The sequence below is a fragment of the Lithobates pipiens genome, unplaced genomic scaffold (assembly GCF_037356315.1).
Source record: "Lithobates pipiens isolate NorthernLeopardFrog02 unplaced genomic scaffold, aLitPip1_a1.2 Scaffold_13, whole genome shotgun sequence".
In the NCBI taxonomy this organism is placed as follows: domain Eukaryota; kingdom Metazoa; phylum Chordata; class Amphibia; order Anura; family Ranidae; genus Lithobates; species Lithobates pipiens.
This window is the reverse complement of record NW_027507718.1, coordinates 154,376,412-154,448,500: the sequence shown is the minus strand read 5'-3', so window position 1 is coordinate 154,448,500 and position 72,089 is coordinate 154,376,412. Positions and strand designations below refer to the sequence as shown.

The following is a 72,089-nucleotide window of genomic DNA, read 5'->3' as shown; positions in this document are numbered from 1 at the left end:
CTGATCTCTGCTCCATGTGATTGGAGCAGAGATCAGTGTTCACTAAATGAAAGCCCAACCCCCCCACAGTTAGTAACATACCCCTAGGAACACTTAACCCCTACACTGCCACCCACTGGTTAACCCCTTCACTGCCAGTGTCATTTACACAGGAATCACTGCATTTATATAGCAGTGATTACTGTGTAAATGACAATGGTCCCAAAAATGTGTCAAAAATGTCCGATGGGTCCCCCACAATGTCGCAGTCACAATAAAAATCACTGATCGCCGCCATTACTAGTAAAAAAAAAATAATAAAAAATTATTAATAAAAATGCTATAAAACTATCCCTATTTTGTAAACGCTATAACTTTTGCGCAAACCAATCAATAATCGCTTATTGTGATTTTTTGGATCAAAAATATGTAGAAGAATACGTATCGGCCTAAACTGAGGGAAAAAAATGTTTTTTTATATATTTTTGGGGGATATTTATTATAACAAAAAGTAAAAAATAATGCGCTTTTTTCAAAATTGTCGCTCTATTTTTGTTTATAGCGCAAAAAATAAAAACCGCAGGGGTGATCAAATACCACCAAAAGAAAGCTCTATTTGTGGGAAAAAAAGGACGTCAATTTTGTTTGGGAGCCACGTCGCACGACCGCGCAATTGTCAGTTAAAGCGACGCAGTGCCGAATCGCAAAAAGTGGTCTGGTCTTTGACCAGCAAATTGGTCCGGTCTGAAAGTGGTTAAATGGTCTAAAGATGTGCATTGAAAAATGCTAAATACACCTGCAATATGCAAACTGCAACCTGCACAAGTGTGAATCAGACATTGGACAGATTTAGAATCTGCAGTGTGCATGGGCACTTAGGCTGGATTCACGCCTGTGCATTTTGGAGATTTGTACTACAGAACGTGTTCCATATGAAAACATGTTAAGTGGACTGTAATGAAAATCTGCAGAATGCAAAAAGCACAAAAAATGCATGGGTGTGAATCAAGCCTTATAGCGTATGAAGAAAAAACTATCCAAGGAAAAACCCTTACCTTTTTTTTTATGTATAGGTTTTGCTTGCAAAAGCTTTCTTCTGTCTCCCAGGATGCCAGTTTTTCAGACAAGAGATTGGCAGCATTTTTTTAAAATTTGGAGCACTGGCCTTTGCTTGTGACCAGACAGTGAACCCTAACTTGTTACAATGTTGTATCCTCCTATCAGGACAGGTTTTGGACTTTTAAACCCAGGTGACTCTGTGCTGTTTCTTAGTTTCCATTTTGGATTTTATCTAGAGTGGATTGAATTTATCAGAGTCTGTGACCAGATCATCCAGTGCGTTGGAAGAAGTGAATATCAAGTCACATTCAGGCATGTATACCACTTTCATGTTGTGAAGTTTGTCAGTCACTAGAGAGGTGACATGTGGGCTTATTTTTGATGTGCAGTTTGCCGCTTTTGTAAACTTGCATGATGCTGTGAATGAGGGATTTATCTGGAAAGTTGGTTTGCAGGGTTTCTTCTTCCTTTTTTATTTTTCAATGTTATATACTTAGATTGCAAGGGTAGAGCATACTACTGTATACTCTATATTGTGTAGTATGTGATATTTAATGCAAACATCTTGCATTCTGTAGTTTTTCTGTATTTTAAGCACATTTAAGCTTGCCATACACTGTACAATGTGATTTTACAACCTTCTTTAGAACTACCGGAAACTATACGGTGCAAGTGACTGTCCATTTGTGTTCTTTCGCATATTTTTATTCAAGCCATACACATGGTGTTTTTTTGTTGTTTTTTTTTTACTTTAACATGCAGGTTGAAGGAGGGAAAAGCATTCACACATTTCTCTTTGCATGGGGTAATCTTTCCCACTGTGGCATTGTAGTATGACAGTGGGCTGTTTTCAAATTACTAGTGTTGTCAGCTATAGCCACACTGATCATTGGGGAAAATTGTCTGGTTACACAAGTCATCCAATAGATCAACTTCTGTATAACCAGCCAGCCTATACATGGATCAAAATTCAGCCATTCCTGCTAAACAAGCAGAATTTTTGGACCCCATGTACAGCCAGGCTAACTCTAAAGCACAACCTCTGTACAATCAGATTGTCTCTTGTATGGCCAGCTGATTTTAGTGCCTCTTGTCAATAACAGTCCAGGTGATAGAGGGGCTTATTTTGAAGTGCAGATACCCATATCTTTCAGTTTACTGTAAGTTGTCGATTATGTTCTATGTGTGAATGAAGCATGAGGGAAATTGATTTGCTGTGTTCCTTATGTTTACTGTATTAAAGCGGGAGTCCGCCGGGACATTTTTATTTTTTTTAAAAGCCAGCAACTACAAATACTGCAGCTGCTGACTTTTAAAATAGTGACACTTACCTGTCCAGCGCGCCCGCGATGTCGGCACCCGAAGCCGATCTCTAGATCGTCTCTCGGGTGCTGCCGCCGCCATCTTGGGTATGGGAATCAGGAAAATTTCGGCTTCATTTCCCGGTTCCCTACTGCGCATGCGCGAGTCGCGCTGCGCAATAAGGAAGGTCCCTGCTGCCTCTGGGATCTGTGTGTTTCCCAGCAGGCAGCGAGGCACTTGCGGAAAGGGGCGGGCACTTGCGGAAAGGGGCGTAATCTACGCCCCTTTTCGCAGAGAGCTATCCCGGAAGTGGGTGCAGATACCTGTACTGTACAGGTATCTGCACCCCCCTCCCCCCTGAAAGGTGCCAATTGTGGCGCCGGAGGGGGGGGAGGGTTCCGATGAGCGGAAGGTCCACTTTAGGGTGGACCTCCGCTTTAAGACACTACAGATTAGGGAATATGCCAGGGACTTGTATCCTATTTGAGATCTTGACTTCAACCATAACAAAAACGCATTGCATAGATCCAGTTTTTCTGTCTTGTTATGCACATTTAGGGTGGTCATACATTATACAATCTCCTTAAAGCGGGAGTCCGCCGTTTTTTTTTTTTAAAAGCCAGCAGCTACAAATACTGCAGCTGCTGACTTTTAAAATAGTGACACTTACCCGCCCAGCACGCCCGCGATGTCGTCACCCGAAGCCGATCTCTCGATCGTCTCTCGGGTGCTGCCGCCGCCATCTTAGGTATGGGAATCAGGAAGTGGAGCCTTTCGGCTTCATTTCCCGGTTCCCTACTGCGCATGCGCAAGTCGCGCTGCGCAATAAGGATGGTCCCCGCTGTCTCTGGGATCCGTGTGTTTCCCAGCAGGCAGCGGGGGACTTTCGGAAAGGGGCGTAGATTCTGCAGAAAGGGGCGTACCTTCTGCAGAATCTATGCCGGAAGTGGGTGCAGATACCTGTACTGTACAGGTACCTGCACCCCCCTCCCCCCTGAAAGGTGCCAATTGTGGCGCCGGAGGGGGGAGGATTCCAATGAGCGGAAGGTCCATTTTAGGGTGGACCTCTGCTTTAAGACCCCTTTCACACTGAGGCAGTTTTCAGACATTTTAGCACTAGAAATGGCCTCTAAAAAGTGCCTGGAAACTGCCTCCCATTCTGTGCATTGTGTGCTTTCACACTGGGGCAGTGCACTTGCGGGATGTTAGAAAAATTCCTCCAAGCAGCATTTTTGAGCGGCTTGGAAGCACTGTATTTAGAGCTTTCAAAATGCCCCTGCCCATTGAGTAGGTGGGGCTTTTTACTTTTTCTACCTTTCCATTTTTAAATGCAACTCATAAACAGAGTGATGCTCGCTGAGCTAGCAGTCTGTCAAAATGGACATGCCATGTGTGAAAGGCACCTAACATTAATAATGTACTATCAGCCTTAAAGTGGTTGTAAACTAATTTTTTTTAACTTTTACCTACAGGAAAGCCTATAATAAGGCTTACCTGTAGGTAAAAAAAAAAATCTCCTAAACCTGTACGGTTTAGGTGATATTCCCCTCAGTATGCGCCGCTGACTGCAGCGGCGCATACGCACAAGGGGATTCTCGGCCTAAAAATCCGGCAGTGGCCGACCGGCCGGAATGGCCACTCACAGCGCCGGAGCAGCAATACCCGGAAGAAACGCAGAGGGAGCATGTCAGCTCCCTCGGCGTGGATCGGGCCAGATGTCGGGGCCTCGTTCTAAGGTAAGTATTTCATAATGAGCTAGTATGCGGTGCATACTTGATCATTATGCCTTTTGCTTTGCAGGTGTTAAAAAAAATAGCGGGTTTACTACCGCTTTAAACAAAACTTCATTAAATAGGTATGATGGTTTTAAAAATGTGAGCCACCATCATCATGTGCATTGCTGCTGGAAATGACAAAGGGCCATGTAACTTTGTTAAAAAAAAAAATAGCCCACATTCACATTGAGTCGATTTGACTATTGCCAGCAATGGCACCGTCCAAATTGGTGCAACGCCGACTTTGTTGTAATGCCTGTACTACTTTTGGCGACTTCAAGGGTGATTTGAAGGGATTTATTTGTATGAACCCACATAAATGTCTGTAAAATCACCCCAAAGTCTGACTGCATGCAGTTCCGTGCGCTTTTTTATGCATTATATGCATACACAGTGTTTTCCATGTATTCCAATGGCTCTAGTTCACACCAGTGCAGTCAGTTCCAGTCAGTTTACCATGCAGAAACTGACGAACTGACTGCATTGGTGTGAACTAGAGCCATTGGAATACATGGAAAATGTATTAGATAAATATGCTTTTTTAGCGCAGAGAAAATCACACGGAACGGCATCTGGTGTGAATTGGCCCTAAGCCTAGGTTCACACTGCTGCAATGTAGGAACAAGTGCAATTCCAGCATTTGTTCCCACATCGCTCCTCTCCCACAGGCAGTTCATACTGGCTTCTGCAAACCACGGCAGATGTCATTACATTGTTATTGACACCACCAGATTGGTTCACAGATCGCAGTGTGAACTGTGAACTTGCATAGGTAAGAACACCTATGCCATCCGATTTTCAGTGTGGGAGGGGGTCCCATTACTTTTGTTTTTCCCTGTGAATTTAATGTGAGTTCAGAAAGCGCATGTGATCGACACCTGCAGTGCGGGGGCGAATCACATGCTATGTCTGAGATCGCAGCAGTGTGAAACTGGGCTAAAACTTAAAATTTCAGGTACTAAGGCAGAAAACTAAAACGACATCTATTAAAATGAGTTCTATGATTTGCATATTTGGGGAGAATTGTTTTTGCGCGTAAAGAGATTAGACTTTTATAACGTGACAATTATGAAGCAATTTGAGACTCAGATGTCTGTTTTAGTAGAACGTATACATCAACATTGAAGAGCAATACTGAACAGGTGTGATATTATTTATTTATTTATTTTTTAATGCTAATGAGGCATGATGTCCCAGACTTGTCACAGACAAAGGTGGAGACGAGAAATCAAAAAAAGATAGACTCAGACCTTAAAGTGGTTCTGCACCTAAAATAAAAATATTAAAAGCCAGTAGCTACTAATATTGCAGCTGCTGACTTTTAATAAAATCACACTTACCTGTCCCAGGGTCCAGCGATGTCGGCGCCAGATGACGAGCGATCGCTCGTGTCGCTGCTGCCCCCGCCGCCATCCTCTGTCAGGGAATCGGGAAGTGAAGCATTACAGCTTCACTGCCAGGTTCCCTACTGCGCATGCGCGAGTCGCGCTGTGTGTCTCTTATGGTCCCCCGCTGTGTCTCTGGGAACTGTGTGTTTCCCAGAACACAACGGGGGGGGGGGGGGGGGGGGGCGTCTGCGGGGGTCTGCGGCAGTCTGCCCGGAAGTGGGTGCAAATACCTGGATTATCCAGGTAACTGCACCCCCTCCCCCCTGAAAGGTGCCGATTGTGGCACCGGAGGGGGGAAGAGATCAGATTAGCGGAACTTCCCCTTTAGGGTGAAGAACCGCTTTAAGGCTCCTCATTTTCAGACATCGGTGTAAAAAGGGCTTAGCCAATCATTGGTAGTATATAAAAAAAGAAAAGGTCATATTGGTTGTCCGCAATTCCAAACCTCTATAAATTCTACAGACACAGCCATTTCAAGCAGAACTCCTGATCCTGAGATCGCTTGCGATATTGGATTGCCATTTTGCAGATTGCCTCTTTTAAAAATCTTTGATTTTTATCCTTTTAATATTCACATTTGCATAGATTTATCTTGTCTTTGTCTATCCCTTTTTATAGTTATAGATATTGTGTAGTTTATTATTACTGTTTATTATTGCCAGATACTGTGTACTGCATTAAAGTGGTTGTCCGGCCAAAATTAGACTTTTTAAATAAAAATAACCTATCATACACAAGCTTAATGCATTCTAGTAAAGTTAGTCTGTAAACAAAGGTCCGTTTTGTTAGGTTATTACAGCATTTTGTAACTTTATAAACTTTCAGCAGACCGTGGCCATCTTAGCTTTGGGCATCTGAAGCCATACTGTATTTCTTCCTGGATCTCAGCCTTGCAAATCTCGCACATGCTCAGTGCTACACAAGCAGTGAAATAGGTTTCAGGTCAGGTTTCCATAGCAACGGCAGTGTCAGAGGAAGTTACCACCCCTTAGCTATGCAAACCTCTCCTCCTCTCCTCCCCCCAGGAACCAGGAAATATACTGCATTTATAACAACAAAAAAATAGCAACAAAAGGAAGGAAGCTTATAAATATACAAATTGTAAATGAAGTGCAGATATATCTAGATAACAAGAGATATATAGCTTGTTATATATGTATCTTATGTGTGTGTATGTATATATTTATATAGATATATCTATATCGCTTGTTATATATGTATCTTGTTATAGATATATCTATATAGATATAAACATACACACACATAACAAGATACATACAGTATATAACAAGAGATATAGATATATCTATATAGATATATACATACACACACATATCTCTTGTTATATATGCATCTCGTGTGTGTGTGTGTGTGTGTGTGTGTGTATATATATATATATATATATATGTATCTCGTTATGTGTGTGTGTGTGTGTGTTTATCTACACCCGGCGGCTCCTTTTTTCTGTACAGCTTTTCATAAAAAAAAAAATAAATAATAATCTCAGCAACAAAATTCATTTACTTGTAGGTACTTGTACTTCTGGCTGTTACTGGTGGCAGTTACTGCTGGTCGGCTCTGGTACTGGCGTCCAAATCGCGGGTTCCCATGCATTAGTGTGGCAGAAAACAGAAGCATGCGGCTGCTGTAGAGAGCAGAGAGAATGCTTCCTGTCACAGGCGGTAGTACATTTGGTATCACTCCGCCTGTGAAGGAGCTGGCGCTATACAGGAAACATCGGCTCTGCTTCCTCTAGCGACAGCTCCGTTCTTTGCGCTGATGCTCGGAGATGGCGGGTCGGGAACCCGTGATCTGGGCATGCTGACCCGCCATCTCAGAGCAAGACATGGCGGGCCACATCAGAGGGCCAGCAGTTGGGCACACCTCGATTAGGTCATTGAGCTTATGTGTAAAAAAATTAAAATTATACATATATATTAACCACTTCAGCCCCAGACCATTTTGCTGGTCAAAGACCAGACGACTTTTTAGGATTCGGCACTGCGTCGCTTTAACTGACAATTGTGCGGTCGTGCGACTTGGCTCCCAAACAAAATTGACATCCTTTTTTTCCCACAAATCGAGCTTTCTTTTGGTGGTATTTGATCACCCCAGCGGTTTTTATTTTTTGCGCTATAAACAAAAATAGAGCGACAATTTTGAAAAAAGATGCATTTTTTACTTTTTGTTATAATAAATATCCCTCAAAATTAGGGGTGCACCAAATGGGTTTTTTGGTGCCAAAACCGATACCGAAAATGAACAATACACTAGGCCGAAAACCGATACCGAAACAGTACCGATACCGAAACATATTTTTTTTTTAAATATTTTTGTACAGGAGATGGTCAGAGACTGGGGACATGGTACAGGACATGGTCAGAGACAGAGGGCATGGTATAGGAGATGGTCAGAGACAGAGGGCATGGTACAGGAGATGGTCAGAGACAGAGGGCATGGTACAGGAGATGGTCAGAGACAGAGGGCGTGGTACAGGAGATGGTCAGAAACTGCACACATGATAAAAGAGATCTATGCAGCCTCACCAGTGCCCGTCAGATGCAGCCAACCAGTGTCCCCCTATTATTGCAGCCAGAGTGTCCCCTCATTATATAGCTGCTAGCCTGTGAAGGGAAGAGAGGAGAGCTACCTCTGCCGCCTGTTTGATCACAGCGCCGGGAACAATAGCTGTGTGTTCCCGGCCACACGCCGTCACATACAGCCCCTCCCCCTTGTCCGGGCACTTTGATAGACAGATTAAATCCTGCGGGTGATCTGTCTATCAAAGTGCCCGGACAAGGGGAAGGGGCTGTATGCGATGGCGTGTGGCCGGGAACATACAGCTATTGAAATGAAAGCTGTGATGTTCCCGTTGCTTTGATCAATGGGGTAGGCAATATTGATGGCAGTAAATATTGTATTGCCTTTAACCCTCTTGACAAATGCCAAGATGGTCACCTCGGCAAACAAGCAGAAAAAAAAAACAGGTCGTCGACGCCAACAACATATTAAAAAAAAGCCTACGGCACCTGGTATTCCCAAGTAGTCTCCCATCAAGGTAATAACCAGACCCGACCCTGGTTAGCATCCGAGATAAGACGAGATAAGACACATTCCGGGTGATGTGGCCGTAGGCGATTTTGCTGGCCACTCTCAACCCTCTTGACAAACACCAAGATGGTCAGCTCGGCAAACAAGCAGAAAAATAAAACAAGTCGTCAACGCCAACATGTTAAAAAAAAGCCTACGGCACCTGGTATTCCCAGGGGGTCTTCCATCCAGGCTCTAACCAGGCCCGACCCTGCTAAGCCTCCGAGATCAGATGAGATTGGTTGCTTTTAGGGAGATGTGGCCGTATTCAATCGCTTTGGGCACTCGCAACCCTCTTGAAAAATGCCAAGATGTTAACAGGGCGGCACAGTGGTGTAGTGGTTAGCACTCTCGCCTAGCAGTAAAAAAGGTCACTGGTTCAAATCCCAACCATGACACTACCTGCCTGGAGTTTGCATGTTCTCCCTGTGCCTGCGTGGGTTTCCTCCAGGTACTCCGGTTTCCTCCCACACTCCAAAGACATGCAGGTAGGTTAATTGGCTTCTGTCCAAAATTGTCCCTAGTATACAACTGGGGATCTTGGATTGTGGCTCCTTGAGGGTAGGGACCAATGTGAGTGTGCAATGTAAAGGGATAGGGACAATTGTAGACACTCACTCAGGTTGAACTGGATGGATTGATGTCTTTATTCAACCTTACTAACTATGTAACTATGTAACCTTGGTAAACAAGTTTTTGGTTCTAAAGCCTAAAAACCATGGTTTACCTTAATACATTCCCTGCACTAAGGTACACATGTTTTGGTAGCAGTTGCCCCCTCACTCTATAATTACCAGAGTTCCAACTCGACCAGCTCTGTGCCAGTCGGTAGCAGCTCCACCTTCCCTATCGCAGGATTTGCTAAAGCAAAAGCCAATGGCTTCTGCCGTCAGTCTAAACCTATGTGGAGCAAGCGTGAGGCAGGGCCAAGCCACGCTGTGTCTGTGGATGTAGGCAGTGCAGCATCAGTTTGCGATTAGGGGTGTGAAGAGAAAAAAGGAGCAGAGAGGAGCACTGACAAAAGAGGAGGGTAAGGGCCACTCTATGCAATTTCATCTCATAGAGCAGGTAAGTATACAATTTAATACACGTTAAGACTTTGCAATAATCAAGAGATTTTTTTCCCTTAGTTTCATACTTACCCAGGTGGATGCAGCATCAAACCAATGCTACAGCTGTCCCCCGCCATCTCTGCACTGATAACTGAGCCACTGGCTAGGCTCTCACAGATCTGAGAGGAGAGCTGCTGACAGTCATTCAGCATTTCTTCTCTGCTCCTCCAATAATCACTGTTTTCTCCCATTGGGACAGCTTCCCCTGCTGGGAGAAGACTATGGCCATGGAAGGAGGGATTCCTGAATCAACACTGTCTGTGCTGCTGATGGTAGAATCAAGCATCTTTCCTGCAACCCATGGTTGCAGGAAATAAATTCACTTGGTGTATGGCTGGCCTAAGTCCCAGCAAGAGAAATTGAGTTCTAGTTGTGCCCATTTATTTTCCTCCTTTGTTTTTTTTTTTTAAAGAACAATGAGAATCAAGGCTTTAAACATTTAAAAAGCCAAACCCACAAGTCTGTCTCATCCATGTTGTTGCTTGGGTCATATTATGGCTTGTGAAAAAGGTTGCTCCTGAAATAAAAACAAAAATAAGCACCTTTGCCTGATGATCAGTAATGCCGCGTACACACGATCAAACAATCGGGTGGAAAAGCCCGGCAAACTCAAGTCCGCCGGACAATCCCGCCATGTGTAGCCTTCGGCATACTTTTTTGACCAGAAAGTACGGCGGACTTAGAAAGTAGTTTTGCACTCCAATCTTCCTGCCGGACTTGAATTTCGGCGGACAATCCGGCCGTGTGTATGCCACTTTTGAAATGAACAGACTTTTCCCACCCGGAGAAAAGTCCGCTCATTTCGAGCGGGTCTCCAGGTAGGCAGGGCCCCCGAAGGAGACGTTGCTGGCCCCGTCACCTGGTATGGACTTAAAGGGGAACCCCAACGCCCAAAAAAATCGGCGTGGGGGTCCCCCCAGGTCTACATCAGACCCTTGTCCGAGCACGCTACCCGGCTGGCCAGGAAAGGGGGGGACGCGCGAGCGCCCCCCTCCGAGCCGCTCCAGGCCGCGTGCCCTAAACATGGGGGGTGCCTTGGAGAAGGGGGGGCCGCGGGGCCCCCCCACCCCAAAGCACCTTTTCCCCATGTTGATGAGGACAAGGGCCTCTTCCCGACAACCCTGGCCGTTGGTTGTTGGGGTCTGCGGGCGGGGGGGCTTATCGGAATCCGGGAGCCCCCTTTAATAAGGGGGCCCCCCGATACTGGCCCCCTACCCTATGTGAATGAGTATGGGGTACAATGTACCCCTACCCATTCACCTGTAAAATAAAGTACAAAAAAAAACACAACACACAAGATAAAATAGTTTATTGCACATCTCTGGGGGTCTTCCGTCTTCGGGGGTCTTCTCGCCGGACTCCTCCGCTATCTTCTTGTAGCTCTTTTACTAGCGGTGGAGCCCGGCTTTCTTCCTCGCCGCCGCCCTCTTCTTCCGACTTCGGGGGTCTTGTCCCCCTCTTCGGTTCTTCTGCCGGGCCACCGCGCCTTCTTCTAGCTCTTTTACAGGCGGTGGCCCGGTCTTTGGGGTGGGGGGGCCGCACGGCCCCCCCTTCCCCAAGGCACCCCCCATGTTGAGGGCACGCGGCTCGGAGGGGGGGCGCTCGCGCGTCCCCCCCTTTCCTGGCCGGCCGGGTAGCGTGCTCGGACAAGGGTCTGATGTGGACCTGGGGGGACCCCCACGACGATTTTTCTCGGTGTTGGGGTTCCCCTTAAAGTCCATACCAGGTGGTGGGGCCAGCGACGTCTCCTTCGCGGGCCCCGCTTACCTGGAGACCCGCTCGAAATGAGCTGACTTTCCTCCGCGTGTGTCGGCAAGTCCGTTCATTTCAAAAGTAGGGCGGATAGTACGGCGGACTTAGTACGCCGTATTAGTCCGCTAAAAAAGTGCCTTGTGTGGGCAAGTAGCCCGTTTGGAAAGTCCGACGGACAGTTTGGCGGGAAGTCCGCCAGACTAAGTCCGTCGGATAGACGGCTACATGTGTACACGGCATAAGCTCAAGTCACATCAATGGCTGTATAGAACTTACGCAGATATCCACTGTTAATTGTTAACTTGTTAAGGTTCCTTTTCTTGTGACACCGATACACAGCTCCCAGTGATGCAGTAAGGGGAATACAATGAGAGCTTTTTATAAATGCAGGTTAATTCACAAAGCAAAAATACAAATGAGGGAGACAGAAAGAGAGAAAGAGTAAAAATAATGAGTAGGCAGGGTAAGATGTAAAGAAAAGACTTGGTAGGACAGAAATGAGCAAGGTTGATGGAGGAGAAAAAAAAATGGAATGTTTGGAGGATAGATGAAGAGCAGTTTAGGAGCAGGGGAAAAATGACTTACCCTAGAGGTCATCCGGCTACCGGTACCATAGAGGCAGGCGTCAGCTGCCCCTTCCCCCCTGAAGGAGCGATTCGTGACCCCATAGTCGTATTTCAGCTCCGTGCCAACTGGAAGATCTTCTATGGCCACAAACAGAAGAACGGGGGTGGTGCCATCGCTCCGGTAATTCAGCCTTGGCTTCAGGTTCGGGTGCTTTTTGGAATGATTGATCTTCCTCCCAAAAGTTGTTGGTAGGGAGGGATGACAGGGGCACGGGACATTCTTGCCATCAATGCACAGCTTCCGATTGTTCCTCTTGTTCTCAAAAAAGAAGAGGTAGCCCATCTCACCTGCCAAATAAATGAAATAATAAGTGCCATGCTGCTAATAAAAAGACAAAAATAAATAAAGGTATGTCTCAATCAGCAAAATAAGTAACTAGAAATGGACACATGTATATCAAAATATCTTTATACCCATAAAACATGCTGTTGAATAAATGAAATAACTTGAATCCCCTCAAGTGGTACACTGACTGGGTTTATTTGACCCCCTGAAAGTGATTGCAATAGAGCACTTTTTTAGAAAAGACAAAAACACAACAGATTATACTTATCTGCTCTGTGTAAAGTTTTTGCACAGAGCAGACCCAATCCTCCTTTTGTGGCCGCTTGCTATGGAGGCACATCCTCCAAACCCCTGCTCTATTACTGGCTGTGATTGACAGCAGGGGGAGAAGTGTAGTGTGCAGAATCAATGGTATCAGTGGATTATTTGTGTATATTCAGGGAAAGTATGTTCAGTGGAGCCATATTTTTGGAGGAGATATAGATATGATAATGTATGAATAAGGAAAATGAGAAGACATTTTTGCCACTGGAGTGTAAGAGGAAGGGCAGGAAAGAGGGTAAAAATAAAAAAATTTAAGAAATAAAATATGACAAATATATATCATAAAGATATAGTACAACAAATGTATTCCTAACATATCCGTTAGGGGGAGAAAAAATCTCCCTCCAAGGGTACATGAGTCACAGTCAACTGCCTGCGGAAGTATACATTTCCATACATACAGTGGTGTGAAAAAGTGTTTGCCCCCTTCCTCATTTCCTGTTCCTTTGCATGTTTGTCACACTTAAGTGTTTCGGAACATCAAACCAATTTAAACAATAGTCAAGGACAACACAAGTAAACACAAAATGCAATTTGTAAATTAAGGTGTTTATTATTAAAGGTGAAAAAAAATCCAAACCATCATGGCCCTGTGTGAAAAAGTGATTGCCCCCCTTGTTAAAACATACTATAACTGTGGTTGTCCACACCTGAGTTCAATTTCTCTAGCCACACCCAGGCCTGATTATTGCCACACCTGTTCACAATCAAGGCCTCACTTAAAATGGAGCTGCTTGACACAGTAAGGTCCACCAGAAGATCCTTAAAAGCTACACATCATGCCGAGACCCAAAGAAATTCAAGAACAATTGAGAAAGAAAGTAATTGAGATCTATCAGTCTGGAAAGGGTTATAAAGCCATTTCCAAAGCTTTGGGAATCCAGCGAACCACAGTAAGAGCCATTATCCACAAATGGCGAAGACATGGAACAGTGGTGAACCTTCCCAGGAGTGGCCGGCCGCCCAAAATTACCCCAAGAGCGCAGCGACGACTCATCCAAGAGGTCACAAAAGACCCCACAACAACGTCCAAGGAACTGCAGGCCTCACTTGCCTCAGTTAAGGTCAGCGTTCATGCCTCCACCATCAGGAAAAGACTGGGCAAAAATGGCCTGCATGGCAGAGTTCCAAGGAGAAAACCACTGCTGAGCAAAAAGAACATCAAAGCTCGTCTCAATTTCTCCACAACACATCTTGATGATCCCCAAGACTTTTGGGACAACATTCTGTGGACCGATGAGACAAAAGTGGAACTCTTTGGAAGGTGTGTGTCCAAGTATATCTGGCGTAGAAGGAACACTGCATTTCATAAAAAGAACATTATACCAACAGTAAAATATGGTGGTGGTAGTGTGATGGTCTGGGGCTGTTTTGCTGCTTCAGGACCTGGAAGACTTGCCGTGATAAAAGGAACTATGAATTCTGCTGTCTACCAAGAGATCCTGAAGGAGAATGTCCGACCATCTGTTTGTGTACTCAAGCTGAAACGAACTTGGGTTCTGCAGCAGGACAATGATCCTAAACACACCAGCAAGTCCACCACCGAATGGCTGAAGAAAAACAAAATGAAGACTTTGGAGTGGCCTAGCCAAAGTCCTGACCTGAATCCTATTGAGATGTTGTGGTATGACCTTAAAAAGGCCGTTCATGCTCGAAAACCCTCTAATGTAACTGAATTAGGACAATTCTGCAAAGATGAGTGGGCCAAAATTCCTCCAGGACGCTGTAAAAGCCTCATTGCACGTTATCGCAAATGCTTGGTTGCAGTTGTTGCTGCTAAGGGTGGCCCAACCAGTTATTAGGTTTAGGGGGCAATCACTTTTTCACACAGGGCCATGATGGTTTGGATTTATTTTCACCTTTAATAATAAACACCTTCATTTACAAATTGCATTTTGTGTTTACTTGTGTTGTCCTTGACTATTGTTTAAATTGGTTTGATGTTCTGAAACACTTAAGTGTGACAAACATGCAAAGGAACAGGAAATGAGGAAGGGGGCAAACACTTTTTCACACCACTGTATTTGTTACAAGAGGTTGTTATAGGTGTATACAATTCCAGAACGTCGTGATAGTATACACAATCGGCAGTAAATCTTGAGACAGTATACATATATCACACATGGAACATTTGGATCAATAGTCAACAGCATTGATTCAAAAATTTTACAGGTGATTAATGTAGTACTTAACAGTTGCAGACTTTCCTTTACATGTAAAAGGATATATACGCCTCTAAGTTAGGAAAGCAGATATATAGAAAAGGTGAAAGAAAAAGAAGACCATAGAAAAAAAAAAGAAAAAGAGAACTGAGAAAAACCAAGACCAGGATTTAAGTGGTCTGGGAACAAATCCTCTAACAAAATATGATCTGAAGAGTATTATATTACCAATTTGGACCTCCAGTATGGACCTATAGGTATGTATCCGATATGGTACAGCATAAATAACTTCCTGCCTTATCTCTTGAAAGTAATGGACTCACCCTTTTGGGCAAACTTCAGTATTTACCAGTATAATCTCACGACTACTATGGAAGTTTTTCCAGCCAGCATTTCCACCTACCATCAATCTGTCTCTTGGAACCTGATTTTACAGCCCATAAGGCTTCCCATTTGTAGTGTGTTTGTATGATAGGATATATGTCCGAAATGTTTTTGGGAACATCACTTTTCCACTTCCTAGTAATAAGTAATCCTGCAGCTACCCTTGAGGTGGCACTCCTGGGCTCTTATTTTGAACTCCTGAATTTGGTCCACAGAGGCCCTAGGTCCAATTCTGGGGTTACTCCCTTGATGTGGACCACACTGAGGGTCTGGGATGCAGTTAGGGCCAGGATAGGAAAACCGCATAGCTGGTCCCCTGCTACTCCGTTGTGGGGGAACCAGCGGCTGCCCCACTTTCAAACCATTCCGGACCCGCTGTTATGGGCCCGGAGTGGTATCAAAACTTTGGCAGATGTCTCCTCCTCACAGGGGTTGCTACCATTTGATGAACTGAAACGTAGACACGAGATGCCTAACTCCATGTTTTTTAGATGCATCCAGCTCCGGCATGCCTATCGAGCACAGTTTACATGTGCTATCACTCTGGAGGTGACCCCTGTGGAGACCATTCTGGCCCTATCGAATGAAAAGAAAACGTTGTCGACCATATATGTTGTTTTAAACAGTATTGATACCTCTGTTGTCTGCCATCTGTTCTCCAGATGGCAGCAAGATATACCAGAATTAGAGGAGGGGGATTGGGAGAAGGGTGTCTAACAATATCTACCTCTCATGATATCCTCTAGAGACAGATACACCCAGCTTAGGTTTCTTCACCGAGCTTACTACTCCCTGGAACGTCTGGCCAGAAATGATATGTGCCCTAAATGCGGCTTGGCCTCTGGTACTTTCTTCCATATTACATGGTTCTGTGTGTACTTGCAGACCTTCTGGAGGGGGGTGGCATCGGAGATCAGTTCTATAGGCCAGTTTGAAGTCCTCTGTGATCTGGTACCCCGTTTATTGGGAATTGTAGATACGCTCCCAGCATCGCAGGCTAAAAAACAATTTGTATTCTACTCAGCCTTCTATGCTAGGAAAGCTATCCTAATTAAATGGCAGGACCCTAGTCCCTCAATGGTTTCTCAATGGAGAGCCCTGATTGATGCGGCCTTGCCGCTCTATAAATTGACGTACCTGGGAAGAAGCTGTCCCAAAAAATTTGATAAGATATAGGGCCCCTGGACCAAAGAGAGACCACTTCCTTAGTCACTAAGCTGAAGACGGGATAAGAATCTCTAAGTAGGAAGGTGGTGGTGGTAGGGAGGGCCGGGGAATCTGTTTGCCTTTTTCAGTTAGCTGGGGATGACCTGTGTTTGGTATAGACGATGGTACCCCCCCTGTGATGATGTGTACTACACTGACCTTACTTTCTGAATGCAATTCTGGCTTGACAAGGATACTACCTGATTGTATGTTGTAATCTGATATGTTATCTATGCTGCTTAGCCCAGATTGGATTTTTCTCTCTATATACTCTTCTTGGTCTACCGCTGTAAAATGTCATGACAATCACTGCTGAGATTGTACCACTGTTCTGACATGTACTGTACAAATTTAATAAAATCTTATGTTAAAAAAAAAACAAAAAACAGGCCCGACCCTGCTTAGCATCCGAGATCAAGCGCTTTCAGGGTGATGTGGCCGTAGGCAATCTTGCTGGCCACTCTCAACCCTCTTGACAAACGCCATGATGGTCACCTCTGCAAACAAGCAGAAAAACAAAACAGGTCGTCGACGCCAACAACATGTGGGGAGGCGGGACGTAGGCCCGTCTCCATTTGTGGGAGGAGCCTCGCCGGGGGAGCGGGGGGTAGTCGCAGGTTGTCAGAGGGGGTAATTTTAGAGGTATGGTTGCGTTCTGATGGGGGGAGGGGGGAGGGGGGATTGTCACAATGTGTGGTTCATTTTAATCATTTGTTGGGATGGGGGGTGGTCACAGCCAGCAGAAGTCGCTGCCTAATTTTTTCGTTTCAGGGGGAGGGGGGGTGGCACTGGTGTCATTATAGCGGTGCATTCTATAGGGGTATCACAGGCCAACATAGGTACGTTCTTGCTGGAGGTTGTGGGAGTTTCCCAGGGATCATGTTGGGGTGGAGGGTGGTCTGACAGAAGGCGCTGCCTGCTGTTTTGCTCGGGGGGTTGGTGCAGGGGGGGAGTATGTCACTGATTCGCAAACAGCGGTGTTTTCATAGGGGCATCACTGTCTGGGATAGGACATTTTTGCTGGCGATATTGTAAGAAGTAGGGCGGTGTCATGGTCATGCACGGGTAACGGCTGGGGTTTTTTGCAGTCATTTATTTCTGGTTGTCATTTCATTGTCATGTTTCATTTTATGTTCCCAGGCTCTGGCTCCTCACTGCAGGGCACTGTGGAATGTTGGGGGTTTCTCTTTTCAGTTATACTGCAATGTCATTTTATGCTATGTTTTCCTTTCCTTTTCCCTCAGGAACTACTTTGGAGCTGTGTATGGTTGTGAGTGGCCAATACAAGTTATACTTTTGTCAAACCCGTAGTAAGTGCCTGTGCGGTCGGTTCTGGGTTGGTATTGTCGCTGGGAAAGTTCGGTCGGTATGGGGTCCAGGCAGGGCACGAATGCAGGGTTTAGGGTGGTTTTTCTGGGAGGGGGGGTGCGTTTGGTCCAGATGGTCAGGGGATGTTTTGGGGGAGGGGGGAAAGGGAGCAAGGGAGCCTCTCATGTTGCTGCGATCATGGCGGTTATGGTAAGCTCATTTATCATCAGGGCCTCTCTCATTTCCTTTGGGGTATTTTCTCGGTACGTTTTACACGGGTGGGATCAGTTGTATGTTACTCTGGTCAGGTCTTGGTTTCTGTTGATTCAGCCGCGAGTCGCATGGTTATTTGGCTTGTCTCATTTCTTTTGTCCTTAGTCAGTTCTACGTACTGTCAAGTGCCGGCACGGTTGCAGGACCTCAGGGGTGTTTTCTTCTTTAGATTAGCAGTCTCGGCTATTTAGGTAGGTTCGGGTTACTTAGGGGTTTGTTACCTCATGGTAAGGTCCAGGTGGGAGGTCACCAAGTTGGGTTTCGCAACACGGCTTCACCACTGAGGTACTTATTTTATTTGTATGTTTACAGGTTGGGAGAAGGTCGGTCTAGGTTGTCCAGGATTGCTTAGTGGCAAGTCGTTTATTCATTTCCCTCATTTCATGCTGTATCATTTCACCTTTCTTATTATCCTACCTGACACATTTTAAGGTTCATGGGGCCTGAGTGTACGTTTTTAATTGCCTGCGGAATCACAGTTGGTTCGGCTCTATCCATTTCATGTCAAACGCTTTTCCAGTTTTCTCTCTTTATCTCAATTTACGCACGGGAAGGTTGGTATGTAGGCAGTGGCGGCTGGTGAAGTTTTAGGATGGGGGTGCAAGACCACTCCCTTCAGATTTGGCCCCTCCCACTTCTCACAAGCCACACCCCTTATCGAATCAACATCATATACCAGGCTGCACTTTATACACAGGGCTCTACTAAAGCAGATGAATCATGCTTATCTTGTGTATAACCACATCAGGCACCTTTTCTGCAACCTGTAAATCGCACATATTTGCATTCTGCAACCTTTAAATCACACATAACTGCATTCTGCAACCTGTAAATTGCACATATCTACAACATGCAAATCGCACATATCTACAACCTGTAAATCTTGTTTGGGGGGGCAGGTATGGGGGTTAATGCTGCCGACCACCGATAATAACCCTTTTTTTTTTAATCTTGTTTGGGGGGTATGCTGTGGTGGTTGGCAGCATACCCCCCAAACAAGATTTAAAAAAAAAGGGTTATTATCGGTGGTCGGCAGCATTAACCCCCATACCTGCCCCCACCCCCTAAACAAGATTTAAAAAAAAGGTTATTATTGGTGGTCGGCAGCATACACCCCCCCTTATTATTAATAACTCTTTTCTTTTAAAGCTTCTTGGGGGGGGGGTGTATGCTGCCGGTCACTGATAACACTATTTCTTTAAATCTTGTTTAGCAGGGGGTGGGGGGTTGGGGTATGCTGCCGAGTGCGACCACCATAAGATAGATCGATGTGGAGGGGGTACCGGCGGCTGGGCGGAATAAACGATCAAGATTGTTTAAGCTGCCATGCGGCAGCCCCTTACCTGATCCTCTCAGGCGGGCAGAATAGAGAAGCGCCGTGCCAACGTCACTTCCTTGAGTGACGTCGGAAGCACCGCCCACAGCTCACTCAAGTGCAAGTCTATGCACTTGCTTGGCCAGTCGATCGTGCCGGAAGCTGTGGCGCGATCGGCTGCGCCATAGAGCGCTGTTTTTTTGGGCAAATGAAGCGCCTTGTCTGCAATCTTGTGATTGCATAGACGTGGTGCTTCTTATATTGCACTGCGCCCGGCGCCAGTGCACATAGGGGGGGAAATTTGAAAAAAAAATTCTTAAAGGGACATGTTTAAAAAAACACACACATATATATATATATATATATATATATATATATATATTTTTTTTTTTTTTTACTTTTTTTTTTCTGCATGGGAGGGGGGCGGTGCCCAGGCGCCCCCTATGGACGGGCCTCCACTGTATGTTTGTGTCGGGAGGATTGGTAGGTTGGGGGGAGGGGGGTGGGGTCATCATTTCAGGGTATAAGCACTCACTATAGTCTCGGGTTAGGTTTGTCAGGTTGGTTTTCCTAACTCACTGTCGCTTATGTAAAATTAGATCATGTCTCAGGCGGCAGATATCGAGGATTCTGAGATCGACCCTCCTTCCCAGGCGGGGGAGTCTGAACATGGCAGCACACCCTCCATGAGGTCTTGGACGGTCCCCAGGTTGATGGCTGAACTTCGTCTGGTTATGGCAGTGCTGGAAAACGATGGGGCTTCGTACATCTTGTGTTGTGTGCCAACTTTAAATTCACCAACTTTAAATTCACCAAATATTAGCATTAAAGCTGCTCAGTGGCACATCTCTTGGATGGTTGATTCTTGCCATTCCTTTTTATTGCCCAACTGCATCATTTTCATACTGTACATTGACAGTGTTGCTTGGTCCCGCTCTCCCCTCACTGGCAGGAGCCAAATACACTGGCTGCTGCAGCCACTGGATTGTGTGCGATAACCCCTGCTGTCATGTCTATACGACATATGGACTGGACAGTGAAAGGGTTCAAATAGATTGTACACTGTATGGTCAGCCTCAGCCTGTCACTTTGCATAGTCCATACCAGACAAGCAATTTATTCTCCCGAACAATATTCAGGTAACAATGGAAGCCCAAAGATACATGCATGTTCCCTAACCAAATAGTAAAATGTATAGTGTAAACATGTTAGGTCACATGTCCCTGCAGCCATTCAATGCTGTCCATTTTTCACATTTGGGGAAAACATATAATATTTTAGTAATATAAAGCCTAGCTAGCACTTTGTTGCCTGCTCTTAAGATTCAATGTTGAAACCTGGATGCATTCAGCTTTGTCCAAAATCATACATCCGCCCTTAAACACACGTCACCCCTTGGTGTGTGACTACATGAAAACATGATCAGTTGCTGTCGGCCTGACATGTTTGTATTGGCTGAGCGGCCATTACTCTTTGCATGCATTTTACTCCAGCCTCAATGTGCTCACTCTTGCTCCTGGAATCACGTGTATGCTGCTAAACTGCTTTGTGAAGAACAAGCGAGTACTGTTGTGAAGCTTTCAGGCAGCCCAAGGAGTACTGCTTGGTTGACAATCCCCTAAAATTGGATGCAGTAATGCAGCTACAATTTTCTCATGGAGACTTATGGATTTTCACCCCTTTATAAAAAAGGGATTTTACACTCATTGTTGCGCAAGCCTGTGATCAATAGGACAAAATATTGCCCCATCCTTGTTGGGGGTCAGTGTATTTATGACAGCATATCACTGGGCATAATAAGCAGCTATACTTAGCAATGAACATAATAGCACCTAGAAAACAAAAATGGAGCTAACAGCTATTATGCCACTTTCACACTGATGCGGTGCAGTTTAACAGCATTTTGTGGGTTTATTTTTTATTTTATTTTATTTTATTTATTTTTTTAGCAAAAACTTCAAATAACCCAAGCACATATTTGAAAGGATCCTTAAAAAACGACTTCCAAGAAAATAATTTAAAATACAGGATTAGTGTCATCTTCCATAGAGCCGCTGGCAGAGGTGTGCATCAGTGTCATGCTGACTGGCCATAGAAGTGGATACACAAGCACGGACACAAATGCATGTCATTTTGGACAGGCAAACTGGAGCAGGCACACACCTGACAGCATCTCTGGATGGTGGATTATCGCAATCTACCCTCTGTATGAGCCTTGATAGGGCTGGGAACATCTGGACTGGTACAAGATAACCTTTCTATGGTATAAAGGTTCACTGTAAGATAACATTTTAACCATGTTTTTAAACCTATGCATTTTTTTAATTGATAATTTAAGAAGAATTTTACTGTAAACCTGAAAATGGGTCTAACTATTCTCCATTTTACTGGAAAAAAATAAATAAAAAAAACCCCCACAAACCACACCTGGACACCTCTCTACCCATTTTTTTTACATTTTCAGCCATTATTCGTTTTGTCAAAGAACTTCTTGTAATGGCTCTAACTACCTAGAACTCTACACATAGGGTTATTTTTGAAGTAAATGTAGCCCATTGTACATGAAACCTTAAGCATGCAAGTACTGCTTTTTTTGCCACAATTTGCATTTTTTCAATTTTTTTTTCACTGTATATAGTTGGTTGCTAAGCAACCACAGTGTAAAAAAAATAAAAATAAGCAAAATGCGGTAAAAACGTGTGTCCAAAAATGCGGCAAGCACTGCAAAAGGCACTGCAGAAACGCTCAAAAGCAGCATGCATAGATGGGAACTCAGCCTTAGATGTTCCTGCCTCAAAAAAGTTTTAGGTTAAGTTCACAGTGGTGCGATGTGGGAAACTCTGTGAATCTAGTGCACCTGAATTGCCGGCAGTTCACACTGCCCTCGGCGAACCACTACATGTGTCGATACAAAGTTGACTCCCGGATTGGATCACAGTGCAAACTGTGAATTCAGACAGGAATCAGATCGCATGGGCGTGAATACCCATGGGATCCATTTCTGGTTCAGATTAAAAAAAGAGTCTTGCATGAGTTTGCTCAGAATGCAATGCAAATTCAGCCATACCATTTGTAAGGCTATTCAGCCAAACAAACTGGTTGCATTTGCATCACATGTGATCTGCACAGCAATGTGGTGCAAATTGCATGCAATATCTGGCATTGCACCCAATGTGAACCAAGCCTTGGTGGCATTGTATATGCATTTTGAGCATCTAATTGGCTCCTGGATGCACACAATTCTATTTTCTCTCAAAGCAACTGACTGCACCTAAAATGCATTCAAAACCAGTGTGCATACCCTTTCATACTAGGGCGTGCGTCTAGTGCTGCTATTTTTAGCGGGGCTTTACCGTCGTTTTAGCGACGGTATGCGGCCACTAGTGGGGCAGTTTTAACCCCAGCTAGCGGCCAAAACAGGGGTTAAAACCACCCACAAAGCGCTGCTGCAACGGCGCTTTGCCGGCAGTATAGCCGCACTGCCCCATTGATTTCAATGGGAGGGAGCGGTGAATAAACCGCTCCATAGATGCGGCTAGCAGGACTTTTTTCACTGCCCTGCTAGCGCACCACTCCAGTGTGAAAGCCCTCCGGCTTTCACACTGGAGTGAAAGGGGCTGTTTTTTTCAGGCGCTACATAAGCACTATTTTTAGCGCTGTAGCACCTGAAAACCACCCCAGTGTGAAGGGGGCCTTAGGCTTGATTCACATCTATGCATTTTGCTTTTGAGCGTTTTTGCAGTGCTTGTTGCGTTTTTGGACATGCGTTTTTGCCGCGTTTTTCTTTTTTTTTTCTTCACTGTGGTTGCTTGCCAACCAGTTATGTACAGTGAAAAAAACCCCCAAAAAAACCAAAAAACTGCAAATCACAGTAAAAATGCAGTGCTTGCGTTTTTTGATGCAGCTACATTGACTTGTATTACATGAAAAAACGCTGCATTTTTGCATGAAAAAAATGCCCCACCCTTTCCAAAAATGCAGAGGCACAAAAATGCATTGATGCGAACATGTTCCATAGGAACCCATGTTAAAAAAAAAATGTCCCTGCATTTCTGCAAAATGCATCAAAAAACGCGTTAGTGTGAATCCAGCCTTAAAATCCATTATATTTTATTTAGAAATTTCCTCTAATTGACTATAGATGCAGCCTTGACAGTGCCAGTGTAAATGAGGCCTAATAGTCAATAGTCTGGTGTAAAATGCATAAAAAAGCACACCTATGCTTTTTTTTTTTTTTTTTTGTGCATTTTCAGTTTTGCATAAACACCATTTAACAGTCCATTTAACCATTTTACAGTCCATTTAACATGGTTTCCTATGGATGTAGTTCACATCTGTGCATTTTTTGGAAAGGGCCAGGGATTTTCGATTTTTGGTTACATTAGATGGTTTAAATGGTCTAAAGATGTGCATTGAAAAATGCTAAATACACCTGCAATATGCAAACTGCAACCTGCACAAGTGTGAATCAGACCTTGGACAGATTTAGAAGCTGCAGTGTGCATGGGCACTTAGGCTGGATTCACGCCTGTGCATTTTAGAGATTTGTACTACAGAATGTGTTCCATATGAAAACATGTTAAGTGGGCTGTAGTGAAAATCTGCAGAATGCAAAAAGCACAAAAAATGCATGGGTGTGAATCAAGCTTATGAAGAAAAAACTATCCAAGGAAAAACCCTTACCTTTTTTTATGTATAGGTTTTGCTTGCAAAAGCTTTCTTCTCCCAGGATGCCAGTTTTTCAGACAAGAGAATGACAGCATTTTTTTAAAATTAGGAGCACTGACCTTTGCTTGTGACCAGACAGTGAACCCTAAGGCCTCTTTCACACTGACGTCCCGTTCAGGCCCGCCTGTCAGTTTTTCAGGCGGACCTGAACGGGTGCTCCATAGAGCTCTATGGAGCGTCGGATGTCAGCGGTGACATGTCCGCTGACATCTGACCCGCTCCGATCCGAAAAAGTGTAACGGAGGAAAAAGCTATTTTTCCATCCGTCTGCGGATCGGATCGGGTGACGACGGGCACTGCGGTCCGTCGTCATCCGATCTCCCATAGGGGAGAGCGGCGCTGTGACAGGTCTGTCCCTGCGCAGTGTGCAGAGACGGAGCTGTCATCTCCCTGCTCAGCGGGGATCGGCGGAGTGATCCCCGCTGAGCAAACGGATTTCCACGGGGCGGATCAGAACTGATCCGCCCCGTGTGAAAGGACCCTAACTTGTTACAATGTTGTATCCTCCTATCAGGACAGGTTTTGGACTTTTAAACCCAGGTGACTCTGTGCTGTTTCTTACTTTCCATTTTGGATTTTATCTAGAGTGGATTGAATTTATCAGAGTCTGTGACCAGATCATCCAGTGCGTTGGAAGAAGTGAATATCAAGTCACATTCCAGTATGTACACTAGTGATGGGAAGTCCGGATCTTTTAACTGAATCGGTTCATTTCGTACTACTCAGTAAAATGAACCGATTCAATGAACAGATTCTTTTGTTCTTCGGTTCACTTGCTGAGTCTACTGACAAGCAAGTGAACCGAAGCTCTGACTCAACCTTCTTAAATGATTAGAATCAAAAGAATGATTCTTCTCAGAAGGTTGGCAGGTCCTGGGGAGGTTTACTTGCATTTAGTTCATTGCTACAATCACAATCCTATTATTCTGTCAGACCACAATTTGTCAGATCAGCCGCGTCATCAATTTTGGTGACACACATAAAGCTGTGAAAATGAAAAGCGGATTTTTGTGCATGTGATGGGCCAACTACACAGTTAACATTGCTAGACATCAGATTTTTCCGTTCTCTTTACAGTGCATGCACAGGAAAAATGATTGTATTTTACTTCCGCGTGCAGGCGAAGTATCCACGGTAGTAAAATCCCATCGTTGGGCTCCTTTCACACTTGTGCGACTTGAAAGTCATGCAATTTTTGCCACGATTTGTACCGTGACTTTGATGCGATTTTGATGTGACTTGAAGGAATACTTATGTAATCTTGAGGTCTCTGCCTCAAGTCGCATCAAAATCGGACCAAAGTAGTGCAGTAACTACTTTGAAGTCGCTGTGACTGGAAGACCCACAGATATGAATGGTACTCATTGGAAATCTTGGGGTACGACTTGTCATGCGACTTTGTAGTCCCAAGTTGCATGATAAGTCACACAAGTGTAAAAGGAGCCTCATTATGCACTGCAAAGACTACAGACAAATCTGATGGCTAGCAATCTTACCTGTGAAGTTGGCCCATCAGAATGCAGAAAACACACACAAAAACATGCTTTTCGTTTACACAACTGTTTGTGCATCACCGTAAGTCGCAATATTGGCTGCTCCTATAGATTGCTTGATCTGACAGAACACCTGCTACCCAGGTTACTGAGCACAATCCTATACTCATATAATCATATACCAGACCTCATATGCAATAAAGAGAACCTGTCACTTCAACAAACTATCACATAGGGGCTTGTTAAGTGAAAAAATTAATAAAATAAAAACTAAAACCATCCCCACCACCCCTTATATCTGCATGTGAATAAATGTGCGTAGCATTTGCACGTGTACATAAACGATGATTGCTTCACACGTTCGGTGTCACCACAAACGCTAGAGTGACTGCAATAATTCTAGAAATATAATTCATGGTTAACGAATGTACTGTACAGGCTTTTAAATTGTCATCCATTGAGAATTTAACACTTTCCTTCCTTTTTGATCAGTATGATCAGAGTTATAATCAATTGGATCATAGGGAAATGTGTTATAACTACTGGTGGTGACTCATGGTCTTTCAGTGTACTGTGTTCTAAAAACGGATATGATTCTTTAACTCGGTGTACTGTTCGATTCTTTAACTCGGTGTACTATTCAATTCTTTAGGTGTCCGTTTAGTATATTTTGATATTTTGTATCTCTCGAGTTCTCTGCTGTTCTCGGAGATATTTGTTCTCCCCCATGTGGCAACTTAATATATCATGTAGATCACTTCTCCCATTGAGAATAGATGTGATCTACAAACGCTCTGAGAATCCTGAACGGCTTCTGTTTCTGAAATCTCACGATAGCTCATGAGATTTCAGTATCAGAACCCCAAAGTTAAATACGAAGCATTCCACATACACTGCACATATTAATAAAATATTAAAGATATAATCTCCCTAACCAATAAAGAGACACCCCATAACTGTAAAACATTACAATGATTAATACATAAGCATAACACATGTGCACATTTATGTGAATGGTGTAATCTGAAATGATTGTACTTTATTTATCATGCAGACATGTACCATTCATATAAAAACAATAAATATATATATATTAAATAGTTCTAAATAATTTTAAAAAGCATAACAATAAAAATATTGTTAAATTATAAATTAAATTAAATATTAAATATTAAAAATTAAATATTAAATAAATTAAATAAATAAAAAATATAAATTAAAAATAAAAATACAGTCACTGCCCTATGCGAACTGCTGGGAGTGTCAGTGAAACGTTAATGACACTCCCAGATCAGTTCGCATATTGCAGTGCGATCTGCAAACTCGGACAGGAATCAGATCGCATGGTGTGAACACCCATGCGATCCGATTCTGCTGCGGACCAAAAAAAGGGTCCTGTGCGAGTTTGGGGCGGGTGCGATGCAAATTCAGCCATACTATTTAGGCCGGGTTCACACTGCTGCGGGGGGAGATCCGGATGTGATTCGCACCGCACTGCAGTGCAAATCACATCCGATCTCCGTAGCGATGCGAGTTCAGCCATACAGATAGTATGGCTGAATTCGCATCGCTCCCGCAGCAAACTCGCACGGGACCCTTTTTTTGGTCCGCAACAGAATCGGATCGCATGGGTGTTCACACCATGCGATCCGATTCCTGTGCGAGTCTGCAGATCGCACTGCGATATGCGGACGGAACTGGGGGTGTCATTAACATATCATTGACACTCCCAGCCGTCCGCATAGGGCAGTGTGAACTGCCGGCGGGAGGTGTGTGATGCGGTAAAACGCCGCGGATTCGCGGCATTCCCGCATCGCTATAGTGTGAACCTGGCCTAAGGCTGAACTCGCATCGCACAGAGATCGGATGTGATTTGCACTACAGTGCGGTGTGAATCACATCCGGTTCTCGTAACCGCAGCAGTGTGAACCCAGCCTTAGGCCGGGTTCACACCGCTGCGATGCGGGAACGCCGCGAATCCGCGGCGTTTTCCCGCATCGCATTACTCCCACTGCCCTATGCGAACGGCTGGGAGTGTCAATGATATGTTAGGCCCGGTTCACACCGCTGCGGGGGGAGATCCGGATGTGATTCGCACAGCAAATCACATCCGATCTCCGTAGCGCTGCGAGTTCAGCCATACAGATAGTATGGCTGAACTCGCAGCGGTCCCGCAGCAAACTCGCACGGGACCCTTTTTTGGGTCCGCAACGGAATCGGATCGCATGGGGGTTCACACCATGCGATCCGATTCCTGTGCGAGTCGGCAGATCGCACTGCGATATGCCGACGGATCTGGGGGTGTCATTAACATAACATTGACACCCCCAGCCGTCCGCATAGGGCAGTGTGAACTGCCGGCGGGAGGTATGCGATGCGGGAAAACGCCGCGGATTCGCGGCGTTCCCGCATCGCAGCAATGTGAACCTAGCCTTAATGACACCCCCAGTTCCATCCGCATATCGCAGTGCGATCTGCCGACTCGCACAGGAATCGGATCGCATGGTGTGAACCCCCATATGATTCGATTCTGTTGCGGACCAAAAAAAGGGTCCCGTGCGAGTTTGCTGCGGGAGCGATGCGAATTCCGCCATACTATCTGTATGGCTGCACTCGCATCGCTACGGAGATCGGATGTGATTTGCGGTGCGAATCGCATCCGGTTCTCCCCCCGCAGCAGTGTGAATCCAGCCTTATAAACAAATGTGAAGGACTCGGAGGATATATATATATATATATATATATATATATATATATATATATATATATATACACACATACAGATATATATATATATATATATATACATACACATACGGACACAACAGATATAAATATATACACACACAGATATAAAAAATTGTATATATATATATATATATATATATATATATATATATATGTGTGTGTAATTGGTAATTGTATAGTTAATGTAAATCTAACCTGCTCTTGATGGATGTTCCACTGCAGTAGAGAAATTTTTTACTTTCAGTATTGACCATGCAGGCAGATGGACAAAGGAAGAATCTATTCTCTCTCAGAGATCTCCTGATATCTCCACCTCTGGGCTGGAGAAGCCAGAAAGGAGAACTTGAAAGAGAATCACAGAGATAAAGTGGCATCTCTGTATACTAAACATGCCGTTTCTATTGCAGTCAATGCAGCCGTTCTGTGGACTGAGATGAGAAGAGAAAAATAGTTCTCCATCTTCTGATCTCAGTATATTAAACCTGCAATGCTCTGAGATGAGCAGAGATCATCCTGATCTCAGCTTATCTCAGTTTACTAAACGGACACCTTAACTCGGTGTACTGTGTACTCCTGGCTCTTGTTTTAAGTTTGTATCCAGTTCCTGAGTATCACTGTGCTTCGAGTCAGCTGATTGGTTGCAGGCAGGGGCCGAGCTCTCTCACTCTAGGATCATATTACCACTGCCAGCTCTGCTGCTCTGCTATGTACTGAGTGCAGAGTGAACTGTTTCAAACAAATCAGTTCACTGAAAAGAATCGATTCATCCAGTTCACTAAAAAGAATCGATTCAAAAGAACGATTCGTTCATGAACTGGACATCACTAATGTACACCACTTTCATGTTGTGAAGTTTGTCAGTCACTAGAGAGGTGACGTGGGCTTATTTTTGAAGTGCAGTTTGCCGCTTTTGTAAACTTGCGTGATGCTGTCTATTGGTGAATGAGGGATTTATCTGGAAAGTTGGTTTGCAGGGTTTCTTCTTCCTTTTTTATTTTTCAATGTTATATACTTAGAATGCAAGGGTAGAGCATACTGCTGTATACTCTATATTGTGCAGTATGTGATATTTAAAGCGGTAGTAAACCCGCAAATTTTTATTTTATTTTTTAAACCTGCAAAGCAAAAGGCATAATGAGCTAGTATGCACCGCATACTAGCTCATTATGAAATACTTACCTTAGAACGAGGCCCCGACATCTGGCCCGATCCACGCCGAGGGAGCTGACATGCTCCCTCTGCGTTTCTTCCGGGTATCGCGGCTCCGGCGCTGTGAGTGGCCGGAGCCGCGATATCGTCACTCCCGCGCATGTGCGCGGGAGATTTCAGTCCGGATTTTCACGGCGAGAACCCCCTTGTGCCCATGCGCCGCTGCAGTCAGCGGCGCATACCGAGGGGAATATCTCCTAAACCGTACAGGTTTAGGAGATATTTTTTTTACCTACAGGTAAGCCTTATTATAGGCTTTCCTGTATGTAAAAGTTAAAAAATTGAGCATACAACCACTTTAATGCAAACATCTTGCATTCTGTAGTTTTTCTGTATTGTAAGCACATTTAAGCTTGCCATACACTGTACAATGTGATTTTACAACCTTCTTTAGAACTACCAGAAACTATACGGTGCAAGTGACTGTCCATTTGTGTTCTTTCGCATAGTTTTATTCAAGCCATACACATGGTGTTTTTTTTTTTTTTTTTTTACTTTAACATGCAGGTTGAAGGAGGGAAAAGCGGATCCCCCCCCATTCACACATTTCTCTTTGGATGGGGTAATCTTTCCCACTGTGGCATTGCAGTATGACAGTGGGCTGTTTTCAAATTAGTAGTGTTGTCAGCTATAGCCACACTGATCATTGGGGAAAATTGTCTGGTTGTACACAAGTCATCCAATAGATCAACTTCTGTACAACCAGCCAGCCTATACATGGATCAAAATTCAGCCATTCCTGCTAAACAAGCAGAATTTTTTGACTCCATGTACAGCCAGGCTAACTCTAAAGCACAACCTCTGTACAATCAGATTGTCTTTTGTATGGCCAGCTGAAAATGCAAAAGATTTTAGTGTCTCTTGTCAATAACAGTCCAGGTGATAGAGGGGCTTATTTTGAAGTGCAGATACTCAAGTGTATCTTTCAGTTTACTGTAAGTTGGTGGTTATGTTCTATTTGTGAATGAAGCATGAGGGAAATTGATTTGCTGTGTTCCTTATGTTTACTGTATTAAGACACTACAGATTAGGGAATATGCCAGGGACTTGTATCCTATTTGAGATCTTTACTTCAACCATAACAAAAACGCATTGCATAGACCTAGTTTTTCTGTCTTGTTATGCACATTTAGGGTGGTCATACACTATACAATCTCCTTAAGACCCCTTTCACACTGAGGCAGTTTTCAGACATTTTAGCACTAAAAATGGCCTCTAAAAAGTGCCTGGAAACTGCCTCCCATTCTGTGCATTGTGTGCTTTCACACTGGGGCAGTGCACTTGCGGGATGTTAGAAAAATTCCTCCAAGCAGCATTTTTGAGCAGCTTGGAAGCACTGTATTTAGCGCTTTCAAAATGCCCCTGCCCATTGAGTAGGTGGGGCTTTTTACTTTTTCTACCTTTCCATTTTTAAATGCAACGCATAAACAGAGTGATCCTCACTGAGCTAGCAGTCTATCAAAATGGACATGCCATGTGTGAAAGGCACATAAGGCTTCATGCACACGAGACGCAGGTGCAAACGCTGCTGGACACATGTTGAAACCGGCGTTTAGAAACGCGCGTTTTGCCGCGATTTTTACCGCGATTTAGCGGCGTTTTACCACGTTTGCGTCTAGAAGCGTTTAGTTAAGCTAACATCATAGACCCTCCCCAGCTCAAAAAACAGTATTATTAACTATTTCAGCAATTTTGTGAGACCAGAGTGAGTAGCAGCAGCTGTGAGAGCTGCAGTGTACTTGTATTTAGCGTGTCACTTGCCACGGCACCTGCCACAAGTTGTGGATTGTCCACTTGCCACGTCACTTGCCACGTCATCTGCCACAAGTTGTGGATTGTCCAACTGCCACGTCACCTGCCACAAGTTGTGGATTGTCCACTTGCCACGTGACTTGCCACATCACCTGCCACGTCACTTGCCACGTCACCTGCCACAAGTTTTGGATTGTCCACTTGCCACGTCACTTGCCACATCACTTGCCACAAGTTGGGGATTGTCCACTTGCCACATCACCTGCCACGTCACCTGCCACAAGTTGTGGATTGTCCACTTGCCACGTCACTTGCCACATCACCTGCCATGTCAGTTGCCACGAGATGTGGATTGTCCACTTTCCACGTCATCTGCCATGCCACCTGCCACAAGCTGTGGATTGTCCACTTGCCACGTCACTTGCCACATCACCTGCCACGTCACTTGCCACATCACCTGCCACAAGTTGTGGATTGTCTACTTGCCACGTCACTTGCCACATCACCTGCCACGTCACTTGCCACGTCACCTGCCACAAGTTGTGGATTGTCCACTTGCCACGTCACCTGCCACGTCACCTGCCACAAGTTGTGGATTGTCCACTTGCCACGTCACTTGCCACATCACCTGCCACGTCACTTGCCACAAGATGTGGATTGTCCACTTTCCATGTCACCTGCCATGCCACCTGCCACAAGTTGTGGATTGTCCACTTGCCACGTCACCAGCCACATCACCTGCCACAAGTTGTGGATTTCCACTTGCCACGTGACTTGCCACATCACCTGCCACATCACTTGCCACGTCACTTGCCACCTGCCATGTCACTTGCCACAAGTTGTGGATTGTCCACTTGCAATTGCAATTGTTTAAAATATTTTTCTAATGGTTTTTCATCATTTGCAATCATTTTTGAGATTTTTAATGTAAAAAAAAGGTCACCTTTAAAAACGCATATAAACGCAAACGCGGCTAAACGCGGTAGCGGCGTTTTGCCGTGTTTTGCTGTGTTTTGCGTCTGAAACGTGGAAATTTTTGCTTCTGAACGCATTTTTTTGCTTCTGGAAAAACGAGATTAAACGCAACTGCATAAAAACTGAAAAAAACGAGACTGTGTGCATGGACACATAGGATAACATTGAATGAGTTCAGGGGCAGTTGAAAAAACTGTCCAACTGCATCTGAACGCGCGTTTAACTGCATCTCGTGTGCATGAGGCCTAACATTAATAATGTACTATCAGCCTTAAAAAAAACTTCATTAAATAGGTATGATGGTTTTAGGCTTCATGCACACGAGACGCAGATGCAAACGCTGCTGGACACATGTTGAAACCGGCGTTTAGAAACGCGCGTTTTGCCGCGATTTTTACCGCGATTTAGCGGCGTTTTACCGCGTTTGCGTCTAGAAGCGTTTAGTTAAGCTAACATCATGGACCCTCCCCAGCTCAAAAATTAACTATTTCAGCAATTTTGTGAGACCAGAGTGAGTAGCAGCAGCTGTGAGAGCTGCAGTGTACTTGTATTTAGCGTGTCACTTGCCACGGCACCTGCCACAAGTTGTGGATTGTCCACTTGCCACGTGACTTGCCACATAACCTGCCACGTCACTTGCCATGTCATCTGCCACAAGTTGTGGATTGTCCAACTGCCACGTCACCTGCCACAAGTTGTGGATTGTCCACTTGCCACGTGACTTGCCACATCACCTGCCACGTCACTTGCCTAGTCACCTGCCACAAGTTTTGGATTGTCCACTTGCCACGTCACTTGCCACAAGTTGGGGATTGTCCACTTGCCACATCACCTGCCACAAGTTGTGGATTGTCCACTTGCCACGTCACTTGCCACATCACCTGCCACGTCACTTGCCACGAGATGTGGATTGTCCACTTTCCACGTCATCTGCCATGCCACCTGCCACAAGCTGTGGATTGTCCACTTGCCATGTCACCAGCCACATCACCTGCCACAAGTTGTGGATTGTCCACTTGCCACGTGACTTGCCACATCACCTGCCACGTCACTTGCCACATCACCTGCCACAAGTTGTGGATTGTCTATTTGCCACGTCACTTGCCACATCACCTGCCACGTCACTTGCCACGTCACCTGCCACAAGTTGTGGATTGTCCACTTGCCACGTCACCTGCCACAAGTTGTGGATTGTCCACTTGCCACGTCACTTGCCACGTCACCTGCCACAAGTTGGGGATTGTCCACATCACCTGCCACGTCACTTGCCACATCACCTGCCACAAGTTGTGGATTGTCCACTTGCCACGTCACTTGCCACATCACCTGCCACGTCACTTGCCACAAGATGTGGATTGTCCACTTTCCATGTCACCTGCCATGCCACCTGCCACAAGTTGTGGATTGTCCACTTGGCACGTCACCAGCCACATCACCTGCCACAAGTTGTGGATTGTCCACTTGCCACGTGACTTGCCACATCACCTGCCACGTCACTTGCCACATCACCTGCCACAAGTTGTGGATTGTCTACTTGCCACGTCACTTGCCACATCACCTGCCACGTCACTTTCCACGTCACCTGCCACAAGTTGTGGATTGTCCACTTGCCACGTCACCTGCCACGTCACCTGCCACAAGTTGTGGATTGTCCACTTGCCACGTCACTTGCCACGTCACCTGCCACAAGTTGGGGATTGTCCACATCACCTGCCACGTCACTTGCCACATCACCTGCCACAAGTTGTGGATTGTCCACTTGCCACGTCACTTGCCACATCACCTGCCATGCCACCTGCCACAAGTTGTGGATTGTCCACTTGCCACGTCACCAGCCACATCACCTGCAACAAGTTGTGGATTTCCACTTGCCACGTGACTTGCCACATCACCTGCCACATCACTTGCCACGTCACCTGTCACAAGTTGTGGATTGTCCACTTTCCACATCACTTGCCACCTGCCATGTCACTTGCCACAAGCTGTGGATTGTCCACTTGCCATGTCACTTGCCACGTCACCTGTCACGTCACTTGCCACGTCACCTGCCACAAGTTTTGGATTGTCCACTTGCCACGTCACTTGCCACGTCAGCTGCCACGTAACTTGCCACAAGATGTGGATTGTCCACTTGTCACATCACCTGCCACATCACTTGCCACATCACCTGCCACGTCACCTGCCACAAGTTGTGAATTGTCCACTTGCCACGTCACTTGCCACATCACCTGCCACGTCACTTGCCACGTCACCTGCCACAAGTTTTGGATTTTCCACTTGCCACGTCACTTGCCACGTCAGCTGCCACGTTACTTGCCACAAGATGTGGATTGTCCACTTGTCACATCACCTGCCACATCACTTGCCACATCACCTGCCACGTCACCTGCCACAAGTTGTGGATTGTCCACTTGCCACGTCCCTTGCCACGTCCCCTGCCACGTCACCTGCCACAAGTGGATTGTCTACTTGCCACATCACTTGCCACATTACCTGGCACAAGTTGTGGATTGTCCACTTGCCACGTCCCTTGCCACGTCCCTTGCCACGTCACCTGCCACAAGTGGATTATCCACTTGCCACGTCACCTGCCACGTCACCTGCCACAAGTTGTGGATTGTCCACTTGCCACGTCACTTGCCACGTCACCTGCCACAAGTTAGGGATTGTCCACATCACCTGCCACGTCACTTGCCACATCACCTGCCACAAGTTGTGGATTGTCCACTTGCCACGTCACTTGCCACATCACCTGCCACGTCACTTGCCACAAGATGTGGATTGTCCACTTTCCATGTCACCTGCCATGCCACCTGCCACAAGTTGTGGATTGTCCACTTGCCACGTCACCAGCCACATCACCTGCCACAAGTTGTGGATTTCCACTTGCCACGTGACTTGCCACATCACCTGCCACATCACTTGCCACGTCACCTGTCACAAGTTGTGGATTGTCCACTTTCCACATCACTTGCCACCTGCCATGTCACTTGCCACAAGCTGTGGATTGTCCACTTGCCACGTCACCTGTCACGTCACTTGCCACGTCACCTGCCACAAGTTTTGGATTGTCCACTTGCCACGTCACTTGCCACGTCAGCTGCCACGTCACTTGCCACAAGATGTGAATTGTCCACTTGTCACATCACCTGCCACATCACTTGCCACATCACCTGCCAGGTCACCTGCCACAAGTTGTGGATTGTCCACTTGCCACGTCACTTGCCACATCACCTGCCACGTCACTTGCCACGAGATGTGGATTGTCCACTTGCCACGTCACTTGCCACGTCACCTGCCACGTCACTTGCCACGTCACCTGCCACAAGTTTTGGATTGTCCACTTGTCACATCACTTGCCACGTCAGCTGCCACGTCACTTGCCACAAGATGTGGATTGTCCACTTGTCACATCACCTGCCACATCACTTGCCACATCACCTGCCACAAGTTGTGGATTGTCCACTTGCCACGTCCCTTGCCACGTCCCCTGCCACGTCACCTGCCACAAGTGGATTGTCCACTTGCCACATCACTTGCCACATCACCTGCCACAAGTTGTGGATTGTCCACTTGCCACGTCACCTGACACAAGTTGTGGATTGTCCACTCGCCACGTCACTTGCCACATCCCCTGCCACAAGTGGATTGTCCACTTGCCACGTCACCTGCCACAAGTTATGGATTGTCCACTTGCCACGTCACATGCCAGTCACCTGCCACAAGTTGTTGATTTTCCACTTGCCACGTCACCTGCCAGGTCACTTGCCGCGTCACCTGCCAGGTCACTTGCCACGTCACCTGCCACAAGTTGTGGATTGTCCACTTTCCACGTCACTTGCCACTTCACCTGCCACGTCACTTGCCACAAGTTGTGGATTGTCCACTTGCCACATCACTTGCCACCTGCCATATCACTTGCCACAAGTTGTGGATTGTCCACTTGCCACGTCACTTGCCACCTGCCATGTCACTTGCCACAAGTTGTGGATTGTCCACTTGCAATTGCTTAAAATATTTTTCTAATGGTTTTTCATCATTTGCAATCATTTTTGAGATTTTTAATGTAAAAAAAAAGGTCACCTTTAAAAACGCATATAAACGCAAACGCGGCTAAACGCGGTAGCGGCGTTTTGCCGCGTTTTACCGCGTTTTGCCGCGTTTTGCGTCTAAAACGTGGAAATTTTGGTTTCTGAACGCATTTTTTTGCTTCTGGAAAAACGAGACTAAACGCAACTGCATAAAAACGGAAAAAAACGAGACTGTGTGCATGGACACATAGGATAACATTGAATGAGTTCAGGGGCAGTTGAAAAAACTGTCCAACTGCATCTGAACGCGCGTTTAACTGCGTCTCGTGTGCATGAGGCCTAAAAAAAGTGAGCCACCATCACCATGTGCATTGCTGCTGGAAATGACAAAGGGCCATGTAACTTTGTTTAAAAAAAAAAAATAGCCCACATTCACATTGAGTCGATTTGACTATTGCCGGCAATGGCGCCATCCAAATTGGTGCAACGCCGACTTTGTGGCAATGCACTGATTACCAAAAGTAATGCCTGTACTACTTTTGGTGACTTCAAGGGTGATTTGAAGGGATTTATTTGTATGTGTTACTGGCCTCAAAATGTGAATTAAGAGAGCCGATGATTGTAGACGCGATGAGATAAGGTGATCAGCTTGGCGTGGACTGCAAAGAATCACACAAACAGCATGAGATATGACCACTGACTTTATGGCTGGAAGTAGTTTAATTTTTACATAACAATACATCTTTTACATTTTTATAGTCACATGTTTATAAACATTAACAATTTATATAATACCGATTTTAACTAAAGTATTTTAAAACGTAGTTATAACAATGAACATTACTATATTTTAATAACATATATATCCCTGTTATTCAGTGTTATAGATAATTATCTTTATCTCTCTGGTACACTTTAAAAGTGCAATAATCATACTGACAATGCATTGCTTTAATACAAATATTTTCATAGTAGTACTCTTTTTTAACCACTAGATGGTGCACATTGCATGTCTGTATGATGCAATACATAAGCTTTACATACAATAGGTTTTTTTCTATATTAAATAACAGAAAACATGTGCTTCTATAAATCTATGCCATTTTCAATAAATCAGGTTTAAATATACCTATTTAGAATGGTTTAGGCCTTATAATAGACATTTGTTCTGACTAATGCAGTATTTTCATGTTCTTATGCACTTTTCCCTTGTTTCTCACACATGCTGTTCTAAACTTCTAATTACAGCAAAACTATAGCATAAAATCTGCTGAGACTTTTTCTGCATCTGCTCAAGATGTTTAGGAATCCTTCTATCACAGGTTAATACAGATTAGGAACAATTTAGAGTACATACCTGCAAATAATCACACAAACAGCATGAGATATGACCACTGACTTTATGGCTGGAAGTAGTTTAATTTCCAGTCACATGGTGTGTGGCCTTATATAGACTCTGTTTGTGTACCTTCTCTGCCATCTACTGGTTATTAATAGAATAGAAGGGAGATGTTTAGAAATATAAAAAAAAATGAATATGTACTTTGCTTTGTGGTGTCTGTTTTGTGACCATATAAACCCCAGTCCGTCACACTCTCCCCTCCTTCAGTTAATGGCTCCCGACATTAAACTCAATTGGTATCTGAACACTATTTAGTGATTTAAGTAACCCAAATAGGTACTTGTTGCCACCAAGGAGCTACATTAACTACCTGGCATGACCTGGGAGTAGCTAGCATTGTAGGAGTTTGCATGGTGTGAATCTGACTTGGTATGTATCTTGGCTGACCTAGTGTGTCATATGTAAAGATCTCTTTAGGCTTAGCTTGTCTGGTAGATCTTCTGACAGGAGTTGAGTCTTCTCCATCAACATCATTTCCATTTGCATATCTTGGTTCACAGGTAAGTCTTGACTTAATGAGGGTAATTCTGCAGTGTCTAGTCCCACCATGTCTGTAGCCCAGATTTGGTCGCCAACTACTGTTCCATCATTTTGTTCTTGTTCAAGATTGGGTGTGGTAGTTGTAGGATAGAACTCTTCAGCAGAAACTCTTAATGGGATTTTCTGTACGTTTTGAGAGTTTGGTTGAGACACAATACAATCATGACTTTCTGTAGTCTCTGGTATATAAGGATAATACCATCTTTCTTCATCTGAACATTCCTCCTCCTGGTCCACATCCATTCTGGTATCCTTTCTGTTACTTGATTGTCTTTGTTTCATCGGTACTCTTGGAATGTGTCCTTCAATTGGTAGGTCATTTACTGGTAGTAAAAGATTTCTGTGCAGTACTCGAATAGTCTTTTTACCACTTTCGGGCTGAATTTTGTACACAGGCCCATCTTTGATTCTTTCTACCACTTTGTGTACTGATTCTTCCCAGTATGAACGAAGTTTACCAGGTCCTCCTCTTTCAGAGAGATTTCGTACTAAGACCCGATCACCCGGTTAAAGAGGTGCTCCTTTTATCTTTTTGTCATAGTACTTCTTCCCTTTAGCAGATGATTTTTTGCTATTCTCGGATGCGATTTTGTAAGCTTCTTGCATTCTAGATGCCCATTTCTGAGTAAATGTTGGTTGACTTTCTGATTCCTTTTCCAAATTTAGGTTGAGCATTAGGTCAATTGGCAAACGAGGAGATCTTCCATACAATAGAAAGAATGGCGAGTATCCTGTGGCTTCATGCCTGGTGCAATTGTATGCATGAACCATATGTGGAAGATGTTCTTTCCAATCTGACTTTTTCTCTTCCTCTAAGGTGCGAAGCATCTGTAACAAAGTACGGTTCAGTCTCTCCACTGGGTTACCCTGTGGATGGTATGGAGTAGTTCTTGAATGAGAAATTCCTGCCAATCATTGCAATGTCTGAAATAAGTTGTTTTCAAATTCTCTTCCTTGGTCATGGTGGAGTTTCTCTGGATAGCCAAAACGTGGTATGAAATCTTGAAAGATCTTTTCTGCCGCCGTTTTTCCAGATTTGTTCTTAGTTGGATACGCTTGTGCAAAGCGTGTGAAATGGTCAACTATTACAAGTATATACTCATATCCTCCTTTGCTTTTCTCCAAGTGAAGATAATCAATGGATACTAACTCCAAAGGTGAACTGGTAGTAATCGAACCCATAGGCGCTCTTTCGGTGATATTTGGACGCTTTTGTTTGATGCAGCTGCACATCTTCAGCACATATTTATCAATGTCTTTTTGCATAAATGGCCAGTAAAATCGTTCACGTGCTAGGTGGGTTACCTTGTCTGTACCAATGTGACCCATGTCATCATGAAGATTTCTTAAGACCAATGGTTTTAACTTTTCTGGTAGAACTAGCTGTTTTCGGGTTCCAGAATGTCGGTAGAGGATTCCTTCATCGACTCTGAGTTTATTCCATTCATGTATCAAACGTCTTGTTTTTCTGGTCATACTCTCCTTTTCTTTGTGGTTTGGAATCCAGTCGTTCTCCTTAAGCCAGACCACTTCTCTAATGTTGGTATCGTCTTGTTGTAATGCTCTGATATTCTCCTGAGTCATTGGGCAGATTGTCTGTCCTTTCAGCAATTCTTCGGCCACATCACTTTCTGAGTGAAGAGTCAATGAAGCCACCCATAATGCCTCTTCTTCGTCAACAGCTTTGCTCCCTTGCCACATAGCTGACACAACCTCAGATGGTACAAGCTCTGTGTACTCACTCAGATTCTTCGTGAGTTCCACCGGAAATCGTGACAGTGTATCTGCGTCTGCATTCTGTTTACCTGGCCTGTACTTGATATCGAAGTGGAAATCAGCCAACTCGCCAACCCAGCGATGACCCACAGCATTCAGTCTGGCAGTACTTAATACATATGTCAATGGGTTGTTGTCTGTGTAAACGGTGAATGTTGGAGCGTTGTACAAGTAATCTCTGAATTTGTCACAGACTGCCCACTTGAGAGCTAAAAACTCAAGTTTACCAGAGTGAAGATGGTAATTGCGCTCTGCTGGAGTCAATGTTCTGGATAACCCAATAACACTAAGTTTTTCTCCTTGTCGTTGGTATAGTACAGCACCTAGGCCTTCATTGGAAGCATCAGTGTGTAAGACGAAGGGTAAGTCAAAATCAGGGTATGCTAGAATTGGTGGATTGGTTAGCATGTCCACCAGTCTGGATACTACAGCTTGATGTTTGGGTGTCCATTGAATCAGTGTTTTAGATGGCACTTGTGCTTTGTTCCTGTTTTTCTTCATAGATTCCATCCGATTGTTTTTGGGGATGGATGTAGCAGATTCTTTCTCAGTGTTTTGCAAAAGTTCATACAGTGGTTTAGCAAGTCGAGAGAAATCTTGAATGAAGGACCCGTAGTAGCTCAGGAATCCTAACAAATATCTGACTCCTCCCACTGTTTTTTGTTCTTTCCTTTTCAAATGTAATACCGCTTCAAGATCTTTTGGGTAAATTTTTATGCCTTCTTCTGACACCATTCGTCCAAGGTATCGAATCTGTCGTTTAAAGAGTTCACACTTCTTCGGTCTAAGTTTGATACCATGCTCACGCATTCGACTAAGCACTTGCCTAATATCATTGACATGCTCCTGAAAAGTTTTGGAGTAGCAAAGTACGTCATCCAAGTATGGAGAACAACATTTGTCTCTGATGCCCTCTAATACATTCTCCATGCATCTCTGAAAAGCTGCTGGGGCATTCGTTAATCCAAATGGAATACGGTTCCACTCCAGGAGTCCCCAGGGGGTGCTGAAAGCCGTCAGATGTCTGGAGTCTTCATGCACAAAGCCTTGATGATACGCACTACCCTGGTCCAGGATTGAGAACCACGTAATCCTCCTAAGCTATCCAGCAGATCTTGTATTCTGGGTAGTGGATGTCTATCTGGGATAGTCTTTCGGTTTAACTCCCTAAAGTCAACACATAGTCGTAGGCTACTGTCCTTCTTTCGAACACAAACAACTGATGATTAGTATGCGGAAGAAGATTTTGTTACCCAACCTCGGTCAAGAAGGTTTTGGATATATTCTTTCACTTCTTTGTATAGGGGTTTCGGTATCGAATTGTAGCGTTTCTGGACAGGAGTTTTATCTTTCAGATTTATCCTCAGTTTCAGGTTAGGGATGCATCCTATGTCTCCCTCATCTCAAGCAAAGATATCTGATTCATCATATAACATTTGTCTCGCTATCTCCTGTTCTTCTTCTGAGAGATCTTCCAAATTGACAGGTGGGTGCCACTTAACAGATTTGTTAGTGGGTAGCTGATTTCCAGTGTCCACTTGATTCAACTGGTTTACATGAAACACCCTTTTCTTCTGGTCAATTCCCTTTCTATCGTCTTTGTTTGGAGACAATGGTAGAATCTCAGCTGCTGGAGAAATGGTACCCAATACTGTTCTGGGTGGAAGGTAGATGTCATGTTGAGCACGGTTCAGTATAGGTATCTTCACCAGTTTAGAGAACCCATTTGGCACATCTACCACTGAAGGAAATAGTTCAAGTCCTTCCTCAATTGGATATTCGGGAAGTGGTTCAAATGGCATGATTCCTCCTTTCGGCCACGCTCTAATTCTGCATTTGACTTCACCTTTAATCTGGAGTCCCTTCTTCCCCACTTTGACCATACGACTATCGAATATTTCTCCTGGGTCAGTTGCTTGACTGACAGCATTGACAATGTTATTCGCTACACTCTGTCTTACTTTCATAGCTTCACTCAGCAAGATAGTCAGGTTTTGGGTGCTGTTTGGTCGGTCACGGTTTTCTCTGATCAATTCTTCGATAACATTAAACCCAAGAATTGGATTGTCATTACAGCAGTCACTCACCAGCATTGGCACATAAATGGCTGAGTTTCCATGTCCACTACTTTTGAATTCCAGGCAGACTTCAATCCATCCGATGAATGGAATGAGAGAACCATTTGCAGCTGTAATGGATAAGTTGTCATCACAAAGTAAATCTTGTATGTGCCTAATGGAGACACTGGGTAGAAACTTTTCTAACCATGCCTTCCCGACAATGCTGACCTGAGCTCCTGTATCCATCAACATGTCAACCGGTACACCATTCATCTGACATGACAGTAGGCATTTTCCTCCAATTAATTGTGCTACGTGTTGTTTGGAGAATCCATTCTCTTTTGGGAGTGTTCTAGTTGACCGGTGGGTGAATACCCTGTTTACCCTAGCATGGGACAGATCATTTGAGGTGGTCACTGGTTGTCCCTTTCCCAGTGACCGTCTGTCGTTTCCCGACTGCCTTCTTTTCTTCAAGCAATCAACCGCTCTGTGTCCTGTCCAACCACAGTAGAAACAATGGTAGCAGTTCTGACTCTCTCGTTTAATGCAATCATCACACCTGGGCTTGCAGTGAGTTGTATCTGGAACTTGAACATTGGTTAGTGGCTTAGTCATTTGGTTTCCAACAATAGGAGTTAGCTTCATCATCTTTTCCAGGTTCTTTGTGAGAGCAGAGACCTGTGTTGTTAGTTCCATTAATGCAGTGTGATTTGCTCTAGCATCTCCCTCAACTCCCTTTTGGAGGGGTGTCTTTTTCGCTATTCCCTGGTGTCTGGGATGAATGAACAGTAAGAGGTTTATGTTTAGGTGCACTGTTTAAGCGTCTCTGCCTTTCTGTTTCCTCATCAACTGATCTGGTGACTTGCTCTATGATAAAGTCATCCGTTACTGTCAAATCAGACACATAAGGCTTGATATCTCATCTAACATTAGAATTTTTCTCATTTAGTCCCTGATACAGTGTATGAAGGAATATGCCTTGCACCAGTTTTTTGTCATAGCTAAGCTCTCGCCTATCATGTTGTGATGTAGACAGAACTTTTTGTTTTAACCCCACTAGCCTGTAAACAAATTGTTGTGCTGTTTCTCTTTCTTGCTGGATAGCATTGCTAAGGTCCTGAAATAACTCCTTACCACTTCGTTCTCTCATATGTGACTTCAAAAACCTTTTCAATTCAGCAACAGTAAGATCATCTTTGTCAGTCAACATATCTTTAAAATTACCAGGTTTGATTATTCTCAACACTGTGCGTATAATTTCAGATTCAGGGAATTTTTCTGTTAGACCCTCGTCAATTTGTCTGCACACGCTACTGTAACTCATGTCCGAACCATGATCTGAAATTACACCACCATGCATTTTAAATTCTCTAAGTGGCAATAAAGCAACAACATCAGTTAATCTCACCACCTCCGATACCTGATCAGTCCTTGCAGTTCCACTACTTATTTTTTTTGCAGCGGTTGCAATGTCCACAGTTGGTGTACTTTCCTTGTTAAGTTTTAGTTCATTGATCTTGTCTTGGATGATGAGTAGGTAAGACATACCTTGATCTTCCAACTTTTCCAACTGATCACTTCTCAAGTAGTTTTCAATAAATTCAACAAGTTCCATTTCGTTGGTACCAGTCACTGATGGAACGTCCACGTCTCTTTCATCTTCCAGCGTAATAGCGAGGCTATGCAGCTGTTCTTCATTAAGCAGATGAATTTGTTTCCGGATATCCCACATCAGCGCACGATGAGGAGACGCCATCTCTGTTGCAATCTGAAGACTTGCACTCACAAGGCAGACGACACTCAGGACTCTCCTTGTAGCTCTGTAGCAGGCTCACGCTTGTCTCGCACTTCCTTCTCACTGGTAACACAACGAATCCCGGCACACGAGCCCCCAAAATGTTACCGGCCTCAAAATGTGAATTAAGAGAGCCGATGATTGTAAACGCGATGAGATAAGGTGATCAGCTTGGCGTGGACTGCAAAGAATCACACAAACAGCATGAGATATGACCACTGACTTTATGGCTGGAAGTAGTTTAATTTTTACATAACAATACATCTTTTACATTTTTATAGTCACATGTTTATAAACATTAACAATATATATAATACCGATTTTAACTAAAGTATTTTAAAACGTAGTTATAACAATGAACATTACTATATTTTAATAACATATATATCCCTGTTATTCAGTGTTATAGATAATTATCTTTATCTCTCTGGTACACTTTAAAAGTGCAATAAGCATACTGGCAATGCATTGCTTTAATACAAATATTTTCATAGTAGTACTCTTTTTTTAACCACTAGATGGTGCACATTGCATGTCTGTATGATGCAATACATAAGCTTTACATACAATAGGTTTTTTTCTATATTAAATAACAGAAAACATGTGCTTCTATAAATCTACGCCATTTTCAATAAATCAGGTTTAAATATACCTATTTAGAACGGTTTAGGCCTTATAATAGACATTTGTTCTGACTAATGCAGTATTTTCATGTTCTTATGCACTTTTCCCTTGTTTCTCACACATGCTGTTCTAAACTTCTAATTACAGCAAAACTATAGCATAAAATCTGCTGAGACTTTTTCTGCATCTGCTCAAGATGTTTAGGAATCTTTCTATTAGGTTAATACAGATTAGGAACAATTTAAAGTACATACCTGCAAAGAATCACACAAACAGCATGAGATATGACCACTGACTTTATGGCTGGAAGTAGTTTAATTTCCAGTCACATGGTGTGTGGCCTTATATAGACTCTGTTTGTGTACCTTCTCTGCCATCTACTGGTTATTAATAGAATAGAAGGGAGATGTTTAGAAATATATAAAAAAAATGAATATGTACTTTGCTTTGTGGTGTCTGTTTTGTGACCATATAAACCCCAGTCCGTCACATATGAACCCTCATAAATGTCTGTAAAATCACCCCAAAGTCTGACTGCATGCAGTTCCGTGCACTTTTTTATGCATTATATGCATACACAGTGTTTTCCATGTATTCTAATGGCTCTAGTTCACACCAGTGCAGTCAGTTCCAGTCAGTTTACCATGCAGAAACTGACGAACTGACTGCATTGGTGTGAACTAGAGCCATTGGAATACATGAAAAATGTATTAGATAAATATGCTTTTTTAGCGCAGAGAAAATCACACGGAACGGCATCTGGTGTGAACTGGCCCTGAGCCTAGGTTCACACTGCTGCAATGTAGGAACAAGTGCAATTCCAGCATTTGTTCCCACATCGCTCCTCTCCCACAGGCAGTTCATTGTTATTAACACCACCAGATTGGTTCACAGATCGCAGTGTGAACTGTGAACTTGCATAGGTAAGAACACCTATGCCATCCGATTTTCAGTGTGGGAGGGGGTCCCATTACTTTTGTTTTTCCCTGTGAATTTAATGTGAGTTCAGACATACAACTGTGTGCCTGTACTGGTATTACATAGAAAGCGCATGTGATCGACACCTGCAGTGCGGGTGCGAATCACATACTATGTCTGAGATCGCAGCAGTGTGAAACTGGGCTAAAACTTAAAATTACAGGTACTAAGGCAGAAAACTAAAACGACATCTATTAAAATGAGTTCTATGATTTGCATATTTGGGGAGAATTGTTTTTGCGCGTAAAGAGATTAGACTTTTATAACGTGACAATTATGAAGCAATTTGAGACTCAGATGTCTGTTTCAGTAGAACGTATACATCAACATTGAAGAGCAATACTGAACAGGTGTGATATTTTTTATTTTTATTTTTTTAATGCTAATGAGGCATGATGTCCCAGACTTGTCACAGACAAAGGTGGAGACGAGAAATCAAAAAAAGATAGACTCAGACCTTAAAGTGGAGGGCCACCCTGAAAAAAGAAAAAAAAAATGAAGAAACATTTTTCTTTTTACTTACCAGAAATGCCTGTTGCTAGGCACATAATCCTAATCTTCTTCTTCCTCCTCCGCGGAGATCTTCTTTCTTCTCCCTCGTCGCGTTGTCTTCTGGGTAATGGGTCGCGCTGTGTTCTGGGAACTGTGTGTCCCAGAACACAGCGCGTCCCATTCACAAAGCGATGCACGACTCGCGCATGTGCAGTAGGAAATGGGCAGTGAAGCCACAAGGCTCCACTGCCTGTTTCCCTTAGAAGGAATGGCGGTGCCGGGACCCGAGAGCCGAGGGACGGGTCGGCCTCGGGTGGCCGACATCGCGGGCGCCCTGGACAGGTAAGTTGGCTTATTAAGTCAGCAGCTGCAGTGTTTGCAGCTGCTGACTTTTAATTTTTTTTTTTAAACGGCCCTCCTCTTTAAGGCTCCTAATTTTCAGACATCAGTGTAAAAAGGGCTTAGCCAATCATTGGTAGTATATAAAAAAAGAAAAAGTCCTATTGGTTGTCAGCAATTCCAAACCTCTATAAATTCTACAGACACAGCCATTTCAAGCAGAACTCCTGATCCTGAGATCGCTTGCGATATTGGATTGCCATTTTGCAGATTGCCTCCTTTTTATAGTTATAGATATTGTGTAGTTTATTATTATTGTTTATTATTGCCAGTTACTGTGTACTGCATTAATACTGGTTAATATTTTTTATTTCCATTTGAACTTCTGTTTGTACTTTAACCTGTTTTTGTATTTTAGGATTTCTAAAAAATTACCATGGCATCAGAGGGGTAAGTGCATTTGATTTTATACTGTTCTTTGAATCTTCATTTAAGCCATTTATCTTCTATGCTAGCCATCATTGTTTTGTCCATGACATTTGATTGAGGAACATTCTCTGCACTATTGAGCTGCAGCCACACATACATGGACATGATTTGTGGGTCCCACAATAAAAAAAAAAATTATTTTTATTTTTTTATATATATCTTGTTTCTTGTGTATTTTATTTTGGGTTAGATACACTTATGCGCTGGTGATTATTTGTATTTTATATTTGGTATATTTTTAATTGGGCCATATTTACATATTGAGCAACTTGTGGATTATGTGTTTTTTTTTCCCCTTTCCTTGTTCCCCCATAGACATATCTGTATTGATGGGGAATTCCATCCACAGCGCTATTGCGGTCTGCCGGCTGGAAAGGATCCCTGCCAACAGAGCACAATTGGGTTGATTTATTAAAACTGGAGAGTGCAAAATACAGTAGACAATCTGCTTTATAACTTTCGCTTGTTCAATCAAACTGACAAACCTAGAAGCAGATTGGTTTCTGTACAGAGCTCCACCAGATAGTTGAAATCTTTAATATCTGCAAACAAATTTAAAGGTGTTGTAAACCCTTGTTGTAAACTAAAAAATCATGCTTGCCTCCACTGTGCAGTGTGGCCCCAATCCTCATCTTCTGGGGTCCCCGGCAGTACTCACGGCTCCTTTTTCGCATCGGTAAATCCCCTGGGAGAAGCGCTCTCCCTGGGGGTTACCTTGTGGGCATGCTCCCAAGTGCAGCATTTGCGTGCATAGACAAAATTCCAGACTCGGCACCAGCGCCTGCATCATTGGATTTGATTGACAGCAGCGGGAGATGATGGCTACGCTGCTATCAATCTATCCAATCAAGAGCCAAGAACCCCAGGCAGAGAGGTACAGCGCATCTCCACCGAGGGTATGAATGGGCTTAGGTGAGTAAAACAGGAGTCTAGGGGGCCGGTCAGTGTCCCTTTTTTTATTTTAATTTTTTTTTGGCTGCATTAAGGTGAAAAAACAGGAGGGGTTACAACCCCTTTAAGGTTTCCAATCAGGTCCGCCTGTCAGTTATTCAGATGGACCTCATTGGAGCCTCCATTCACTACTATGGAGCAACAGATTTCAGTGGTGCTTAAACATATTGTAGAAAATATCTCATATCAATATCATTAATATTCCATCAACCCCTTATATACATAAAATGACAAATGGCACTTCCTCTTAAACTATGTGCTATGATTCAAACTTGTGTCAGTGTTTAGGGCCCTTCACTCTTAAAAACAATGTGCTTCACAGCGAAAAGCTTCCAAATCGCTGTTGTGCTTCACTGCGAAAAGCTTCCAAATCGCTGTAGTGCTTCACTACGAAAAGCTTCCAAATAGTATTAAATTAGTATAACGCCTATTTGGAAGCTTTTCGCAGTGAAGCGCATAGTTTTTAAGGGTGAAGGGACCTAAACACTGACCCTTGTTTAAACCTGTAGAACATTTGAGCCCACGTACACACGGTCGGAGATTTTTCCAACCAAATCCATCAGATTTTGCCCGTCGAATTTAGTCCGACGGATTGTGTCCGAAACTGTTGCATACACACGGTCGGGCCAAGTTGGCGAAAAATCAGATCTTTCAGAACGTGATGACGTAATTTCATTATGATGGGACTACATTCAGGCTAGTAGCCAATAGCTTTGATGTAGGAATTTGATCTGAGCATGCGTGGCACTTGGTCCGATGAAAATGCTCTACACATGATCGGATTGGGTCCGTCCGGCCCAGTTGGTCGGGAAATATTTCCAACATGTTGGAAAATTGGGTCGGACGGAGATTCGGAAGGAATCAGTCCGATGCATATCACACACAGTCGGATTATCTGACGACACGGTCCGATAAGACTCATTCCGACAGATTCTCCGACCGTGTGTACAAGAGCTAAGAGGGAGTGCTACTTTCAATCTATTGATGATTTTCGTGTTTTGGAAGCACCTGTGTGGTGGTGGAACACATAGTTTGTAAGGGTGAAGAGCCCTCAATACGTGCACCTTCCTTTTTTTTTTACTTGCTGTCATGTTTTTTGGATTTTTTTTATGTCATTAAGTGTAGGGCTTGATGTCCGTGAATATGATTTTGATATAAAAGATTTTCTGTAATATGTTTAACCACTTAAGGACCAGGCCTCTTTTTCGGACTTGGTGTTTCCATGTTTAAAACTGTTTTTTTTGCTAGAAAATTACTTAGAACCCCCAAACATTTTATATTGTTTTTTTTCTAACACCCTAGAGAATAAAATGGCGGTCATTGAAATACTTTTTTTCACACCGTATTTGCGCAGCGGTCTTAGAAGCGCACTTTTTTGGGAAAAAATTCACTTTTTTGAATAGAAGACAACAGTAAAATTAGCCCAATTTTTTTTTATACTGTGAAAGATAATGGTATGCCGAGTAAATTGATACCCAACATGTCACGCTTCAAAATTGCGCCCGCTCGTGGAATGGCGTCAAACTTTTAGCCTCAAAAATCTCCATAAGCATAAGCGATTTTAAAAAATTCTACAGGTTGCATTTTTTGCGTTACAGAGGAGGTCTAGGGCTAGAATTATTGCTCTCGCTCTACCGATCGCGGCGATACCTCACATATGTGGTTTGACCACCGTTTTCATATGCGGGCGCTACTCACGTATGCGCTCGCTTCTGTGCGCAAGCTCGTCGTAACAGGGTGTTTTTAAAAAAAAATTTTTTTTTTCTTATTTATTTTAATTTATTTTATTTATTTTTACACTTTTTAAAAAAAATAAATAAAATGGATCACTTTTATTCCTATTACAAGGAATGTAAACATCCCTTGTAATAGAAAAAAGCATGACAGGTCCTCTTAAATATGAGATCTGGGGTCAAAAGGTCCTCAGATCTCATATTTGGGCTAAAATGCAAAAAAAAAAAAAAAAAAAAAAGAAAATCTGACATTTAAAAAAAAAATATACCTTTAAGAGGTATGGGCGGAAGTGACGTTTTGACGTCGCTTCCGCCCTCCTATGGTATAGAGACGAGTGGGGGCCATCTTAGCCTCACTTGTCTCTATGCCCAGCAGACGGAAGGACCCGATCGCCTCCGCCGCTACCGACGGCTCCGGTAAGCTGCGGAAGGTGCGGGAGGGCGGCGGGAGGGGGGGTGGCACCTCTCCCGCCGCCGATAGCAGTGATCTCGCGGCGAATCCGCCGCAGAGACCACCGTTATCGTACAGCCGACCGCCGCCTGAAGAGATGGATATCTCGGTTGTGGCAGCAGCTGCTGCCGTTACCGAGATATCCCTCTTCAAAAATAGGACGTACATCGTCGTGCGGCGGTCGGCAAGTGGTTAAGCACCAATGATTATACCAGAGGTTGGTCATACAATTAGGCAATCTGTTTTAAGCAGCGCAAAATACACATTTTTTTTTTCCAATCAGCACTTACCATTGTGGGAACGGAACAAAATTTGTATTTGTAGAAGCTTGGAGGTCAATTTTAAATAAGGTCACTGCATTTTATGTATCGTTTTGGCAGCATGCAGCTCCAATTTTCTTTTATGTGACATGTCCGCTAACACCCGCTGCTGTCCAACCCTGTCCATGAAATCCAGAGGGATGGTGACCTATTTTCGATCCATCCATCTGGCGGATCAGCTGAAAACAGACGGGTGATCCATTTTCATCTGATCTCCCCATAGAGTAGAGCAGGGCTCTGACAGGTCTGTACAGTGAGCCAAGATGGACCTTTTCATCCACCTGCTCAGCGGAGCGATTCTCCCGCTAAGCAAAGTGGAGTCTGCCGGGTGGAGTGGCTGTGTGAAAGGGCCCTTTTTAGAATGAGTTGTCAGGTTAGTAAAACCACAATATCGGAAACCAATTCAACCATACAGTTTGTAGTGCACATAGACTTGCAAAACAATAGGATAAAGGAATGTTCCCGAGCTTTTATCTCATGGTTGCTTTTAAATTGTGTGAGTGCATGTCACCTCAGCTTGCATAGATTTGATTTATTGAATGAGTTTACCAAAAATTTAAATATTGAAGAATATACAGCCTCATGCTACATAACTAAGCTTCATTACATGCTGAATAAACTCAATTATTAATGTATCTAAAATAATCTTTACGTAGCTTTTTTTTTTCCTTCAAAAATATTAAACTTTTATGAAAATAAAAGCTACTTTTTGAAATTAAAACTTTTTTAATATTGGGTATGTGTGTGTGTGTGTGTGTGTGTGTGTGTGTGTGTGTGTGTATATATACACATATATCTATATATCTATATATATATATATATAGATATATATATATATATATATATATATATATATATATATATATATATAGGATGTCCTCTCGGTGCATCTTCGGCGAGTGTGTAGGAAAAATGATAGTGAGGATGAGATCAAGAGGCTTGTGGAGGAGGCGCGGTCCAACATGCGGCACCTGGTTGGGAACCTCGGTGTTGTCCAGTGTGCTGATCTCGACCATGCTAGCACACCGCAGGATTTTTTGGCACACTTTCTTGAGTCCAAGGGAAGTGTCGTTATACGTCAACCTGAAGGAAGACAGCGGTAAGTGGTCAACATTTTAAATGGTTATAACGTTATTTTAACCTGTGACCCTATAATGGCATTAAGACCCCTTTCACACCAGGGCGTTTTGCAGGTGCTATAGCGTTAGAAATAGCGCCTGCAAAACGCCCTAAAGAAGCTGCAGCATTGTGTGTAGTGTGAAAGCCCCGCTCCTCCACCGCTGCTCCCCATTGAAATCAATGGGGCAGTGCTGTAATACCGCCGCTATTGCGGCGTATTGCCGGCAGTTTTAACCCTTTCGCGGCTGCTAGCAGGGGGTAAAAGCGCCCGGCTAGCGGCCAAAATGTGCCGCAAATCCGGCGGTAAAACGCTGCTAAAAATAGCGGTGTTTTACCGCCCACGCTATCGGCGGTGTGGTGTGAAAGGGGTCTAAAAAGTAAACCTCAAGCCTCTGTTTTTGACACCAATTTCTTCAACTTTGGTGAAAAATGCCCCGATCTGGAGCTATGCTAAAGGCGCTACAGCTTGACGTTATAATTATTCCGTTCAGACCCAAATGGGCTATAGCCTACCTCAACTGTAATTACCGTTATAATTGTTTTTACATTACAGCTATATTTATCAGACATTTGCTCACCTTTTGCGAGTTCATGGATCTTTCTGTACTGATACTATTTTTATCCCAAGAAATTTGTAAAACTTTGCAATAAAAAAAGTTTGCAAACAAGTTAAACCTCTCCTAAACTATATTCTAGATCTCAAGTTCCAGTGGAGGAAGTCCAGGACGATCCCACCAGAGGGGATGAAGCTCTGGAAGGAAGAAGACATCCAGGGTAAACTTGCTGTGGTTTAAATAGGAAGTTCTAGTTGTGCAAATAAAAAATAAATTCAGAAGCTACAAATGTAGCTGCTGACTTTTGATAGGACACTTGCTTGTCCAGGGATCCAGCATCATCCTCACCCTGGCTAGTTCTTCACTAGCCTACAGGTTCCTGGCACCCTAACTGTGAGCAGGCACTTATGCAGCTTTTGGCTTCAAAGCTAACTGTACACTGCACTCTGTGAAAGGTCCTGCAGTCTTCGGTAATGTGCCCCAGAAGTCTGCAGGGAGGGTGGAGGGGAAAGAGCACTTCTTTATTGTCAATACTGGGTACCTGTAATTCCCACCCCCAAAAAATAATAAGATGCCAAATATGGGAGAGGAGGGCTCCAAAGCAAAATTTCCCCTTGGGTGCCATTTCCACTTTAAGGAGTGATGAATATAAACTAGATTGTTTTTGATTGGATTACAGAGCTCAAGGTCTGGCAGAGGTAGTCATTTTTTTTCCTATATTTTGTAGCCTGCCTATTTGGGTGGCATCCCGTTTGCTGGGACCTCAGTAAATTTCAATCTGTCTACGAGTCCGGATATTATAAAATCAAAAGATGGCAAAAATGTAAATATCCAAAAAGGAGGACTCCACTCAGATCCAATTGAGGTTTCGTCCAAAAAATACAGCACTGGACTCCATGGAGTGAGGGATTTCTTAAGTGTCAGTAGCTACTGTACATGTAGCCAATTTGATTTTAATTTTCAAACCTTGGGTGAAGGTATATTTATAGGGCTGGCCATACATTATATTTTTTTTTTTCTGTCAATCAAACCGGAATCTACCTAATTGCTAAAATGTTTTCTCCCCAGAACCACAAGGATCCCCTTGGTCTGCAAGGTGTGCTTGAAGATTCAAACCACGCTTTCAACACACCTGAGAAGAGTTTGCGTGAAGAATGCGGATGAGGCTGAGATCAAGCAACTTGTCGAGGAGGCCCGGTCGAAGATGCGACATATGACCAGACGCCTTAGTATCGTCGCATACGAAGACCTGGAGCATCCAAGTGTGGTCAGGCCTTGTCGGTTTTGCGTAGGTTTTCTCGAGGCCAGGGGAAGCATCGTCCTTACGGAGTCAGGAAGACAGCGGTACGTATTAAACCAAGCTTTATTTAAAGAACGTTTTATAATGCCATAAAACTACATAGACTCATTCATGGCTCTATTAGCAGACCTGAAGAAGCACAGGAAATGGAGATAAAAGAGGAGCAGCCAAGGTAAAAAAAAAATATATATATACAGTAATGCATCTTCTCATTTCATATGCCTGATGTACAAACCTTTATTGTACGCCCTCTTTCCCATCCCCTAGCACATCCACTCGTCGGAGCTCAGAAGAGGCAGGACTCTACAAGCAACATTCCGTGGATTCTCCCTTGATCCGAGGAATTCAGAAGTATTTGGAGACATCGGGATCAAAGGAATTCATCAGACGGCAGGTAAAAATGTCAAGCGTTACACACTGCAAGGTTAGTTAAAGCGGAGCTCCACCCTAAAGTGGGCATTTAATCACTTCAGCGCCAGACCATTTGGCTGGCCAAAGACCAGAGCACTTTTTGCGATTCGGCACTGCGTCGCTTTAACCACTTGCCGACCATTGCACTCTGATGTACGTCCCTACTTTAGGGACGAACAGAGGCGTCTTTAGGGGGTTTAGTCTGGGACCAATAGCCCAGAGTCTCGAGTCTCAGTCCAGAATGCAGGGAACAGGGGCAGACTGAGCCATGGTTGGCTCCAGCTCCAGCTTTAGCTCTGCCCCGCTTCCACCCAACTTTACTCTTGGTCACTGATTGCTATAGCTGCCTGGTGGCTAGCAACCATTAACGTCACTGCCCACTGTGCCCACACTGCCCAACATTCAAAGCAGAGGAGGATTGCACTTCCTTCTCCTCCGCGCTAGTGCTCATGGGGCCTGGCCTACGACTTCTGGTCTGGATTGTCCCGCAGCTGTTATGGTATCGTGGAGTGTAGAGCCCAGGAGGGAGAGAAAGGGATGACGCCACCACCCTGAGCAGCATTCGCAGCGGCTCCCTTAGCCTACACTCCTAAAATCTTAGTCCTCTCCCAGCTCACTGTCCTGGAGCAGGAAGAAGGCAGAAATGACAATGCGGCGGCCGCACCACATCAATACCCACTTGGGCGGGCGGCTCTCCTCTTCTCCTCTGGCTGCCTTGCACACCAGCAGCACGGATGAGCTGCTGCTGTAGTACCTGAACACATGAAGTCTATCTCCTCCTGGTCAGGTAGGTCAATCAAGTTTGTATGTCAGGTACCAGGTCAGTGTGTGTCAGGTAGGTCAGTGTATGTGAGTGTGTGTCGTGTAGGTCAGTGTATGTATGCCAGGTAGGTCAGTGTAGGTCAGAGTGTGTCGCGTACGTCAGTGTGGGTCAGGTAGGTCAGTGTATGTATGTCGGGTAGGTCAGTGTGGATCAAGTAGGTCAGTGTGGGTCACGTAGGTCAGTGTATGTATGTCAGGTAGGTCAGTGTATGTATGTCGGGTAGGTCAGCGTGTGTCGGGTAGGTCAGTGTGGGTCACGTAGGTCATCCTTTTTTCCCACAAATAGAGCTTTATTTTGAAGGTATTTGATTGCCTCTGCAATTTTTTATTTTTTTTTGTGATATAAACGGAAAAATCTAAAATATTGAAAGAAATTTATATATTCTTCTTTTTTTATAAGAAAAATCCAATAAACTCAATTTATTCATACTTTTATCAAGTAGGATCAGTGTGGATCAAGTAGGTCAGTGTGGGTCACGTAGGTCAGTGTATGTATGTCAGGTAGGTATGTCAGGTAGGTCAGTGTATGTATGTCGGGTAGGTCAGCGTGTGTCGGGTAGGTCAGTGTGGGTCACGTAGGTCATCCTTTTTTCCCACAAATAGAGCTTTATTTTGAAGGTATTTGATTGCCTCTGCAATTTTTTATTTTTTTTTGTGATATAAACGGAAAAATCTAAAATATTGAAAGAAATTTATATATTCTTCTTTTTTTATAAGAAAAATCCAATAAACTCAATTTATTCATACTTTTAGGTCAAAATGTATTCAGCCACATGTCTTTGGTAATGTTAATAAGCGTATATTTATTGGTTTGCGCAAATGTTATAGCGTCTGAAAACGATGGTACATTTTCTGGAATTTACGCATCTTTTAGTTTATGACTGCCTATCTCATTTCTTGAGGTGCTAATATGGCATAGTTGACTTCTTTTTTTCCCTTGTTTCCCAAGGTGACCATCTTGGTGTTTGTCAAGAGGGTTGAGGGTGCCAAAAGTGAGTGCCTATGGCAACATCACCCTGAAAGCATCTGATACTAAGCAGGGACGGGCCTGGTTAGTACCTAGATGGGAGACCGCCTGGGAATACCCTCTTGAGAAATGCCAAGATGGTCACCTTGGGGAACCACAAAAAAAGGCGGTCTCCCATCCAGGTACTAAGCAGGCCCATCTCTGCTTAGCCTTCAAGACCAGATGAGATCGGGTGCTTTCAGAGTGGAATGGCCATAGGCAATCTCTTCTGGCACCCAAAACCCTCTTGAGAAATGCCAAGAAGGTCATCTTGGGAAACCAGAAATAAAAAACAGGTCAACTCCCAAAAAAAAAGCCTACAGCACCTGGTATTCCCAGACGGTCTCCCATGCAGGTACTAACCAGGGTGATGTGGCTGTAGGCCATCTCTTTAGGCACACTCCACCCTCTTGACAAACGCCAAGATGGTCATCTTGGGAAACAAGGAAAAAAAAACAAGTTAACGGCAAAAAAAAAAAAAAGATGCCTACGGCACATGCTATTCTCAGGCGGTCTCCCATCCAGGTACTGACCAGGCCTGACCCTGTTTAGCCTCCGAGATCAGACGAGATTAGGGCTTTGAGGGTGATGTGGCCATAGGCAATCTCTTTGGGCACCGTCAACCCTCTTGACAAATGCCAAGATGGTCACCTTGGGAAACAATGGAAAAAAACAAGTCGACGCAAAAAAAAAAAAAGAAGACTGCAGCTCCTGGTATTCCCCCTCCAGATGCTAATCAGGCCCGACCCTGCTTAGCCTCCGAGATAAGACGAGATTTTGAGCTTTCAGGGTGATGAGGCCATAGACAATCTCTTTGGGCACCCTAAACCTCCTTCACAAATGCCAAGATAGTCACCATGGAAAACAAGGAAAAATAAGTCAACGCCAAAAAAATAAAAATAAAAGAAGCCTATGCTACCTGGTATTCCCAGGCAGTCTCCCATCCAGGTACTAACCAGGCCTGAGCCTGCTTAGCCTCCGAGATTAGACGAGATTGGTCGCTTTCAAGGTGATGTGGCCATAGGAAATCTCTTTGGGTGCCCTCAACCGTCTTGACAAACGCCAAGATAATAACCTTGGGAAACAAGGGGGAAAAAAAAAGTCAACGCCCCCCCCCATAAAAAAAGGAGGCCTACAGCACCTTGTATTCCCAGGCGGTCTCCCATCCAGGTACTAACCAGGCCCTACCCAGCCCATAGGCAATCTCTTTGGGCACCCTCATCCCTCTTGACAAATGCAAAGATGGTCACTAGGCCTGACCCTGCTTAGCCTTCAAGATCAGACAAGATTGGGCGCTTTCACTGTGATATGGCCGTAGGCAATCTCTTTTGGTATCCCCAACCCTCTTTGACAAGCGCCAAGATGGTCACCTTGAGAAACAAGGGAAAAAAACAAGTCAACGGCAAAAAAATAAAAAATTACGGCACCTTGTATTCCCAGGCGGTCTCCCACTCAGGTACTAACCAGGCCCGACCCTGCTTAGCCTCTGAGATCAAATGAGATCGGTTGCTTTCAGGGTGTCGTGGCCATAAGCAATACCTTTGGGCACCCTCAACCCTCTTGACAAGCACAAAGATGGTCACCTAGGGAAAGTAGGGAAAAAAAGTCAACGCCAAAAAAAAAGAAGCAAATGGGACTAGTTATTGCCAGGAGGTCTCACATTTGTTACTAACCAGGGCAGACGCTGCTCAGCCTCCGAGATCAGACAAGATCAGGCACTTTCTGGGTGATGTGGACGTATTAAACCTCTTTCGGCACCCTCAACCCTCTTGAGAAACTCCAAGATGGTCACCTTGGGAAACAAGTGAAAAAAACAAGTCGTCGCCAAAGAAAAAAAAAAAAGAAACCTACGGCACTTGATATTCCCAGGGGGTCTCCCATCCAGGTTCTAGCCAAGCCCGACCCTGCTAAGCCTCCGAGATCAGGCGCTTTCAGGGTCATGTTCCCATAGGCAATCTCTTTTGGCACCCTCAACCCTCTTGACAAAAACCAAGATGGTCACCTTAGGAAACAAGGGAAAAAAACAAGTCAACACCAAACAAAATAAGAAACCTACGGCACTTGGTATTCCCAGGGGGTCTCCCATCCAGGTTTTAACCAGGCCCCACTCTGCTAAGCCTCCAAGATCAGATGAGATTGGTTGCTTTCAGGAAGATGTGGCCGTAGGCAATCGCTTTGGGGACTCTCAACCCTCTTGAAAAATGCCAAGATGGTCACCTTGGTAAACAAGGGAAATTAACAAGTCAACTCCCAAAAAAAAAAAAGTCTATGCCACCTGGTATTCCCAGGCAGTCTCCCATCCAGGTACTAACCAGGCCCGACCCTGCTAAACATCTGAGATCAGATGAGACCAGGCGCATTCAGGGTGATGTAGCCATAGGCCATCTTGCTGGCCACTCTAAATCCTCTTGACAAACGGCAAGATGGTCACCTCTGCAAACAAGCAAAAAAATAAAACAGGTCGTCAACGCCAACAACATATTAAAAAAAAGCCTACAGCACCTGGTATTCCCAGGGGGTCTCCCATCCAGGTTCTAACCAGGCCTGACCCTGCTAAGCCTCCGACATCAGATGAGATTGGTTGCTTTCAGGGAGATATGTCTGTATTCAATTGCTTTGGGCACTCTCAACCCTCATAAAAAACGCAAAGATGGTCACCTTAGTAAACAAGGGAAAATAACAAGTCAACACCCAAAAAAAAAAAAAAAGTCTATGCCACCTGGTATTCCCAGGCAGTCTCCCATCCAGGTACTAACCAGGCCTGACCCTGCTTATCCTCCGAGATTAGACAAGATTGGTCGCTTTCAAGGTGATGTGGCCATAGGAACTTTCTTTGGGCGCCCTCAACTGTCTTGACAAACGCCAAGATAATCACCTTGGGAAACAAGGGAAAAAACAAGACAACGCCAAAAAAAAGAAAAAAAGAAGCCCGTGGCACTGGGTATTCCCAGGAGGTCTCCCATTTGTTACTAACCAGGCCAGATGCTGCTCAACCTCCGGGATCAGACAAGATCAGGCGCTTTCAGGGTGATGTGGCCATAGGAAATCTCCACGCCAAGATGGTCACCCTGGGAAACAAGTGAAAAAAACAAGTCGACGCCAAAAAAAAGAAACCTACGGCACTTGGTATTCCTAAGGGGTCTCCCATCCAGGTTCTAACCAAGCCCGACCCTGCTAAGCCTTCGAGCTCAGGTGCTTTCAGGCTCATGTGCCCATAGGCAATCTCTTTCGGCACCCTCAACCCTCTTGACAAATGCCAAGATGGTCACCTTGGGAAACAAGGGAAAAAAACAAGTCAACAAAAAAAAAAAAACCTACAGCACTTGGTATTCCTAGGGGGTCTCCCATCCAGGTTCTAACCAGGCCCAACCCTGCTAAGCATCCGAGATCAGATGAGATCAGTTGCTTTCAGGGAGATGTGGCCATGGGCAATTGCTTTGGGCACCCTGAACCCTCTTGAAAAAAAAGCCAAAAAAATAAAAAAAGAGAAGCCTATGGCACCTGGTATTCCCAGGCAGTCTATCATCCAGGTACTAACCAGGCCTGACCATGTTTAGCCTCCAAGATTAGTCACTTTCACGGTGATGTGGCCATAGTCAATTTCTTCGGACACCCTCAACCATCTTGACAAACGCCAATATAGTCACCTTTGGAAACAAGGGAAAAAAACAAGTAAACGCAAAAAAAAAAATAAGCCTACGGCACCTGGTATTCCCAGGCGGTCTGCCATCCAGGTATTAACCAGGCTCAGCCCCTGCTTAGCCTCCGAGGTGAGACAAGATGGGGCGCTTTCAAGGTGATGTGGCCGTAGCCAATCTTTTTGGGCACCGTCAACCCCCTTGACAAATGCCAAAATGCACTTTGGGAAACAAGGGAAAAAACAAGTCAACGCCCCAAATGAAAAAAAAAAGGAAGCCTACAGCACCTTGTATTCCTAGGTGGTCTCCTATCCAGGTACTTACCAGGCCCAACCCTACCCAAGGGCAATCTCTATGGGCACCCTCATCCCTCTTGACAAAGGCAAAGATGGTCACTAGGCCCGACCATGCTTAGCCTCCGAGATCAGATGAGATTGGGCACTTTCACGGTGATATGGCTGTAGGCAATCTCTTTGTGCAACTTCAACCCTCTTGACAAATGCCAAGATGGTAATCCATGGGTAAAAAGAGAAAAAAAGAAAAGAAACCTACAGCACCTAGTATTCCCAGGCGCTCTCCCATCTGCGTACTAACCCGGCCCGCCCCTACTTCTCCTCAGATATGCGGCGAGATGGGGCGCTTTTAGGGTGATGTGCCTGTAGACAATCTCTTTGGGCACCCTCAACCCTCTTGACAAATGCCAAGATTGTCACCTTGGGAAACAAGGGAAAAAAACAAGTCAACACCAAAAAAAAAAATATTTACGGCACCTGGTATTCCCAGGCGGTCTCCCATCTAGGTACGAATCAGGCCCGATGCTGCTTAGCCTCCGAGATAAGACGAGATTTGTCGCTTTCAGGGTGATGTGGCCTTAGGCAACCACTTTGCGCATGCTCAACTCTCTTGACAAAATGTCAAGATGGTCACCTTGGGAAACAAGGGAAATAACAAGTCAACGCCAAAAAAAAGAAAAAAAAAGAAGCCTGTGGCAATGGGTATTCCCAGGCAGTCTCCCATCCAGGTACTAACCAGGCCCAACCCTGCTTAGCCTTTGAGATCAGGTGCTTTCAGGGTCATGTGCCCATAGGCAATCTCTTTGGGCAGCCTCAGCCCTCTTGACAAACGCTACGTGGTCACCTTGGGAAACCAGGGAAAAAAACAAGTCGATGCCAAAAAAAAAAGAAACCTACGGCACATGGTATTCCTGGGGGTCTCCCATCCAGGTTCTAACCAGGCCTGACCCTGCTTAGCCTCTGAGATCAAACAAGATCGGTTGATTTCAGGGTGTCGTGGCCATAGGCAATCTCTTTGGGCACCCTCAACCCTCTTGACAAGCGCCAAGATGGTCACCTCAACGCCAAGTCAACGCCAAAAACAAAACAAAAAACAAAAAGAAGTCCATGGCACTGGGTATTCCCAGGAGGTCTCCCATTTGTTACTAACCAGGTCAGAAGCTGCTCAGCCTCCGAGAACAGACAAGATCGAGCACTTTCAGGGTGATGTGGCCGTAAGAAATCTCTTTCAGCACCCTCAACCCTCTTGACAAATGCAAAGATGGTCACCTTGGGAAACAAAGGAAAAAAACAAGTCAACGCCAAAAAAAAAAAAAGAAACCTACGGCACATGGTATTCCTGGGGGTCTCCCACCCAGGTTCTAACCAGGCCCGACCCTGCTAAGCCTCCGAGATCAGACGAGATCGGTTGCTTTAAGGGAGATGTGGCCTTAAGCAATAGCTTTGGGCACCCTGAACTCTCTTGAAAAACGCGAAGATGGTCACCTTGGTAAACAAGGGAAAATAACAAGTCAATGCCAAAAAAAGAAATAAAAAAAAAGAAGCCTATGCCACCTGGTTTTCCCAGGCAGTCTCCCATCCAGGTACTAACCAGGCCCGACCCTGCTAAGCCTCCGAGATCAGACGAGATCGGTTGCTTTAAGGGAGATGTGGCCTTAAGCAATAGCTTTGGGCACCCTGAACTCTCTTGAAAAACGCGAAGATGGTCACCTTGGTAAACAAGGGAAAATAACAAGTCAATGCCAAAAAAATAAATAAAAAAAAAGAAGCCTATGCCACCTGGTTTTCCCAGGCAGTCTCCCATCCAGGTACTAACCAGGCCTGACCCTGCTTAGCCTCCGAGATTAGACGAGATTGGTCCCTTTCAGGGTGATGTGGCCATAGGAAATTTCTTTGGACGCCCTCAACCATCTTGACAAACGCCAAGATAGTCACCTTGGAAAACCAGGGAAAAAAACAAGTAAATGCAAAAAAAAAAGAAGCCCAGGGGCCTGGTATTCCCAGGCGGTCTACCATCCAGGTATTAACCGGGCTCAGCCCCTGCATAGCCTCCGAGGTGAGACAAGATGGGGCTCTTTCAAGGTGATGTGGCCGTAGCCAATCTTTTTGGACATCCTCAACCCCCTTGACAAACACCAAGATTCACCTTGGGAAACAAGGGAAAAAACAAGTCAACGCCCCCCCCCCCCCCCCAAAAAAAACCTTGTATTCCCAGGTGGTCTTCCATCCAGGTAGATCAGATGAGATTGGGCGCTTTCATGGTGATATTGCCATAGGCAATCTCTTGGGCATCCTCAACCCTCTTTGACAAACGCCAAGATGGTCACCTATCATCCAGATACTAACGAGGCCCAACCCTCCTTTGCCTCAGAGATCAGGATCTTTCAGGGTGATGTAGCCGTAGGCTATCTCTTTGGGCACCCTCAACCTCTTGACAAACACCAAGATGGTCACCTTGGGAAACAAGGGAAAAAAAACAAACCAATGCCAAAAAAAAAAAGAAGCCTATGGCACCTGGTATTCCCAGGCTGTCTGCCATCCAGGTACTAACAAGTCCTGAATCTGCTTAGCCTCTGAGATCAGATGCTTTCAGGGTGATGAGTCCATAGACAATCTCTTTGGGCACCCTCAACCCTCTTGACAAACGCCACGATTGCCACCATGGAAAACAAAGTAAAAACAAGTCAACGGCAAAAAAATAAAAAAGACACCTAGAGCACCTAGTATTCCCAGGCGGTCTCCCATCCAAGTACTAACCAGGACCGCCACTGCTTAGTCTCCAAGATCAGATGACATGGTGCGCTTTCAGAGTGATGTGGCCATAGGCAATCTCTTTGGGCACCTTCAACCCTCTTTTTTTTTCAGTTTAGTTTTTATTAGAAATATTTTCAGAACATAACAGAAGTATTATACATTTCCATACATATTTGTTACAAGAGGTCGTTATAGGTGTATAAAATTCCAGAATGTCGTGATAGTATCAATAATCAGCAGTAAATCTTGAGACAGTATACATATATCACACATGGAACATTTGGATGAATAGTCCACAGCATTGATTCAAAAATTTTACAGGTGAATAATAGAGTACTTAACAGTTGCAGACTTTCCTTTACACGTAAAAGGATATATACGCCTCTAAGTTAGGAAAGCAGATATGTAGAAAAGGTGAAAGAAAAAGAAGACCATAGAAAAAAGAAAAAGAGAACTGAGAAAAACCAAGACCAGGATTTAGGTGGTCTGGCAATAAATCCTCTAACAAAATATAATCTGAAGAGTATTATATTACCAATTTGGACCTACAGTATGGACCTATAGGTATGTATCCGCTATGGTACAACATAAATAACTTCCTGCCTTATCTCTTGAAAGTAATGGACTCACCCTTTTGGGCAAACTTCAGTATTTACCAGTATAACCTCACGACTACTGTGGAAATTTTTCCAGACAGCATTTCCACCTACCATCAATCTGTCTCTTGGAACCTGATTTTACAGCCCATAAGGCTTCCCATTTGTAGTGTGTTTGTATGATAGGATATATGTCCGAAATGTTTTTGGGAACATCACTTTTCCACTTCCTAGTAATAAGTAATCTAGCCGCAATCAGTATATGTGTAACCACCGTGCGAAAATCTGGCGGAACTACCTCAATTCCCAGGTTCAGTAGAGCCAAGCTGTTCTTTGGATATGTAATCAACCCGGTAATAGAGGAAATTAATCGAAACACAGCATTCCAAAAACTAGTTATATGTTTACAAGTCCACATGATGTGCATAATGTTACCCACCTCTCCACATCCCCTCCAGCATAAAGAGGAATGACCTGGAAAAAACTTATGAAGATGGTATGGAGTCAAGTACCATCTCAACGTGATTTTCTGAGTCAATTCCCAGTGATTCACACACTTTGATGATTTATACACAGTGTTTAGGGCTTTTTGCCATTGTTGAGATGTGAATGTGGTCTGCATTTCTGTCTCCCATTTCTGAAATGGTACTGATTTAATAAAGGTGGTTTTGCGTTGAAAAAGCGTGTAAAAAATGGAGATCCCTTTTGCGGTAGCAGCAGAGACTGTGAAAAATTTCCACGCAGCTTCTTGAATATATAAATGATGAACCCCTAACGCTTTTAAGAGATGGGAGATCTGATCATATGTGCAACGTTCACTACTTGGAAGACCGTATTGTTCTTGCCGCTGTGGGAATGTTTTTAGGAAGTCGTTATGGAACATATCACTTAACTGGGTAATCCCCCTGGACGTCCAATTAATAAGTCTAATGTTTGGAATAGCACCTTCAATTGTAACCAGGGGTATTGGTATTTCTATTTGTTTATCCGACGGGGTTAAGGCACCACATAGATCCCTCCAAGCTTTTAATGAGGTCCGGAGGGTCATGGGTAAGTTTTGTAAAGGAACATGGCTCCAACTATCAAGTAAAAGAAGGTGAGAAAGATCTCTGGTGGGGCTTAGGGTCTGTTCTAGTTTGCGCCACGGAATGTCTGCTCCACATAGGAACCATGTTCTAAGTTGAGTGAGCAGAGATGCGCGGTAGTAGTCCAGCAGGACTGGGAACCCCATACCCCCTGCCCCTCTTTGTTTAGCTAATATGACTGTGGTACATCTCAGTTTTTTTGAGTTACAGATATATTTTGTCAGTAGGGAATCTAATGCTTTTAAATTGGTGGTCTTGAGGGGTATTGGGAGGGTGCGGAAGATGCATAAGATTTGGGGAAGAAGTAACATCTTAAAAGACGCTAGGCGTCCAGACCATGTTAATTCGGATTTGGCAAGTCGAGCGGTTTGTAAGGTTCATTTCTGTATAAGGGCATGATAGTTAGTATTTGCTAATTTAGAGGGGTCTTTGGTAATTTGGAGGCCAAGATAAGTTATTTGTTCTGCAGTCCATGAGTAGGGGAATTGGAGTTGTAGTCGATTTTGAAGAGCAGGTGGGACATGTATAGGGAAAATTAGTGATTTGGTGAAATTTACTTTATAATAGGAGATTTTACTAAATTCGTTAAGGACTGTGTGGGCATTGATTAAGGAATGTGACGGGGAGGTTAGGAATAAAATAACATCGTCGGCAAATACGTTTATTTTATGAGTATGATTGGGGAAAGAGAAACCTGTGATATTTGGGTGGGATCAAATTTTTTACGCTAGGGGCTCCATAAGAAGGTTGGAAATAAAAGGGGAGAAGGGGGCACCCCTGTCTAGTCCTGTTGGAGATTGTAAAGGATCGCGATAGTGTATTGGATGTGTATACTTGTGCGGAAGGTGAGGAGTATAAGGCTAATATGGCTGACAATATAGGTCCCCCAAGGCCAAACTTTTTAAGGGTATGGACCATGTATTCCCAGTGTATCCTGTCAAACGCCTTCTCCACATCCAAAGATAGGAGCAGAGAAGGCGTCCAACAGGAATTTTTACAGTGGAGGATATCCACCACCCTGCGAGTTGCGTCCGATGGCTGCCTACCAGGTGTGAAACCCGATTGGTCAGGATTAATCAAAAGAGGAATAAACTGGGCTAGTCTCTGGGCAATTATTTTAGCGTATAATTTAACATCTGTATTTAAAAGAGAAATCGGACGGAAATTGGCGGGTTCATCAGGGCTTTTCCCCGGTTTGGGTATAGTGACAATGTATGCTTTAAGCATTTCAGGGGGGGGGCGAAAATGTCTGTATTGCATGAGTAAATGTATCTTTTAGAGGAGACACTAGAGTGGAGGCGAATGTTTTGTAATAATCATTGGGTAGCCCATCTGGGCCTGGGGATTTGCCAATCGGTTGAGAGTGGATTGCTTTCTGTATTTCTAGTGGTGAGGTTGGTGCATTTAAAGATTGTAGTTGTTCCCGGGAAAGGGCCGGGAGAACTATCTCCTCCAAAAAACCTTGTATGTCTGATTCTGAGGGTTGATAGGTGTTTCCATCCTGCTGGAGGTTGTACAGGGTAGAATAATAATTAGCGAAGGCATCAGCAATACCCTTAGGATCAATGATCCTGCCGTTGCCCACAGAGCATTTCATATAAGGGATTCTGGTACAGGCTCTGTGTTCTTTTAAAATATAGGCCAGTAATTTACTTGCTCTATTGCCCAGAGCCTAATGATTAACCTTAATAGCTGTGATATATTTATCATAGCGTTCTAAAAGCATACGTCTAAGATCACAACGGAGTTTGGTCAATTTATCTGCCAGAGAAACCATGGGTGCGACCTTATTCTGGATTTCAAGTGATTTAATCTCTTGTAATAGGAGATCTAGTTGTTTATTTTTTTGATTATTAATTCTCGAATTTAGTTGTATCATTATGCCCCTTATGTATGCCTTATGGGCACACCACAGAACTGATGGGTCAGAGACTGAGGATGAATTCATTTCAAAATATTCCTTTAATTTGTTTGATATGAAGGTCGCATGTTCGGGTACACTGAGCATATTAGAATTGGCCCTCCACACAAAATCTCCCAAATAAGCGTTCCCCTCCGCCACCGCGTCTGACACTGGAGCGTGGTCAGACCATGAGATGTGGTGGATGGCGGAGGAGGACAGCTGTTGCAACAGAACTCTATCTACTAAAATCATGTCAACACGAGAGTAGGAATTATGTCTGGCAGAGTGGAATGAAAAGTCCCTTTCTCCTGGGTGCTGACACCTCCAGGCGTCGTAGAGCTCTTCCGAATGAAAGAGCGTTTGTAGGGAAGACAAAGGGCATCTGGACTTAGTGGTAGTGTCGATTGCATAGTCTGCGGTAAGATTGAAATCTCCAAAAACCACCAAGGCCCCTTTCTTAACAGTGGATATCCTCTTTAATAGCCGGTTTAGGAAACGCATCTGGTGGGAGTTTGGAGCATAGAGACAAACGATCGTGTAGGTTTTGTTGTTTATATCTCCTATTAAGATCAAATACCTCCCTTCCTTATCCGGGATTGTCTCCAGTACTTTAAAAGAAACAGTATCTCTAATGGCGATGGCAACTCCTCTGGTTTTTTGTGCAGCAGAAGCAAAAAAGAGTTGGGGATTTCTGGGATGTTTTAATCGAAACTGATCAGATGGTAGCAGATGGGACTCCTGGATGCATAAAATATCAGCCTGCAGTTTCACAGCTTCCTTCCATAGAGCAGTTCTTTTCACAGGGTGATTTAAGCCGTGAGTGTTAAAAGAGATTATGTTCAACATTTTACCTTACTATCTGATGATAGGTAGTTGAGTTCGTATTGAACGTGATTACGTCTATAAAAGATCCACAAATCCATATTCGAGGGTTCAGTTCCGCAGAGTGACAAGACGTAAACATGCTTGGTACTGAGGTCCATCCTGGAGAGAGTAGAGGAGTAAAAACAAAAAAGCAAACCAAAACTAGCAAAAATAAACATAGTAGAAACAGGTTAAGGTCTGTATCCCAAACAGTAGGAGTAAAAAGAGGGATTACGAATTGAATTCTGAGGCAGTAGGACTGCCCAACAATTTTTGGGGTGAAGTATAATGTCTTAGCCATCTAAGTGGCCATGGGAACTAAAACGTTGCGTTAAAGTGGTAGCGTAGGGTGTTCAACCAGTGTATTTTCATTTCTTAGCTTTGTGCTTGCGAGAAACTGTTTGGCCAGGAGTTATCAGTGTAGCAGTGGAAGCTGGGGTAACTGTTGAAGATTCTGGAATGATGTCACATGTCCTTAATAGAGCCAGCCCTTCTTCTAACGTAGTCACTACTTTAGTGTGATCATCTCTTGAAATAGTTAGCTTTGAAGGGTATCCCCAGCGATATACAATGGCATGGGATCTGTGTTTTGTTCCTGGATCTGTACACTGGTTGTTCCCACATTTGTACACCTGCTGGCTGCTGTGCCCATTATGAGTGGTACATACCATCCCTCTGCTGAGCTCTTGAGTCTGTACACCCGCTGGCCCCATTATGAGAGGGTTCTCACCATCCCTGTGCAGAGTTCCCGCATCTGTAGACATGTGCACATTGAGGAGTTCTCACCGTTGCTGTGCTGAGTTCCTGGGTCTGTACAGCTGCTGGCTGCTGTGCCCATTAAGAGTGGTTCCCACCATCCCTGTGCTGAGTTCCCAGTTATGTACACCTGCTGTGCCCATTCTGAATGGTTCCCACCATCCCTGTGCTGTGTTTCCAGGTCTGTATAACTTTTTCCCCATTATGAGGGGCTCCCATGTTTGTACACCTGCTGGCTGCTGTGCCAGTTGTGAGTGGTTCCCACCATCCCTGTGCTGAGCGATTGGGCACAGGTGTACAGACCCATGAGGGGTTCTCACCATCCCTGTGCTGTGCTCCCAGTTCTGTAAACCTGCTGGCACCAACCCTGTCATGATTTCCCAGGTCTTTACACCTGATGTGATTATGAGGGGTTCCCACCATCCTGGTGATGTGTTCCCACGTCTATACAACTTACAACTGCTATGCCCATTATGTAGGCTTCCCACCATCCCTGTGCTGAGTTTCCAGGTCTGTACACCTGCTGTGGCCATTATGAGGGGTTCCCAGGGCAGATGGAAGAATTTGGCGCATTACAGTATATATTTAAGAATTTTAAGACCCTTTTGCATTTACCCAACTTTGAAGCATCAGCATGCAAGAAAAATCCATGCGTTTTAGGCTACTTTCTCACTGAGGCGCTAAAAATAGCACTTGCAAAGCGCTCTGAAGAAGCGGCTCCTCACACTGTAGCGGATGTTGTTAGGCACCTGTGGACCTGTAACCTGTAATTATCCTGTGTTAGGAGGGTAACTTTGTGCTTTTTTTATAGTAATTCTTTTAATCAGACAAGACAAAGAGGGCACTTCGTTATCCAACAGCTGGTCCAGATGTCAAGTTATCTATCCAGTCAGCATTGTGTATACGATACTTTTGTGAGATAATGTACATACAGCTACACACCACAATGAGGATTACACCCCTCACATTTTTGTAAATATTTTATTATATCTTTTCATGCGACAATACTGGAGAAATGCACATTGTCAGCGTCATATCATGAGGTTATGCCTTTGGGAAATAGACATACGATTTCTGCAGAGGTTAAATTGGTGGGTGGGGGGGGGTTTAGATCAGCCGGTCATTGCTCAGACCATACACTGCATCAAATTGGTTTGCATTGCAGTCATCCTGGAAGAAAGCCCACAAACAGTTTGCTGAAGATGAGCAGACTAAGGACATAGATTATTGAAACCAAGATACATTTATTTGGTTCACATGGTGTCAAGCGTGTGCGGTGGCAACCAGCTGAGGAGTACAAAGATGAGTGTGTCTTATGTACAGTCAAGCGTGGTGGTGGGAAGGTCATGTTTGAGACTGCATGATATCTTCTGGCAATGGGGAGCTGCAGTTCATTGAGGGAACCATGAATGCCAACATGTACTGTGACGCCGGGCAGTATTCCAGCAGGACAATGGCCCCAAAAACACCACCAAGATGTCCACTGCCTTGCTAAAGAAGTTGAGGGTAAAGATGATGGACTTGCAAAGTATGTCTCCAGACCTAAATCCTATTGAACATCTTCAAACGGAAGGATGAAAAGTGCAAGGTCTCCTGTGGCAACCTGTGAAGCTCTGGTGAACTCCATGCCTAAGATGGCTATGGCAGTGCTGGAAAACGATGGGGCTTCGTACATCTTGTGTTGTGTGCCAACTTTAAATTCACCAAATATTAGCATTAAAGCTGCTCAGTGGCACATCTCTTGGATGGTTGATTCTTGCCATTCCTTTTTATTGCCCAACTGCATCATTTTCATGGGATAGCAGGCTGGAATTTTTTTTCCAATAACTTTTGAAATAAGACAAGAAGACAAGTGTTTGGATAATAATTGCAGCGGTTGTTTATTATTGGTTTCAAAATGTTGTACATAACTCATCAAAACTCATCCAATAAACTTAAAGCTAGCCCAGTCACTACGGCTCAGGCAGCAACACAAAATACCCAAAAGGGCAGGAGGACCTAGGGCCAACTGCCCACAGAACCCCAACCCGCGGCCATCTCAACACAGTAACTTAAATCTACATTGAAAATATCCAAGCCAATATCAGACAGATGGATGCCATCCTGCCTGAAAAGGCCAGGGATACCCCCTTCCAGCTCCGTGTGCCTAAAGGATAGCATTCCCAATCTTTATAGCAACTTGGATACTGCCCTATTCACTCTCTCCCTGATTTTTTCAAAAGGACGTACAGAAGGATAGGAAAGCCAACCTATCCTCTGCGCAATTTCTGAAAAAAAACACTACTGAATTGGGAAATGACAACTGTATCTTCTGTAAATTGTCCCTAATCCGAAAAATAAGGTCTAAAGTTTTATAGTAACCAATATCATTACCACCTAGATCAATAATTAAGATATCCGGAGAGGGAAAATGAAGAAGAAGCTGAGAAATAAAAGAATTTAGGTTTGACCATAACATTCTCCTATTTCCACACCAAAAATCTTAAATTTAGAAGCATCCAATCCTAAATTGCAAGTATAAACTCTTTGCTGAGCTCTCAAATTCGCCCAATAGATGAAGGAGTGTCCAATCATCCACACAATGCGATCATCCACACAATGTTACCTGAAATAAATCATAGTATTAAGTGAGGATGAATATAAAGCAAGTACCTATCCGACTTCCATCTACCAATCTGCTTAATAGATCGAACATCAAAACCCAGTCTAGCGGCCTCTGTTGCTGCTCCAATCCGAAAAGAATGCGACGATAAATGTTCCTGATCTAAATTTAAGGCCTTTAAACATCTCCTGAAAATGCATAAGAACTGGTATTTAGTAAGGGGTAACCCTGATTCATGAATAAAAAACTTAGAAAACCCCAAAGGCCTAATTGATGAATATTGACGTATTAGAAATATTGACGTATCAGAGCCATCGGGTAAATGCTAGTACTCATACACATATCTAATGTTAACCAATTACCTTTACCTACCTGATCCGATTTGGATCTGCTAATTAAAAAATTTTTATGAAACTTTCAAAAATAACAACTTCAGACATGTGTATATGAACAAGCTCAGATACCCTAAGCGCCGCAAAAAACATAACTGAAAAAAAAACGCCCGAAAAAAAACCTGATTCAAAATGAGAAAAAACTAATTTTATCCGTCACGGAGCAAAACTCACCCAGTACTAGAGGAGTGATGGGCTTCCTTGAATCAGGCCTAAAATTATTCCTTTTGTAACCTTTTAAAGCTTGCTTTATAGAAAAATACTGCATGCAAGATGGCATGTTATTTAATTTCAAGAAAAAGAAATTCCCGACAGAGTTTTATGTATGTATGACCAAGAATAATTTTGCTCAGAGAACCAGGAAACTTTAATAACAGTAATAAACTTAAAGCTAGCCCAACCACCACGGCTCAGGCAGCAACAACAAAATAAACTTAAAGCTAGCCCAGCCACCACGGCTCAGGCAGCAACAATAACTCAGACAAGGAACCCAACGGTTCACCTATCATATTAAAAAAAAATAGTTTAACAGAAACCAGGCAGACTGATATCCTGCCCCAGTAAAAGGATGCCAAAGAATTGATAAAATAAATAGAAATAGGCCTTAAACCAGGTCCCATAAATTGATTGGACAGGAGTGTCCCACGCGATCCGCCTCCGGAAGTAGCTTGAAAAAAAAACGCTCCACCTGTGAACGAGACAACTCATCCGCCAAATCATTGTCCTTACCTGGTACGAATACAGCCTTCAACCATATGTTCAAACTTAAGCATTTAAAAATCAGATATCTCATAAGGACAATGACTGGCGGAGACTTAGATGTTAAACAATTAATAGCATGCATTACTCCTTTATTATCTGTACGTATTAAAACTCTTTTATTATGGAAGAAAGCACCCCAAAGTTCAAGTGCAACAATAATATGAAATAGTTAAAAAAAGACTATGTTTTTAATGTAACCCTTCACTACCCAAGAGACATGCCAATGTTCAGTGCACCAATTCTTCTGCCAAAGTGCGGCAAAGCCATGCGACCCTGCGGCATCAGTATAGAGAAGGAAATCAGAATCTAGAATGAAATCCCCCTGCTATTGAAATGAGAAAGAAACCGCAACCAGACTAGCAAATCCTCTCTCATATCACTGGACAATCGCACATGAGAAAAAAGGGGGGACCCTTAACCAGATATAGCGAGGTAAAGTCTCCTGGAAAATACCCTGCCCACTGGCACGACCCTTGAAGCAAAAGCCAGAAGGCCCAAAAGAGGCTGCATCTCCTTCAAGCAGTTTTTTTTTTTAAATCCTGATTAGCTTTAACAATAAAGAACTAATCTTCAATTTTTTCTTCCGGTAACCTGAACTCCATTAACTCCGTATCAATAATGATACCTAGAAATTCCAGACAAGTGGAAGGCCAAATAGTCTTCTCATGAGCCAATGGCATACCAAAAATGGTTGCAAACCTCAAAAATTGTCTTTAATAAGTTAGCACAATTAAAAGAATCCTGAGGGCCTAAAATAAAAAATCATCTAATGAATTAAAAATTTTGACCCGGAAACGGCAGAAACTACCCACTCTAAAAATGAAGAGAAAAAACTCAAAATAAAAGCAGGACAAAGAACAACCATAGGTAAACATTTATCAAAAATAAAAGTTACCGTTAAAGAAAAACCAAGGGAATTAAAAGATGAAGGATTAATGGGAAGTAAGCGAAAACCTGACTTGACATCCGCCTTTGCTACAATAGCTCCCTTCCCCAACAGTCTCA

At 44.0% G+C, this 72,089-nt stretch overlaps 5 pseudogenes; all 5 read right to left on the bottom strand.

Moving 5' to 3' along the window:
• Nucleotides 1–56,854: 56,854 nt before the first annotated feature.
• Nucleotides 56,855–56,973, bottom strand: LOC143979455 (5S ribosomal RNA; annotated as a pseudogene).
• Nucleotides 56,974–57,488: 515 nt separating this feature from the next.
• On the bottom strand, nt 57,489–57,607 carry LOC143979801 (5S ribosomal RNA; annotated as a pseudogene).
• Nucleotides 57,608–57,702: 95 nt separating this feature from the next.
• Nucleotides 57,703–57,821, bottom strand: LOC143979111 (5S ribosomal RNA; annotated as a pseudogene).
• Nucleotides 57,822–58,750: 929 nt separating this feature from the next.
• Nucleotides 58,751–58,869, bottom strand: LOC143979658 (5S ribosomal RNA; annotated as a pseudogene).
• Nucleotides 58,870–60,912: 2,043 nt separating this feature from the next.
• LOC143979460 (5S ribosomal RNA) lies at nt 60,913–61,031 on the bottom strand (annotated as a pseudogene).
• Between the last annotated feature and the right edge of the window lie 11,058 nt (nt 61,032–72,089).